This window comes from Coenobita brevimanus, chromosome 65 (assembly GCF_032717465.1).
Source record: "Coenobita brevimanus isolate Jiangsu-jjx chromosome 65, ASM3271746v2, whole genome shotgun sequence".
Taxonomy (NCBI): Eukaryota; Metazoa; Arthropoda; class Malacostraca; order Decapoda; family Coenobitidae; genus Coenobita; species Coenobita brevimanus.
The window spans coordinates 54688979-54761067 of record NC_137018.1 but is presented as its reverse complement, the minus strand read 5'-3'; the positions used below and the strand labels follow the sequence as shown (position 1 = coordinate 54761067).

Below are 72089 nucleotides of genomic sequence, written 5' to 3'. Positions count from 1 at the left end.
ATATAATAGTAATAAAAGTGGTCAAGGCTAGGCAGGAGGGTGGTTTGGTGTGGCAGGAAAGGGGTCATAGGGTAGGTAGGTAGGTAGGCAGGTGGGTAGATACTGAATGGGAGGTACAGTCTATGCGGGTACATAGGTTGGGTAGGTAATCTGGTTGGTACATAGGTTGATACAAATAGATAGGTACAGGTAGACAGGCAAATGGGTTCGGTAGGTTGGAAGATTTGTAGGTGTGTAAGTACGTATGAAGACAGGCAGGTAGATGGAAAGGTTCATTAAGTAAGCAGGCATTAGTAAGTAGGCAGGAGATGAATCGTTGCTGAATGGGGATGGAAATTGGTATGAATGTATGTAGTTTGACCTGTATGCTAATCGGTACCTTCCTCAATAGGGATCTTGGGTTAAGAAAGCTGATTTAGAGTGGGTAGGTAGACAGGCAGGTAGGTAGATGGGTTGGTATGAAGGTAGTTATGTTGGGGAGGAGGTGGGTAGGTCTTGAATGGGAGATGGGTAGGTAATAGGTAGGTAGGTAGGTATATAAGTAGGAAAGTAAGTCCTGAATGAGGGATAAGTAGGTAGGCAGGGAGGTGGGTAGGTAGGTAAGTCCTGACTGGGAGAAAAGTAGGCAAATAACAGGTAGGTAGGTAAGTCCTGATTGGGAGTTAAGTAGGTAAGTAGCAGGTAGGTAGGTAAATAAATAGACAAGCCGGTAAATGTGATAGATAGGTAGGTAGATAGGAAGAAAGGTCATGAAACTATTGAGGTGAAGGGTTTTAAGAGGGACTATGACTTGCACCTCTCTCTCTCTCGCTCTCTCTCTCTCTCTCTCTCTCTCTCAACTCATCTCTTCCCGTCTCTTCCTCTCCCTTCCCTTCTTCTCCTTCTCCTTTCTTCTCTTCTTTGCTCTCCTCTTCTCTTCTCTTCTTGTTCTTCTCTTCGCTTCTCACCTATTCTCTTCCCCTTTCTCCTATCCCTTCCCTTTCCTCATCTCAGGTATTGTTTTCAGTTCATCATATTAGTCCTTTTCTCTCATCTTATGCTTTTCTCATCACTCCTTTCCTCTGCTCTCCTTTCCACCCCTCTCCTCTCCACTCTTCCCCTTCCCTCCTCTCCCCTCCCCTCCCCTCCCCTCCCCTCTACTCTACTCTACTCTTTTCTCTTTCCCCGTTTCTCTCCACTCCTCCCTCTCCTCACCATTTCCCTCATTTCCTCTCCTGTCTCTCTATCTTCTCACCATTTCCTTCCTCTCCTCTCCATTTCTCTCCTCTCTCTTCTAACCTCGCAGCCACGCCCAAAGCTGGACTGGTTACTTTCCTAAGCTGCTGTTGTGATGGTAAAAGTAGTATACACGTACAGCTTTTATGGAGGAAGGTTGTTGCAATGGCCTCAATCTGCCCTTCGACCTGATTTTCTGTCTGTCTATCTGCCTGTCTCTGCATATGTCTGTCTCGTCTTTTTATGGTTAAGCAGTATATATAAGCCATTAGCCTTGATAGCTATTGCAATGAACTCCGTCTGGTTGTGTCTCTCTTTTTTTTTTATCTGATCCATTTTTCTGTCTGCCTGTCTAGCTGTTTGTTCATCATTCTGACTCTAACTGTCTGTTTGTCTGTCTGCCTGTCTGTCTGTCTTTTGTGTTTGTATATTTGGTAGAAATATTATACACTTCAACCCATAATGGAAGAAGGCTGTCGCAATAGGCTCTGTGTGCATGCCTGTCTGTCTCGGTCTGTCGGCCTGTCTATGTACCTGTCTGCATGTCTCTGTGTCCCTGTCTATATTCATGTGTCTGCATCTCTGTCTGTCTACCTGTCCGTCTGTTTATCTAATTATTTATTTGCCTCTTCTATCAGTCTGCTTAACAAGAGTATTAATAGGCCATATTCCTTACTGATGACGACGTCGACGACGGCGATCATGATAATGATGATAGTACTTCCTGCTATCACCTTCGCTGCCTTCATCAATTTTCCGACCATATGCTATCTGACCGCAGTGAAAGTGCTGGAGAGAGAGAGAGAGAGAGAGAATATGTATATTTGTGTGTGTATGTATGTTCTATCTACTACTACTATCTACTGCCAGACGCCTCAATCCCGTTTGGGGTGGCCACAAACAAATCGCCTCCAAGTCGCCCTGTCCCCCGCCATTTCACTGCCCTGCTTCCAACTCACACCCCCCTCTCTCATATACCTCTCCACCCCATCCCTCCATCTCATCCTCGGCCTCCCCCTCCCTCTTCCCCCCTCCACCTCACTCACATACACTCTCTTCGTCAGTCTTTCACCCTCCATCCTCTCCACATGGCCAAACCACCTCAGTGTGTTCCTCATAACGCTTCCTATCACATCCACATCCACACCACAACGCTCCTTTATATCCTCATTCGTCAGCCTCTCTCTCCACGTGTGTGTGTGTGTGTGTGTGTGTGTGTGTGTGTGTGTGTGTGTGTGTGTGTGTGTGTGTGTGTGTGTGAATTTATGCACTTTTTATAAATAACAGGGAAGGGAACTGAGTGCACTATGCTTGTGTGACTGCGTGTGATTGCGTGCGTGCTCCTGTCTGTGAGAGCTACCATTCCTGCCAACTGACCTTTCTCAAATATTCGTTCTGTCCGCAACATTACGCAGTTTTTTTTTTTTTTTATATCTCAAACTCACTCTTACCAACACTTAATCACTCACAGTCACACACCCAGTCTTTCTCTCATACACGCACACATGCATATACACCCGCATACGTATACACAAAAAGTTAAACTGACAGACAATCAGATAATCAGACAGACAGAAACAGAGAGACAGACGGATAGTCAGACAGATAGATAGATAGACAGATAGAAATAAGACAGACAGATAGAAATAGACCTATTTATAAGAAGGTATTATGCAATCAACGTGCTTTGTAGGTAGGCTAGGTATATGCTTAACATTTCTGCGGTATATACTGTACTTTATTTTTGTACTTTTTTACAATCTTGATCTAACAAGGAATACAGCTCTCGTGTGTGTGTGTGTGTGTGTGTGTGTGTGTGTGTGTGTGTCTGTGTGTGTGTGTGTGTATGTGTGTGCTCATAATACGTACTTCCTTTAAAACCGGGTGGAGTTAAGGGTTTTTCGGCTTTCATCACCATCTCTCTCTCTCTCTCTCTCTCTCTCTCTCTCTCTCTCTCTCTCTCTCTCTCTCTCTCACGCACACACACACACACACACACACACACACACACACACACACACACACACACACCTATCACTTGCACACGCAAGAGCATGCGCACACAACCAGCCTCATCCGGACACAAATACACTCTAACTGGGATAGAATGTGGGGCAGAATGTATGTATGTGTGTGTGTGTGTGTGTGTGTGTGTGTGTGTGTGTGTGTGTGTGTGTGTGTGTGAGAGAGACAGACAGACAGACAGACTGACAGACACACGGTCAGACAGGGACGGGTAGACAGACGGACTCGCTGACAGAAAAGTGAAACAAGGCGGAGAGAAATTACGCAGAAAAATAAACCAGAGAGAGAGAGAGAGAGAGAGTGTGTTGCACTGCCAAGATCACACTTCCACTGTTTTGTCAACATACATCCTTCTTCCGTCTCTCCTCTCCTCTCTTCCCCTCCCCTTTCCTCCCCTCCCCTTCCTCCCTTCTTCTTCCGCCTCTCTCCTGCTTTCTTGTCTGTTCGTTTCCTCTTCTCTGCTCTTTTTTCCCTTCTTCTGCATTTCTCCTCCTCTCCTGTCATCCCCTTCCATTTCCTCTTCTCACTTCTCTCCTCTCCTCTCCTTTCTTCTTCTTTTCTCTCCATCCCTTCTCTCTTCTCATTTTCTCTCATTTTGTCTCCTCTTCCCTTTTTTCTCTTTCGTAACATTCCTTCTCTTCACGATTTTGTTTTATTTGGATCGTTTGATTTGTTTGAGTTAGATCAAGTTTAAAATCTGTCAAGGTTAAGAGATGAATTTAAACTGTGTCAAGATGAATTTGAGCCAAAGTCAAGATGAATTAAAGCTAAGTCAAGATGAAATTTTTAGGCTGTGTCACGACTTATTTGCTCCAATTAAGGGGGAGATGTTCGTTCTTTTGTTGCTTATTCCGTAGCTCAGTGATATAATGAGTCAATATACGGGTCACCATCAGTTCTGCACTTCTTTGTGATTTCCTCTATATTCTAGTGCTTAGTAAAGCTTATCATTCAACCTGGGTATATATATATATATATTTATATTTATATTTATGTAAGGAAGAAAGAATTAATGGCCAGAAGTCGGCAAGATTCTTCACTCCAAGCAAAAAAAAAAAAAAAAAAATGTAGGCGAGGTTACTGTAGGTGAGGTTATTGTGAGGTAATTATAAGTGAGGTTATTGTAGGTAAGGTTAGGTTACAGTGGAATTACGTTGGTTAGTCTCTGATAAATTAAGAGAATCTAAGGAAAGTTCTACCATAGGAAGATGAAGTAGAAAAATTAAAGTACGTTAGTTTGAAACAAAGATATGTGCAGCTTTATGAGAGTTCGCGAGAGAGTGAGTGGGAGTGGAAAGGTGGCGGAAGTGAGTGAATGAGTGAGTGAAAGCAAATGGTCTGGACATGAATGCAACAAGAAAAAAAAAAGAGTAGGGAAAATGAGAGAGAGGGAGAGAGAGGAGATGATTGTTGATTTTGTTGTTACCGCTGACTCATCTGTGAGGTGAACCCATTTGAATGCAGACTTAAGTTATCCTTCTGTAGTTCACCGTTCTCCTTCCAGGGAATAGCCAAGTACAGTAGTTTAGGACGTTTGTATTACCAAGCAGTTGACCAGCTCGATTATATCGGTGCTGTTACACGTAGGCGTCCCTCTAAAGCACCGGGGAAGTGGTGCAAATGGTATAGGAGGGATATGATGAGTCAAACTTGTGTCGCCAGATTTGTTTTGGCTAGTCAGCTGATCCACATGTCACGTGGCAGGAGGAGGAATGGCGATAAATGCTGTTGCGTCTAAAAGTTCCTTTACACTGTGTGTGTGTGTGTGTGTGTGTGTGTGTGTGTGTGTGTGTGTGTGTGTGTGTGTGTGTGTGTGTGAGATAGAGAGAGGAAAACAGGTGTGTGGGGATGGTGCAGGTGTTCTGGTAAATGAGGACGAGCATCTGTGGTAGGTATCGTCCACACCTTATACTGCTGACTTACTAAAACTATCGCCTTCAACAACAATAACTACTACTGCTGCTATTATTATTATTATTACTACTACTACTACTACTACTATCGCCAGTTTTTTTTTCATCTGATGGAGTTGGGACAGTGTCATAACGTGAATACTAAGTCGTGATTACATGAAATTCGATGAGACTTCTCTGTGAGGTACAAATGAGTTTCCTTGCTTCCTCGTCAAATCACCCTTCCAGTCTGACTACACCTGACCATCAACTGAGCTGAAAAGGGTTATGGATCTTCATCTGATTAAACCAAACTGGCTACACCATCACGACCATTACTGCTACTACTACTACTACTACTAGTGACCCTACAGAATTATTTCTTCGGCAGTCACCACTATTGTTCACTGATTACAACTAAGTTTCACACACACACACACACACACACACACACACACACACACATACGCAATCGACTGCTTTGGAATGAGGACGAGAGAGAGTGGGAGAGAAGTGCATTCATGAACTGGTGACACACAAACATGGAGACATAAACGGATACACTCACGAAAAACACATTGACACACACAGGCTAATCCAAACTGATGACTAACTTACACACTTACACACACACACACACACACACACACACACACTCGTGCTGTTAGATAGATGGACAGATAGATAGATAGATAGATAGAGAGAGAGAGAGAGAGAGAGGATGGTTGTTTGTTTATCTATTGCTGTCAGCGTTGCGGATAAAAAGGAAATTATTTTAATATATTATTCTTGAGGACATCCTTTACCGTCTTTTAATGCACTACATTAATATTATACTCATTTTCACCCTAGCCTGGCCTAAAATTACCATCTTCCTTCTTGAATGTTGAGCTCTTACAAGATTAACGCTAGAAAGATAGTCACGAAGAAGTGCTATGGCGATTGCGTAGAGTCGCAGCACTGTGTTTTCCTACCACAGAACTATATGAAATAAGATGCAAAAAAACCTGTGCCCAAGTTAAGATAAAAGAAGGATAGTGCAATCAACGTGTGAATGTAGGTAAGTCGGCGCTATTTTTTTTTTTTTAACTCATGATGTGCATTTATATTAGAAGTCCTGAATACAACACGGTAAATTTATCCCCCTCTTGCGAGATTCATGTATTGTACTTTTTAGTCCAGTTAATTATTTGTACACTACGTCTCATTCAAGCGTCTGTGACTACCGGGGAGAGAAGCAGAAGAGGAGAAAGAACTCTTGTAGCTGACTGTATACTACGTTCATTTTTGTAAAAAGGTGATGTTCTTCGTATGGCGTGTTTAAAGGGCATTGACCTCAACCTCTTATCCTGTTAATAGCTATTATATTTTACTAACATAAACTACGCAAACACACACACACAGCTTAAACTACGCAAACACAAACAAACAAACACACACACACACACACACACACACACACACACACACACACACACACACACACACACACACACACACACACACACACACTCAGGCCTAAGTACACATGCCCTTGTTGAGAGCACTTGTACACACACACACACACACACACACACACACACGGGCCGAGGTACACATGCCCTTGTTGAGAGCCCATGTATACACACACACACACACACACACACACACACACACACACACACACACACATTCATTATCACAGAAGTGTACAGTAAACCCGCAGTACAGAGTTCAGCACACATATACAACACACAAAGACATCTGGGTGCACTTTATTCATATGTTACCTTCAGTACAATATTTACTGAATTTTATGATGAACATGTCTGACCTTACTCTATCACTGCTGGCAGCGTTGTGTAATTTGGGATGCAGGCTAATCTCACCTACCAAGTTCAGGTGTTCCAGAAATGACTTACTAAATTAATAAGGGATGCTTACACCGTCGGACACTCAGTTTTGATGATTAAGGTCGAAAGAGTACATTTGATGGGCCTATGTGGAGACTTTAAGACTCCTGTACTTAAGTGTTATCAGCGGCCTACATTTAAGAGAGAGAGAGAGAGAGTGTGTGTGTACTTTGGATAAAGTGAGCTTAGTTTCTCTCTCTCTCTCTCTCTCTCATAATCCCTTTTGGCTCTACCTTATACCTTTGTTTCTCTTTGTTTGCACCCAGTTTATTCTTTGTATCATTAAGTGTATTTAGCACATCTTTCAGTTCTCTTGATCCTTCTTCTTCTTTTTTCTCACACTCCCTCCTCCCTCTCTTCCTCCTCCTCCTCCTCCTTTTCCTCTTCCTTCTCCCCCTCCTTGACTTTTTATCATTTTAATGCTAATTTTTAATTTTTTCCATCATATTGTTATTATTATTATTATTTTTTTTTATTACCATATTCTAGAGCCTGTGTTTATGAGTGAGAGAATCTATAACACAGTTAACGTGTAAACTTCAACAGGGTGCGAACATTTGAAGGGACACACTACTTACTCGTATGTCTTTGAAAATCCACCTCCATTTATTACCGAACCTAGGTCAGAAGGACTGACAGGCACACACACGCAACCGACCCAAACCGGATGCTCCTGTTTTCCTTGCGTTTCACCTAATTTGTTGTGACGCTTCTTCTTTATTTTTATTTCCTCCTACTACTCCCTCTCCTTCACTTCTTCTACTTTCTCGTCTTCTTCTTCTTCCTCCTCCTCTTCCTCCTCCTCCTCCTCCTCCTCTTCCTTTTCTTCTTATCAGTATCATCATCATCAAATTTTCTCAGTTCTACTTTCTTCATTCTTATTTTCTGCCTATTTATCATTCTAGTTTCTCTGTCGCTTTCGTTTATATCTTCCTCTTCTCGTCCTTCTCTTCCCATCTTCCTTATCTCCCCTCTTCCTCTTCCTCATCTTTTGTTTATTGGACGTGATATGTAGCAATTCTGGGTAGCCTTGTTATCTTGGTCTCCGTCTCAAGACAATGCGACATTCCTGTGGCGCATTATATTTTACATCTTCTAAGAATCTCATGGCACCAGTTCTTTGTTTTTATTTATTCTAACTCATTTGTCTTGTATTCCTTTTTTATTTTTTCTACCATTCTGTTTTCATTGTATTACCTAACATCTCTATCCTATTTTGTTTTAATTTAATCGAATATTCTTCTGTTGTACTTTATATTTTTCTTTGGTCATGTCTGTGTAGTCTGTCATTCTTTCTGTTTTAATTCCTGCCCATCTCTTTATCCTATTCTCAGCTATAATTAAATCTGGCTTTCTTCTGTTTCACTGTATATTCTCTTACGGTTCTCTCACTCCTGTGTGTGTGTGTGTGTGTGTGTGTGTGTGTGTGTGTGTGTGTGTGTGTGTGTGTGTGTGTGTGTGTGTGTGTGTGTGTGTGTGTCCACTGCTACTAGCCTCCTCGTTCTAACTTCCCCTTAATTAATCTCCCGTTATTACGCTTCTCTTTCATTATGTTTAACTTGGCCAGTTTTATGTCCTTGTAACCTAAATATCCCTCTGTATCCGTCTCTGTCTCCGCACGTGACTGTTACTGACAGCATGCGCTTTTCTGTTCCACCTTAGAGAGGAAGCAAACATTTGTGTGTAATTATACATGTGTAAAGATTAATAGACAAATCAGCAGGCAGACTGATAGACAGATCGACAGGTAGATAGACAGATATAGTGGAAGCGTGTTATAATTATGTTGGGTATAATTACTTTTCTGTTTAAGTCTTGCATATCATTTTCCACCTAAAATGCCGTATAAATACCCACATCATATGTTAGTGGAGATATAATGATGATGATGATGACTCTGATGATAATGATGATGATAATGGTGACGATGATGATGATGATGATAATGACGATGATGATGATGATGATGGTGATCTGTAGCCTCTTTATCTCAGTCTCTTCTTTCTAATATGTCTTTATTCTCGCATCATTGTGCGTCCATTTCCCTCTTTGTACCCGTGGCTTTGTCCTCCATCTGATTTCTCTGTCTTCTTTGTCGGTGTGTGTGTGTGTGTTTGTGTGTGTGTGTGTGTGTGTGTGTGTGTGTGTGTGTGTGTGTGTGTGTGTGTGTGTGTGTGTTTAGCATTTTGTGGTTCCTCGATTTCCTTCACCCTTTCAGTCTCACGATGTTCTATTTTTTTATCAGTCAATCCATTCCCTGAGTAGTTCAGCCTGGGAAATATCTCTTGTATAGTTAGTCTTATCATATCTAACACATCTTCATCCCCTTTTAGCCAATTACCTATTTCGTAGCAAAACAAATTAATAGCATCATTTCCTTCACATTTCACCACCCATCTCCAATATCAGCCCAACATTCGGTATGGCACGGTACTGGGTTTTTGTCAGATAAGAGTACAGGCTAAAGTTCTTCCTCTCCAGCAGCCCACCATTCTCCTTTCGGGGGAATAGGGAGGGAGTTTAGGGACGTTTTTATAACCAGGCAACCCCACCGCCCAGTTATGTCAGTGCCACCACATGAAGGCGTCCCTCTCCAGCACTCTCAGATGAAAGTAATCAGTGAAAGGGAAACTTAACCCTGTATGAAACTCTTTGAACTGGAAGTATATATAGCTTTTATTTACCCACTTACTACAAGAGTTCTCCCTCGAGCTGAATAAAGCCGCGGAAATTAAGCAGGAATAAATCAATAAAATACATCAATCACTTAGTTTAGTTCATTGCTGTGGAAATTTAAACTGAAGCGCATAAGAGTGGATGGTTATGCCTGTAAGGTGGAGTCAAGATTCCGCGGGCTTGAATGGTGAGCGAATGAGTATGTGGCCTATTTAACTGGACAGCCTGTTAAGTAGCTTTCATTGTACTTTTTTCTTTCTGGATACTACCTCAGACCATACCTAAGTGGGAAGAAAGGTTGGGATGATGATGATGATGATAATGATAATAAAAATGATGATGGCTGAAGAGTCACACTATCGTGACCATGAAACAGGATACAAAAACCCACACTGGCAGACGAAAAAAAGATGTATTTCCGAACTATTTCGGCGACAGCTGTCGCCGAATCTGTTTGGAAATACACATTTTTTAAGTCTGCCAGTGTGGGTTTTTGTATCCTAATAATGATAATGATTATAATAATAATACAATATATATAAAATACGTCCTCGAACAGACGGGGTTAAATCTAGCAATATTCTGAGAGTAATCTGACTTTTGATTTGCAAAATTTTTTAGTGATGTAGTTCTCTCTCTCTCTCTTTTTCTCTCTCTAATACTGTGTATATATATATATATATATATATATATATATATGTGTGTGTGTGTGTGTGTGTGTGTGTGTGTGTGTGTGTGTGTGTGTGCATGATTTCTTTAATAGTGGTACGTAAAAGAGAGAGAGAGAGAGAGGGAGACAGAGGTCATGAGTTAGCGTCCACTTGGTACAGCTGTACTCACACACCACACCTCTCTCTCTCTCTCTCTCTCTCTCTCTCTCTCTCATTTCGTAGCGATCATAAGATGCGTACCATTCTTTGTCTACCTCCCCACACGACTCGAGGTGGCTTTTTTTACATGATGAAGTACTGTCCTAATTGGAGAGGGTGATATTCCATGGTTGGGTTGGAATTTGCGACGCTATGTAGGGAGGTTACGTATTTCTGGAGGAGGAGGAAGGATAGATATAGAGGCAGTACAACCCGAGCATAGCCAAGATCTTGCATGCAACAACTAGGTAACTACACACATACACTTCGATGGCTGCTTTACGGTAGGGTGATTACTCTAAAGAATATAGGTGAAGACCCTGTGGGGAATGGGGAATAGAATATAATCCCCCCTACTACTAGGTCAGATGGGATATCCTATATACAGTAATCCTCCTTCCCTCCCGAGCTCGCCATTGTAACTGAGGTAACTCAGAAAAGAAAAATGTTAAATTGAGCTTTCAATTACCATCACATTTCTTACTGTATAGTCTTTACTTTGCAAATGCATTTCTTTCAAAAACATGGAAACTGAAACTGTACAGCAAGCTAAGGTTTTAGAGAGCGTCAGTGTGATGGTACATTGGTGCCAGTTTTGGCTGCCCCTAATCTGGCATTTTGCCTACTTCTGTATACAAGCAGCTCTGTCGGCTCACATTCCTCCATGATGGCTCTATCTTCACGCTTCATATAAATACTCTTTAGTCTGAGAGGTAATGTCCCCGTCTCAAATAATTACATTAAATTTATGCCAGTGCTAATAAAGAATGCCTGGGGTAAAGGTTGGTGCGTGGTTAGGAGTGTGTTAGAAGTGAATGAGCGTGGTGAGGGGGGGGGGGGAACTGAATGAAAGTGGTGAGAGGAGATGTGTGGTGAGTGAATGAGTGTGGTAAAAAGGGATGTGTGGTGAGTGAGTGTGGTGAGGGGATGTGTAGTGAGTGAATGAGTATGGTGAGAGGGGATGTGCGGTAAGTGAATGAGTTTGGGGAGGGCATGTGTGGCGAGTGAATGAATGTGGTGAGGGCATGTGTGGTGAGTGAATGAGTGTGGTGAGAGGGGATGTGTGGTGGGTGAATGAGTGTGGTGGAGCTGAAGGACGTGAGGCAACTGGAGTAATACCCTGATTGTCCTCGGTAATTGAGTCAGAATTGTGGTGGTGGTTGCATGATGGTGGTGTTGGTGGTGGTAGTGGTGATGGTGGTTGCATGATGGTGGTTGTGTTGGTAGTGGTAGTTGCATGATGGTGGTTGACTGGTACTAGGTGTTGTGGGGATGGTGATGGTGACGGTATTCATGGTGGTAGTGAAGGTGGTGGTGGTGGTGGTAGTAAAGGTGATGGTGGTGGTGGTTGAATGATGATGGTAGTGGGGTTGGTTATGGTAGTGGTTGTTGCAGAAGGAGACACAATGGTAGTAGTTAGGAAGGGACAGTGAGGTGATGTGTGTGTGTGATGGTGGTGTGCAGTGTTGAGATCGAAGATTGTGCGGATGTGAGAGGTTTTTGTAAGGCAGGGCGTGTTATGGGGATGATGTCTTTATGTGTTGCGAGTTTGAAGTGAGGGTGTGTGGTAGGAGGGTATGCATATGTGCTAGAAAGAGTGCTTTGTGTGGTGAGGGAAGGTGTGTGTATGTGCTGGAGAAGGTGTGTGTTCTGTGATGAGGGAAGGTATGTGTATGTAATGGGATGTGTATGGGTGCTAGAGTGTGTAGTAAGGATGTGTATGTGCTATGAAAGATGTGGTGTGGTGATGGAGGGTTTAAGTATGTGCTAGTGTATGTAAGCCCTGGAGTACGTAGTGAGGGTGTGTGGGTGCTAGAGTGTGTAATGAGGATGTGTGTATGTGCTGGAGAGTGAAGTGAGGGAGGGAGAGTGGAACGGCTGAATGGAGTGGTGTGGCGTGGGAATAATGGCAGTGCGGAGGGGTGTATGTGTGTGTGAATGGAGGCTGTGGCAGGGAGGGTGGTGGTTATCTAGTTAGCAGGGGCAGTGAGAGGGATGAGGGAGGAATGCAATTGCAGGTACTTTACTCTCTCTCTCTCTCTTTCTCTCTCTCTAAGTTTGCTAAACAGGAACTTTGCTTGCGTCTAATGTGCATCTGTGTATGTTTTATGCATCCTGAATAATAAGAGAAATAGACATCATACATGCTGTCTGATGTTATCTTCTTTAAGCCCGTCATTATCTACGACTGGAGTCATGATGCACAGCCAAGGACAAAAGTTCACATAAAAATTCATTTTTTCGTCTCAGTTTCCTCTGGTGGCTAATAATCCTAAGCTGGAAAAGGCTTGATATGTTTCCCTGCCTAATGTTTCACCTTTTCTAGTTTTCACCCGTCTTTGCTGGCTAATATTCCTAAGCTGGGAGAGGTCTGGTATGGTTTTCTGTCTATATAGTGTGTGATGATTTTATAAGCCAGGGGACAATCGTAACCAAATTGTTCCTTGACTCAGCCTTGTGTCAATCTCGCCCCCTGTGACAGGACAAAACAGTTACTTTAAATAATAGTTATGTCTGAATATAAAAATGCTAGTGTTACTGGTATTGGTATAGTAGAGGGGGAGAGATGAGAGTAGGCTTGGGTAAGAGAAAGGGGGGGAGGGGGACAAGGACGGACCACAGAACACCAAAAAACTAGTTCGCCTTAGTTTTCTCCAGCTAGACTTAAGACAAACGGATTCTATAAGGGGTGCGAGCTAACTAATTGGGAAACATCATGTAAATATAGAAATCTGTCACACTCTATGCGTATCTGAAGGCTATAGTTTGAGGGATATATACCGTATCTCATTATAGTTACCTGGTAACTAGAGCAACAACCACACCCATGCCACACCCATTTTTTTTTCTTATTCTGAAGCTGGATATGCCAGGACTACTGTCCAAACCGAAAGCTTTATGTGCAACTTGGCATTAATTATAACTCTGATGGGATTCTTCGAACATATTTACAGTCGATTCCCTGTTGTAACTGTGGTTTGCTTTTGCAGGAAGGACAAGGAAAGGAGAATGGAGTCTTCCTATGTCTCTTATTCTTCCTATAAAAACAAATATTAGTTACGAGAGGAAAGTTACAGTAGGATTATATACTGTATATTAATTTTGTTATCGCAGGAAGGACAAGAAGAGGAGAATGTAGGATTTCATCGTGTCTGGATTTCTTCCTGGAAAAACAAATGTTACGACTGAAAACCGATCTTAAATATGTTCGAGAATGCCCCGTGGAGCATATTCTGAGTGGCAGCACATCTTCTTTGGCGATTCATTCTGCGTATAACACCTTATTCTTCTTTTCTGACAATCGCAATTAATGGAGACTTCGCAGCACATCTACCTTAGCGATTTATTTTGCATATAACACCTTTACCTTCTTTTGTACCTTATGAGAGTTACATAATTTTAATTCCGACATCATTTGCATTAGCAATATGCAAGAGGATACTGAGGTGCAATATGCAAAATAAATAGCTACGGGACAGGTGTTACGAAACAGCTAAAGCCACTTAGACTAAGACCCTAAGGCTGGAGCATATAGCTGGTGTTTTCATCTGACAAAACTAGGTTACTTTTACGACTTGAATACTTTGTTGTGGTAATATGAGTCAGTGACCATTAGGTATGAGGTTGGAATGTACCTCCTTGGTTACTGATCAAATTAACCCTCCAGTCTCGGCGGTGGAGCTACTTTACTACTGTTACTACTACTACTACTACTGCTGCTGCTGCTGCTACTACTATTACTATCATTACTATGCATGCGGCGCCGGCGCATATCGAATGTGTGTCTTTCTGCTGCGAACATAATCACTCATAACGAACTCAGATCGGAGACAAAGTGAAGAAGATTCGTTCAGCGCACTCCGATTATCAGACAAGCCCAGTTTCCTTCGCATATCTTAAAACTTTAGCCGGAGTTTTGCAGAAACTTTTGCTTATGCGGAAAGGAGGTAATATCCAGTTAATTTAAACCGCGATTTTCCTTATGTATGATATTAATGAAGAAACTCTAGTAAAATATCTATGTATTTTTCGAACTTACAGCGTAAAAGAGGAGAATTTACACAGTTTTTCCAAGCAATATTTCCCAGATGACGAACGAACTGCTCTGAAGTTCATATAGCTTCTGAATCCCTAGGCGACCCACAGGTGAGTAGAGGGGTCAAGATAAAGATTCATGTTTTTAAAAGCTTGGTGTTGTTTTGAAATACTTCGACTGTCTCTACGTGTAGAGCGCCGTCCGCCAGGCCACGGAAGAGAAAATTATGAGAACTTGCTGCTGACTTTGGTGGCTTGTGTGTAGAATTTTCAGACTGGTTACGCTGATGTTCTTCTAGCACTTCTTCTAAGCGCTTCACAGTAAATTCCACCCTCCGCCCTTTTTTTTAGTGAGCGACGTTCCAAATTTTTACGAACGTCTGTCATGTGTTGGTGCATAAACATAAGAGAATCGTACTAAGAAATTATGCGTCTATTTTTGAAACTTAATAATCAGTATGAAGTGCATTATATGTGAATGGTCAAGCCTATGAGGTGTAGTCAGGATTCCCTGAGCTGGAAGGTTGAGTGTGTGGGTGTGTGACCCATTTCAATTATCAATTTTTATTTGTCCTGTCGTGCTCTCTCTCTCTCTCTCTCTGCTTTTTGGACCGTACCTCATCCCATCCTTAGATGAGAGAAGAAAGAAATCGGGATGATGATGATGATAATGATGGTGATGATAATGATGATAATGATGATGATGATAATGATGATGATGATGATAATTCTTTAGGATTTTAATTTCTTAACCTATCCACGTTAATTTGTAAGCCAAGACTGTTGCCCCAGCCGGAAATTCCAAGCTCGTCTTCAGGGCATGCTGAGAAAAACCTGATCTAAAAACAAAACAAAAATGGACGTTCACAATTAGATGCTGGAGAGTTCGACACCATGCCTTTTCGTTTATAATGCCACTCATCACTAAATGATGATGATGATAACAATGATGATGATGATCATCGTGATGATGATGAGAAGGATGATGTAGTTAGTGTAATACGTCCCTTTCCCTTTAACTTGGACTAAAATTGCCATCCCTCAAACTTGTACGCTAAGTTTAGTAAGAGTTCAGCACAATAATACAATAATAGTCACGAAGTGCTATGGAAAGAATGTAGAGCCAGGTTAGGATGAAAGAACAATTGGCAATGAATAACCTTAATCTAAGTGACAGTTTCTAGCGCCTCTTCTTTCGTGACTTACCATATTACACCTTAATACTCTCCTGTATATTGCTGATATCTTTTAATATTGAAATATTATGCATCAGTAACATACAGTGTGATAATGTGCACAATAAATCGCTATCAAAATGATGTTACAAAGTCTCCAAAACTGAGACGAAACTATATGAGAGTCGAAATCGCCAGACGTGAAAGGTAAACATTCCCTTATTTTACAAGGGGCAGGGAGAGGAGAGGAGGAAGGGAGGAGAGATATGGGAGGGAGGTAGGGGGGAATGAGAGAGAGAGAAGGGGAGGGATTTCGTGGACGATTGCCTGAAAAGAGAAAGGAACGCGTGAAAGTGAAAGAGGGAGCGAAAGGGAGGGTAGTTGAAGGAGAGAGAGAGAGAGAGCTCCCGTGGTACACAGGTCAGACCACGCTCTGACCGCAGACCTTCCCCTCCCTCCCTCCCTCCCCCTTTTCTCTCCCTTCTGTCTTCCCTTCTTTCCTTTCCCTGCTTTCTAGTCTCCTTCTGTCCCTCTCTTACTCCCACTCTACACTCCTCTTTTCTCTCCCTTCCCCACTAAACTCTCTCCCATTTTTCTTTCTTCTCTCACTCCCTCCCATCTTGTCTACCTCTCTCCCTCTCTTCCTTTCCTGTCCTCCTTTCCTCCCTTCCTCCCCCTCTTTCCTAACTCTCTCCCTCCTCAAGTCTGTCTTCCTCCCCCCTCCTTCCCTCCACTTCACGCTTCTCAGTCCCTCCCTCCCTCCCTCACCCCCCTCTATCTCTCAAACCCCAAGTCTTTTCGTCCCCCATGCCTAATTTCTCTCTGCCCTTCAAGCCCTCCCCCCGCTCTCTCTCTCTCTCTCTCTCTCTCTCTCTCTCTCTCTCTCTCAGATCTTGTGTGTGTGTGTGTGTGTGTGTGTGTGTGTGTGTGTGTGTGTGTGTGTGTGTGTGATCGCTTATTCATGGTCCTCCTCCCTTCTCGTTACCATTCCATTTTTTGCACTCCATCCTTCCTTTTCTCTCTCTCTCTCTCTCTCTCTCTCTCTCTCTCTCTCTCTCTCTCTCTCTCTCATCGTAACATTTAAAATTCTGCTCATGAATGGGATATGTGCAACAAGGAATTCATACCATATGATGCTACTCTTCCCTTCTACTACTATTACTACTAATCATCACCATCATCTCGATGGTACTTCTTACCTAAAGGGATGAGAGTAAGAAATAATAATAATAATAATAATAATAGTGGTAGGTGGTGGCGACCATCATCCACTCACTTGATGTAGTGCTGTCTACTTCTTCCTTAGTTTTTATCATTCTTTTTCTCTGCCTACTCTCCTCTCTTCCTATTTCTCCCATCTTTCCTGTCACTTCTTCTTGCTTTTCTTTCCTTTACAGGTGGCTTTACATTGAGTGACAAGCCAAATGGTTTCCTGTAAGCCAAGAAACCATTTACGACGCTGGGTGGTAACCATATAACCAAACCATACGTGCTCCCTACGTGTCAACAAGTGGGTTGGTGGAGGGTTAATGCCCCTCCCCGTAGAACAAGTAACTCAAAGTCAAATGGCCACCCCCTTAAGGGATTATGGTGTCTGGCAAGAGATAATAATAATAAAATATTGCTCCTTCAGGGCTGTTCACCACGTTCAGCCATTAGTGAAATTCAGCCTAATCATCCTATAAATTTTAGGAATATTCTCTTCTCATACCTTTAAGATTTTTTCCAAAGATTTTATTATTCTTGAAATGTTTCGATCATTTTCGGTTCCACTTTAATATTAGTTTATACCTCTCAGTATCTGTTCTTTATTACTGTATGACGATTGTATCTGTTAGGTTCAGAATTAATGGTAAAGATGTTAAAATAAATAAGTAAATAAAAAGCTAGGCAGTGGAAAATGAGTCACATAGATACCTCCATCACACCGACCTTTCGTTGTTGAAAGCGAAGATGGTGAGGGACGTCAAATATGGAAATGCAACTCAGGCAGACGGGCAGGCAGGTAGTCAGGCAGGCAGGAAGGTGGGGAGGCAAGCAGGGAGGTAGGTAGGAAGAAAGACTGGCAGGCAGGCAGGCAGGCAGGAAGGTCAGCAAACAGACAGGCACGTAAGAAAGACGAAAGAGACGCCGGCAAAAAGGCATGCAGACCAGCAGGCATGCAGACAGGCAGGCATGCAGACAGGCAGGCATGCACACAGGCAGGCAGAGAGAGAGGGGGGAGGGAAGCAGGGTGTGTAAAATAGGAGGAACAAGAGACACTGGAAGAGTCTGTACTTTCTCATGAATTTCATACAGAAAAACATGGAGTCAGTCGTAACTTTATCCGTATATCTCCTGGGCTAATTCACGATCATCTCTTTCGTCATTTCGATTCCATTTCACAGGAAGAGCAACGAATGTTAGTGCACAGTCCTATCCTGTCCCCTGTTCCTTCCACAAAAACAAACCTGAATTATGAGATGACAATCATTGTAGATTTATACATTTATCGAAGTAGGAAGGACAAGGGATGAAGAGTGTATAATCCTCTAAAAGTATTGTGTTCTTCCCTCATAAACAAGTCAAACTTAAGACAGAGAATCGATGGTAAAATATTCAAGAATTCTACTTGTCAGATCTAACTTACAACAGGGAAGCGATGGTAAATATATTCGAGAATTCCACTGCAATCAAATTTAACGTACAACAGGGAATCAATCTTCGAGAATACTTTTTTTTTTTTTTGCTTCTCAGTACACCTCTGCTTCGAAAAGTCTCTCCTGAGCTTAATATAGTCGCCCGAAGACAACAAAAATAAAATATAAAGACGTCACCGTTTCTGAAATGCTACTTTGCAGGGATTACAATACTTTTCCATTACAGTAGGACTCATCCATTTCAGAAAATCCCATCTGAGCTGAATATGATCGTCTAAAGATAACATAGGTATAAAATAAAGCAGAAAAGACGTCACCGTATCAACAAATAATATCAGTAATTAGAAGAGAAAAAGTATCTAAGGGACTTTCAAGACAATGTTCCTACATGACAAAACACCTCGGCACATAGCTATTTAGCACGTCCCTTGTAAACTGAATATAATCGTCTGCAGATATAAAAGAAATCAAGAAATAATTACGTTAATAATGCATCGCTGAATCTAAGGGGCGAGCCTGCAGGACTTTTCCCTCAGGACAAAACACCTTGCTCGGCTCTCCTCGGTCATTTCCTTTCGATGGTACCCTTGGCGTGCCTCGGATGACCAGACGTACGATTCAGGCTGCATTTTTATCCTATTATGATGGTTTATGGGGTTTTGTGAGTTTGAAGAGGAGAAGAAAAGGTTCCGTGTCTCTATTATCTATGTTGTGAGCATGGGATCCTGTGAGGAAAGTGCTACAGAATCATTAAAATTCAGTTACACAGATGTTAACCTCGGCCCCTCAAAGTCCGGGTCAAACTTGTCTTGGGGCGGGGGGTTTCTGGGGAGGTTGATGAGGGTTTATGGGTTTTCTAAGTTCTATTCTTCATTGTCTTTGTCGTGAAGCTGAGGATGAGACGAGACATGTACCACAGAACCCTAAAAATGAGTAACACGATGCTGTACCCTCGGCCTGTCACAAAGCCCGAGTCAGAATTGTTTGGTGATGGGGTGGTTGAGGGGGTTTTGTGGATTTTAGAGAGTTCGGAGTTCTATGGCTATTCTGGCTGTGCTGTGAGGCTTAAAGATGCTATGACAGATGCACCCAAAACCCCAGTAAGTCTGTAACACGATGCTCTGTAACCCTGACTTCTCTTAAAGCTCTGGTCAAAATATTCTGTGAGGTTGCTGTGGAGGTTGAGAATGCTTTAAGAATTTCAAGAGAAAGTTACGGGTTCCGTGGCTTTACTGGCTGTCATGAGGTTGGGGATGTGGTGAGAGATGTGCCACAGAACCCTAAAATAAGTAACACGATGCTGTAACCTCGACCTCTTTAAGTTCATGTCAAAAGCTTGTGAGTCAAGTTAGCGCAATTCTCATCGTGGCGTCATTAATCTGCTGGAATTATCCATGTTAAATATGTAGCAAGAATATAAAGATGTGGATGAGCAGGGATGCCGAGGACCAGGAATAATCTGGGAGTGGAAAGGTATATGGCAATACCCAGACAGCTTCACAAAAGACCACAGGTTCACATATGCGGATTTGTACATGAATATAGACATCAGGTACCTACGCCAGCGTTTTTTCTCTATGTAAACATTCTTAAATATAGATTTAAGTACCAGATGAAAGGCTAACTGGAGGCAGTAAAGATATATAAAGTGGTTTAAAGTGGCAGTACCCAGCAACATTCCACTCGAAGCTCATGTGGTGTGAGTCTGGCGAGTTCACGAAGTTGCCAATTTAGCGCTTTTTCCGCTTGACGGTGAGATTTTTCACTTTCATTTAGCGTCAGTTTTTAACGTCTATCTACAAGAAAGCTAGCAATATTCTATTCCTTTTACACTGGTTCAACAATATTTTAGAGATGGTAACACTTTTCCCAGTGGCTATTTGAAGATTTTTGTAATTGGCGACATTTAAGAACTTATGAGCCTATTTAGCAGCTTTTGAGAGGAAAGAATTGGCAACCCTATTCACAGATGTTAGTTTGTTGCTGGCTGTGAGTGTAGGTAGACGTCCGGCGCTGCCCTCTCCTTATCGCGCTGCTACTTTTTTCTCCACTTTCCCCCTTTCTCTGTTCCTTCTTGTCGATTGGGATCTGTGAAAACAGTGATTCAAATCAACGAGTGAGTGCATGAACCCGTGTTGACAAAATATTACGGCCAAATAAACGCGCTGTCAAGGAATATATCAAGATTTTTAAAAAAAGAATTTAAGTAGGAGACTGGACACCTTCTTCCTTAACCCTCTTCCCATGTGGATCTCTGTAATTTCTTGAGGTAAGTACTTCTGAACCAGTGTCTCTCTCTCTCTCTCTCTCTCTCTCTCTCTCTCTCTCTCTCTCTCTCTCTCTCTCTTTTTGGACACCTTCTTCCTTAACCCTCTTCCCATGTGGATCTTTGTAATTTCTTGAGGTAAGTACTTCTGAACCAGTCTCTCTCTCTCTCTCTTTCTCTCTCTCTATCTCTCTCTTTCTCTCTCTCTCTCTCTCTCTCTGACAATCCAGGACTAGGTGCGGGTACTGTAGGGGCGAAACTAGACTTCAAAGCTATTGCTCTCGAGGTATTCGAGGGGAGAGAGAGAGAGGACTAGGATGAAAGCAAGGACAATGAAATAACTTGAAGGCGAGAAAGAGGGAGAATTAGGATAAAGGCAACATTCATATAACGAAGACGAGAGAGAATTAGGATGGAAGTAAGCACGTTCATACCGTATAACTGGAAGACGAGAGAGAGACGATGAAAGCAAGAACATTCATATAACTTGGAGAGAGAGAGAGATGCAGTGGGTAGATAAACAATTGCTCTTATTTTTTCAGATTAGCCAACTTAAATTCCCAAACTCCATAGCTTTACAACTTATAACTCTCCATTATCAAACATACTCCAAACTTAACCCTTTTAATTTCAATGTGGAACGTAATTTCGCCTCTCTCTCTCTCTCTCTCTCTCTCTCTCTCTCTCTGTAAGGCGTACATTCTATTTTCCATGACCAGTTGTAACTTTCCTTTATCAAACAGTCCTAACATGTGGTGTAAAGCGATTCTCGTTTTATTTTTTCCTTTTATCAGCCAAAATTTCTGTACACCTTGACAGTCCAATTATAGCTTTACGAAGCTTTATGCTAACTTAGCCCTAGTAACTTTAAGACAGTGGGATTTTGCGTCAGTTTTGCGTGTTCCTTTTTTCACCCCATGTCTAAGCCTAAAGCGTCGGTGTTGTCAAGGGGGAGGGTTGGGGTTGGGGTTAATGAGGGAGGGGTTTGGAGACGGAGATTCAGTGGAGGGAGAAGGGGGGGAGGATTTAAGAGGGAGGGATAGCTTACACGTGACTGTAGTATGCTTAATATTGTCCTTCATAGGCAAATTATTGTGTGTGTGTGTAAATTTGGGAGGGATAGCTTACACGTGACTGTAGTGTGCTTAGTATTGTCCTTCATAGGCAAATTATTGTGTGTGTGTGTGTGTGTGTGTGTAAATTTATTATTGTAATTGGGATGCAGCCTTATTTGAGAGAGAGGGAGTGTGTGTGTGTTCCGAGATTTTGATGTTAATTTTCTGAGCTGCATCATCACTGGCACATTCCAAAATTAGTACAGATCTCATCATGTGCTGTATTAAACACAGTACCGGTATTTCATTTTTATGAATAGCCGTAGCTGTTCCATAAATGCTAAGCTGGATGTTTAATATTGGTCATCACCATCACAAGAACCAGCATCATCGAGTCTTCTTCCTATCTATAATAGCCTAATAGTAATGCCGGTAATAATAATAATAATTATTATTATTATTATAATAAGGCTTTCTATGCAACCCTAGGTATTTTAAAGTTTGGTTTATTGTTAGTCCACATTTAATAGGCATGTTCAGTGAAAGAATCAGTTCTGTTTGCATGTACCGTATACAGTGTGTTTTGAATATCTGTTCGAGAATCATCCTGCTTTATATGTTTCTTATTTACCCACCACTGTAATGCCTTAGCTATCAGAATATTCTTACCTCCACAAGAGAAAGTCGTCTCAGACGTAATGAAGGGTTCAATGAAAGGAGCTGTGTATAAAGCCCATCCAGTACGAAAAATGTAAGCAGAATAGAATTGTCAAAGATAGCTAGCAAGATCTTGAATTTGACTTTTTTTTTTTTTTTTGAGGGAACACTTGCGGGCTTTTAGCCTTTGGTTCCTTCTTCCTTGCGCGCACACACACACACACACACACACACACACACACACACACACACACACACACACACACACAGGTATCAAATCCTTTATTATTACTCCATCAGGAGCGTTGGATCCCGGGGCAAGGCATTTAAAGGTGATACATCCCTGAGTGTCATGTTAGCAGTAAATCCAACCACTTATATATCAACCTTTATGGGCCACGTCCGTCTGGAGCACCTTAATCCACAAGAGCACTAGGCATCCTAGACCTAGCAAGCATGCCGTAAACATAGTCGCTCTTGCAGTGTAAAGTTGACCGTAATTATTGCAAGAATAGGGTAGCTAGTCCACATTTACCATGTCCACCAGTATATTTTTGTGATGTTCCCGTATATAATTTTCAGTCTCGCTTTCAGGTTTGCCCGTTCATATGCTGTCTAATGACATGCATATATATTAATCTACTTGCCTGTAATAAAATCTCAACACATCTGGCTAGATAGCTTATTCAAACATTTGAATTAGCGTTCAATATTTTCACGCTAGCCTATCCGCGTTGTTCATAATCCACCTTTGCCGTTATTCTCTGTTTAACCAACTCTTCCTTGCCCATTTGTTCTTTTTATCATTCAGTAAGAAGCCATACAATTTTGGTGTATGGATTCTTTGTTACTCGTTCTTTCTTTACCATGACTCTTGGTTATCTGTATCTTTGTTATACCAGTCTTAACCCATTGAACACTGTAGTCTGTTCGTTTCCCCTTTCTTATACTGTTATGCATTTACGCTAACATGATGAAGATCCCTAGTCTCTAATGCCTGTCAGCTCAGTTGAGTGTCAGTTAGTCAAATTGGGGGTCAAATTTGACTTAGTAACTAAGGAGACTCATCCTGTCTTATAGTTAAGGTTCAAAATTTCATGCAACCACGAAATGCCGTAGTATCTTACTCAAGTTATGATAGTAGTTTACTTCCGTCAGGTGAAAACAGACCTATTGTAGCTATCGGTAAGGATAACGTAAGTACTTGGTAGGGCCGGATCCAGCGCTGTGGAAAGGGGGGAGCGTCATTCCAAGCGGAATTATAAGTTCCGGTGTGAATTCATGCTCATTACAAAATTCCTCAGATTTTATTACCAAATCCGTAATTTCAGTGGTACTCTTCTATGATAATGTCACATATACGGCAGTTTGGTAAATAACGCTTTATTGTAAGTAAGCATTGGTCTGCGACAATCGGGGGGTGTATGCCCTTACATCCCCCCCCCCCCATCCGTGCCTGTTGTGGACTATGTTCCTAGCAAGACCCCCCTCCCCCCCCAAAAAAAAAAAATGGTTAATCACATGCCGCGTCTACTTTCACTCCCAGGTAATTTTTTTTTCTTTAACTGTACCTTTCCCTGTGCTTCATCTGCAAGCTCGTCATGCCTCTCTCTCTCTCTCTCTCTCTCTCTCTCTCTCTCTCTCTCTCTCTCTCTCTCTCTCTCTCTCAAGTAACGTGCTGTAAAGCTTCGTAGAAATCAACACTTGCTTGTGACATCATCTAGATGGGTTTCCGTTTCCTATATGCCCAGCATGATAAGTGTGTGTGTGTGTGTCTGTGTCTGTGTATAGGTTGGTGGCAAGCACGTTCAAATAGCTTAAAAGGCTGCACACACACACACACACACACACACACACAGCAAGTTAGGTGACTTCTTTATGTATTCAGGCAGTGTAGGAGACAGACACTAAAGTTTTAGCCCTATCTCTAGGCTGTCTCTGAATGTCTGAGACACGTGAAAGTTAACGCACCTAAACTATTTAGCGAGTTGTATTTAAATTTGTAAATGTCTAGGATTTACGCACTTTTTCTGTATGTTTAGGTGTTTGTATTCTTACTTTTGCTATCAAGGTGTTTAATTTTATGCAAACCTGGCGTTCTCTCTCTCTCTCTCTCTCTCACTCACTCACTCAGCGGTGTTTCCTAGAAATAAAAACAGATTGCGACAGCTAAAGCTGTGGCTGTGGCGTGTCGTGTTCTTAGGAAATGTTTGGGTGCTTTCATTATTGCATCATAAACAAATGACTTTATACTTTTTTTTTTTTTTAACTAACTTGGCCTAAAACTGAGATCTCTCCATCTTGAATGGCGTTTTAACAATATGTTAATAACAGAATATGGTACTAGTCACAAAGAAATGCTATGGAAACTAGTCACATCCGTAGCATTGTCTTTTTCTTCCACTGAACTACGCGAAGCAAGACAAAAAAAGGACAAAAATCTGAACCTAGTTGTGGAAGTGTATCCTCAGACTGAAAGGGTTAAATGGGATCGTGTCAGACTCCACCCTGAAGAGTCATCCGCGTAGGGAAATCGCTTGGTGTTAACTGGAGGTGAACAGCGCGAAGGGGATGGTGAGATCTCCCCCTCTAGCAACGATAGGCCTATGTTGACGGAAATAATTTACAACCTGTCCAGTCAAAGAAACAACTACATATCCTCCCTGGTCCGTCTGAAGAAAATTTACAACTGGCGAAAAGCAGTGAAGAACTCTGACTCTGCTAGTGCATGTTTCTGATGGTTCGATTTTTCCGCTATTGTAATTGTCAGACGTTGAGTAGATAACCGTGTCTTGCTCTGTACGTTAGAAGGGTAGCCAATGTCTTGTCTGGACTTAGGACCCTAGCTTTCGCGATTTTTTTTCTTTTCAGTTGATAGGCTGAGTGAATTTCAGGTTAACAGCGTCTTTGTTTCTGTATAGTTTACAAGAATTGTTTTGTCATGGTTAAAAATACACAAGTGTACGTATGCCCAAACTCCTCCTGTTCTGGGTAACCTAGCTTAGCGGAAAGGATTACTGAGCCTTCCAGCTGTTCCACCTTTTCTGGCAACTTGCACTTGATCCCTGTTTTTGCTGTGTGACACCAGGTAGTTTGCATGAGGAGGAAAAAGGTGTTCACCCGCATGAGGTAACACAGGCAGTAAACTTGTCTTGTTGCGAATATTATCTCCATGATTCTAACTCACACAAACATAACCATTACAGCATTTCGACTTCCACACGTATCACTCCTCCTACAGGCACCGCAATCCTCACTCATACTTCGCTAGCATGAGAAAAGTTAATTCTAGCTATCTCCCTCCCTCCGAGCTCTGAAATTGACTTAGGGACTTAACAGAGATACAATCTGCCGGTACGATGTCTGTTTTTGTTTTGTTACCGGTATTGCCCACCGGACAATTTTATTCAGGTTGGATGAGATCATTCGAACTGGAGAGGTAAAGAGCCTCCTTTAACGCCTTCAACGCGAGATCATTTCTGGTGGCAACATACCGTAGAACATAGAAAGTACGTCATCGAACTGAAGGGGTTATGGCTAAGTTCGGCCTGTTATCACTTGCATGTGTTCTTTCCTTATTGCCTTCAGGGAAATGATTTAAACTGAATTTTACGTGTTTGATATACGACAGCTAAATTGGTCTTCCGCCCGTAGACGTTTTTATTGTATTCATACAACTACAAGACGAGTTTAATCACCTTAAGATACCACCCTCGCAGTGAAGGGATTACTGAAGGCTGTCCGACTACACTCGTTCGAAATGTCTCCTGAACTGAATAAAATCGTCTGGATATAGAGAGAACGTTAACAAAAAAAGAAAGAAAAAAAGACGCCCTGGGGCTAAAGGGATTAATATCAACATCGTTTGCATCAGTAGCCGGTAAGGAAATATATTGGCAAAGTAATATACAAAATAGCAAAATCGATCATGAAGAAATTTAACGAAATCTAACTGGCCTGCTCCCTTTAACATCGCCTTAACCCGTTCACAGCTACAAAATCTGATAGCTGCAGAAGGTAGTTTTGATGTTAGACCTAAACGGAACGAAATAATATACGGTACCTACGTGGACACCAGTGAAAGCGTTAACTGAGCTTGACTAGGCTAGTTTTTAACCCAGTCAGTGGACTGCCAGGGATTTCTCTCAGCTCAGTTAATATATCCGTGGAAATCCGGCTTAGTAGGATCACAGTTATGAATGTGAAGGGAAGAATGGCCAGACGTTTCCTGAGGAATATTTGGGATGATTCGCGCGAGGATTAGGGTACAGGGGTAGGGGTTTGAAAAACTCAAGCCCGTGACATGGAAACCTTCCAGTAGGTGAAAACATCTATACTTGCTGGCATGGCCCAAGATCTTTAAACGTAAGGTAAGGTAAAGTAACGAATGTAGTCTGATCATAAAATTACTTGTATTCATAGTAGCGTGTCACATACCGTAGTTTATTTGCAACAGTCCACACTTCCAAAGAAAGACTAGTAGAAATTATTGAAGGCCTCGCCACCGTATCTGAAAGAAGGGCTGGATTATAAACTGATTTGTCAAAGGAACTTTTAACCCAGTTTTCGGGTCGTATTTTTAGAGAAGGCAGCAGTCACAAACACCACGTCGGCACTGACAAAGAAAGCACACAAACTCTTTATGGGGTCCACAAACGCCTGGTCACTAACGGGTTCCTATTTTTGTATCCAGGTGTGAACGAATTAATATGTAATTTAATTATAATTGATGAAAAATGGATATTTTGGCCTGTTTGCCTTTAGCTGGCAGAGCTGGGCCACTCCCAGGACTAGAATAATAAGCTGTGGTTGGATGAGATTCAAGGATCCTTAGAGATGAGGTGCAAATGAGTCTCCTTGGTTACTAGTCAGATTTATCAACCAATATGACTACGTTTAGCCATCATCTGAGATGAAAGGGATGATGGATGTTCATGAGGTCGAACTTATGGGCTGTAGTAATACGACCTTTCATAGGTGTATATTGGCACATTGTTGATTCAGCCGACGTACTACTCTTGACACAAACGCTTGTGCCTATCACGGAATTCTCTCTTCCCACAGAAATCCCCTTTCCCATCCATGTTTACCAGCATGGGGAAGGCTTAATTGTAATGTTCTTATATGGCCACCCATTCTGGGATTAAGGTGCCTGACTATAGACAGGCAGATGGATATAATACCTTAATAGAATCTGCGTGGATTAACATATAGATCCAGGCAGACAGACATTCGAAAGTTAGATGTACCCTCCAGGAAGGTCAGGTCCAGAGGTGTACGGTACGATATGAAGGTTGTCAGTTCCGGTGGTTAATAGTTGTTTAATTCAGTTCTTCATGATTAGGCCTATACCGTATACGGAGTAGTCTTCTGTATCCCACCCTTTAGTTCAGAGGTCAAGATACTGGTGTCATAATCTTGGGAAAGTAGTCACTAGTGACAATTTTCATTCTGGCGTATAGACTGTTTGTATTTAACCCTTTCATGGTGGCGTCTTCTGTAATGCCTGACATTTTATTCCAGCTGATGCCAGATGGTTTTGTTTAGTTGAGTCATTGTGAGAGCCTGAGTGTTAATACCCTTATCATTAACTCACGGCGGGACAACTCCATGACGGTACCCTACCAGCTAACACCAGACGTTTGAATTTAGCAGGGAGTGGGAATGATAGCTATATTGAGTCAACGTAGAATTGAATGCAGGCTATGTAATTGTAGCATTTAGTCAGAGCGTCTCACTTGCCCGCACAAACACACAGTTAAACACAGTCATTTTCTGAGTTTGTTTTTGCGGGGAGAATAAGATGACCGGAAAATTTCTGTACTATAGCTTACCGGTACTTGTCCTTACTGCTAGACATACCGGTAAATAGGCTACAATTATGAAATGTGTATCGTTTTGACCAGTAGTCGATTTTATGCTGTCATTCAGTGTAGAATCACCAGGTGGTGGCACAATACTGAGTGGATGGTAGACGTCCCCCCTTAGGTTCACCAGTAAGTATAAGGCCAGACCGAGGCCGTGATAACTGTGTGGTCAGTGTTTCTGTGTGGCTTCCCTTCAGCCATCAAGGCTATTAAATCTGACATGTAATCAGGAACCAATCTCATCCCTGTGTGATATAATCTTGAGAGAGAGAAAGCTACCCTTACCTTTAAAACAAGTTTATCATGGCTCCCTCAATCCTTTATCAGTGACTCTTCTGTTTGGCCCCTGAACCAGATACTGATAACAAAATTATCAGGAACAGCTTAGTCCAGGGACGAGCGATAGGTAGATGGATAGATGGGTAGTATATAAACATTAACAGGACAAAATATTTTCTTCCCTTTGCAGCTTATTAATTGTAGCTCAGTAGCAGGATATGACAATACTACAGCTCAGCATCCTTTCCGTAGTATTTCTTCGTGACTGACACGGTATTCTGTCTTTAATTCATTGTTACAGCCCAGCATTCAAGATGAAGAGATGGCAATAATTACGCTTAGATAAAATGAACTGACCGTACCATCTTTGTTATTTATATCATTTTAATTTAATGGTTTGCATCAGTGACCTGCAAGAGGACATTGAAGTATAATGTGTAGAATAAGTCGCTCAGGGACAAGTGTTACTAAATCTACAGAGCCAGTTAGAATACGACCTCGTACCTAATCAAATAGAGGTTATCATCATGTGAATAGGAGGAGGAGGAGGTGGAGAGATAAGATTGAGGAGTATGTGAATGGAGAGAGAGAGAGAGAGAGAGAGAGGAGTGGGGGGGGGGACGAGATCAAGAGACATGGTTGAGGAGTATTGTATAGGGGAAGAAGGCCGGTTGAGATAGAATGATGGACTGCAGTTGAGATACGGGTGTGTGTGTGTGTGTGTGTGTGTGTGTGTGTGTGTTTTGAGTGGGTACCGACAATTCTCTGCAAAATGTGTACACCTCATCCATTCTTATAGTGTTATACTCTTCACTAACTTAGCGTGAATTTATCATCTCTCCATCTTGTAAAAGCAGATTAACACTGGAATAAGATACTAGACACGAAGAAGTTTTATTGTAAAGGGTGTAGAACCGTAGTACCTTATCTTCTACCTAGCTGAATGAAAGAAGCTACCAGAGAGCGAGAATCTAGGCCAAGTTAATGTGAAGATACTATAGTTTTATACAAATATTCACTTAAATACGATGGTATCCGTTAAGCCTGTTTAATTGTGGTTTTGGCTACTCGTAGCTAGATGATTTTATTGAGAGAGAGACAGACAGACCTCGTAGTGTAAAACAATGTTTGTTGACCTCAGCACATACGGTATATGCTGGTACTTGCTATTATCTCTCTCGCCTTATCTATTAGGCTAATCTAATCTGTGAATCTATCGACGTCTACCTTTCAAATCTCAGTATTTATCTATCGTCTGAAGAGACATTTACGAGTATCTCTTTAATTCAGGGTGGTTTCGGAACACACACACACACACACACACACACACACACACACACACACACACACACACACACACACACACACACACACACACACATTTGGCTTGTAGGGGAGAGAGGGAGGTCGAATGTGTAGGTGAATAAGGGAGAAAGCTTGAGTACGGGGGAGAGAGAGAGAGGGGGGGCCATGGTGAGTGAGGGAGTGGATGTATCGTTAATTTCCCTTTCCACTTGGCCACCACCACTACCTGCATCCTTGCCTAAACCCCGTCCACTGCAGACCACTTCAGTTCTCGCCGAAGACTTATAAAATTAGAGACGTTATCGTATTAAAGAGGTTAAAAATTGTACGGAGATAACACGAATGAAAGATAAAGATGATAATCTTAGTGAAGTCTTTAACTGCGCAGTGAGAGATGTTGACTGGCTCCAGGATACGAAGAAATTTACCTCTTCCCGTGGTTATTAAGTTATGTATCTTTTATGATAACGGTATATATATATATACTGGTAACTGAAACATTTATATTTTTTACGAATATATATATTTGTTTCTGGTAGCTGTATTGTATTTTTGTTTAGTCTATTTGCGTACAGTATTTACGCATCTTTTTTTTTTTTTTGGGGGGGGGGGGGGCTATTTGCGGCATACAAGGTGTTCCATGAAACATATGCAATAGTTGAGGCGATTCTAAGGGCAGTTTTGAGGAGTAAATGCTGTAGCCTAATCAGCTTGGGTTCAGTTCTCAACCGGTACTGAACTACAGTTACTGATATTATCATAGGTATTTTATGAAGGAGACTATTTTCGCACAGTGTTATCAGCAATCATAGATACGTAACTATAATGAAAACTGGACCCATGTTGGTATAGCATTTTATAATCAAAATTAGTGTAAGAATAACCTCGAAAAGATTGGCATACGTTTCACTGGTCACCCTTTATATTTACATCTTGTTACACTGGTAAGGGAAATGTGGAGAGAGGGTATTGACCTAATTCTGAACCCACCAAGTTCACATAGGCTATTTCCGCGAGTTCCCTGCCAATGACGTAACATTGTAGTGAAAGGGAGGGATTTACCACTGTCGCCTTAATGTAAACACTAGGCTGGAGAGAGAGAGAGAGAGCGATGCAACAACTTTAGAACGATCTCAGTAGTCTATACTATACAGTAGTGCTGAAGAAGGCTTTGCCACTGTCGCATAAATGAAAACACCTGGGTTGTGTGTGTGTGGTGCCACGGCGTGAAGGCTATACGATTTTAACTCTTACTGCTGGAAAAGTGTCTCCTAAACTATGCTCAAACGTTCGGTGGTAGCAGAAATAAAACGTGAAAGTCAGCACCGCAGTAAAGGAGGTAAATTGTAATCAGTATTCTGAGATGCATTGGAAGCTTCTTAGCATCTGTTCCTAGGGATTTATTTTGCATATTACAGTCTGATATTCTCTCGCTATGTTATCCGTATCATTTTGATATTGACATACCGGTACTGTTGTTTCAGTTAGTTAAAGAAGTATCGAATGGTTATGTGCTGAATAAATCGGTATAGAAGTGTTAAAAACATTGCAGAATAATTGGTAAGATGTTACGAAATCTCTAAAGCTACTTAGAATACAACCCCGAGTTACTCCACATTCTGACATTGGAGAAGTGACCTACCCTCACCCATGTTTGAAGCACGGATCTAGAGAGAGAGAAAGAGAGAGCAGAAATGAAGAGAGTACACATTTAAAGGAACCTTGACTGAGTACGAATTAGTGGGAACACGTGTTAGTAGCGTACGTTACACGCTGTTACTGTATAGGCCCTATCTGTACATTACAAGAGCTTTATGCGGACAGATGGTGTGCTCTCATTTTGACAGAAATCTTCCAGCAGCCACTCGGTCATTTTCAGAACACCCGTGAGAATAGGAAATGACTGACCTGCATTCCACCTAATATAATGTCATCAGCAACGAAGTAGAAAGGTCAAACTTCTTTTTTTCGCCGTCGTGTGAGTCAGGAATACCTTAGCTAACCTTCATTCCATCCCAAGGCACCCTCTTGCCTATACTGTACTTCTTAGCTCTTTCCCTCCTCATCCACAGTCTATACTTCTTCACTCATTCACTTATACTGCAGCCCATCCCGTCCCAAGTCACTCTCCTCATCGTAGGTGTACATCTTCTGTCTTCCACTACTCAAACTACTTTTTCAAAGCCACTTTTTTGCCGCATACTGCGTTATTATTTGCCTGTCCTTACGTACCGGTACCCATAGTCCCATCTCAGACTGCACTCCATCATTCCATCTCAGGGTGCCGGTACCATCCCGCATACACAACCCCATCTCTCCTCTCCTCATCCTCAGTCGTACATATCCTTATCCTTTTTATTTAACAACCTGTAGCCCTTTATCCCATCCCAGGTCACCCTCCCGCATACATTTTTTACCCAGTGCCCCTCACTCTTGTTTGTTTTAGTTGTCGGAATTATGTTCTGACTTTTATGAGGATCTTAGGTGGTTTTGTGTGTGTGTGTGTGTGTGTGTGTGTGTGTGTGTGTGTGTGTGTGTGTGTGTGTGTGTGTGTGTGTGTGTGTGTAGTTGTGATTGTGTGTGTGTGTGTGTGTGTGTGTGTGTGTGTGTGTGTGTAATTCACCGCGTCGGTCAGGATCGCATGATGGTCGTGATCGTCAGCTTTTACCCTTTTACCCTCCCGGAAGGGAGCTGAGAGCTCATAGTGTCCGACCTAAGGGCAAGGCTGTGACCTTCACACACGCACACACCCGTCCCCTTGCTCGAGGGCGACAGTAACCACCCACTTCGTCTGTGAAACTTTTCGCAACCTGAGCGAGGCGCGAACTCCCCTCCACCAGATGGCGAGCGAGAACGTTACCACTGAGTGTGTGTGTGTGTGTGTGTGTGTGTGTGTGTGTGTGAGTGTGTGTGTATGTAGTTGTGGTGTGTGTGTGTGTGTGTGTGTGTGTGTGTGTGTGTGTGTGTGTAATTTTGGGTCCGTGTTTGTATTTCGGGTTTTTGTTTGCTTGTGGGTGTACACAGCTTGCTTGATTAGTTGTGTGTGTGTGTGTGTGTGTGTGTGTGTGTGTGTGTGTGTGTGTTATGGTAGCATGTGTGGTAGTTGTTGGGGGTTGTTTGTTGAGATGGTGGTTATGTGTGTGAGATGTGCATTTTTAAGTGATGGTGGTAGATGGGCTTGTTGCGTGGGATAGGGGTGTGATTGTGGTAGCGACTGTTGTTGTTGTGTGAGGGTGGTAGTAGTAGTGGTAGTAGCTGTAGTGGTGGTGGTGGTGGTGGTACGGTAGTCGTTGGGGGTGAGTAGCCTAGTGGTCTATCTATCTATATACCTAGGCTGCTTCCCCCAAGGAAAGGGAGGTAGCCGAGACAGGACGACACACTTCCCATGTACTCATCCATTCAAACACATTCATTCGCATCTTAGCCCCAGTGGTAGTGATGGTAAATGAAATGTAAAGATTGTAGTAGTAGTAATAGTAGTAGTAGTAGTAACAGCTTGATAGATGCTCGTACTGATAGTTGTGAAGGAAGCAAGAATCGTGGTGGTGGTGGTAGGTGAGGGAGGGCAAGTGTGCTTAAGATGAAGCTTAGGGGCGATTGTGGTAGTGGTGGTGGTGGTGGTGGTGGTGATGGCCAGAAAATACGCCTCGGGATAGTTGTGTGTGTGTGTGTGTGTGTGTGTGTGTGTGTGTGTGTGTGTGTGTCGCCTTGGTAGAGTAGCCCACTCCTGTGGTGGTGGTAGTTTTTGTAGTAGTGATGGTGGTGGTGGTAGTTTTTTTCTGATAGCTGTAGTTGTGGTTGTGGTTGATAGTGATGGTTGTGGTTGTGATGAAAATGGTAGTTGTGGTTGTGGTAATGATGATGGTAGGTGTGGTTGTGGCGATGGCAGTGATGTGGTTGTGGTAAGAAGTATTTAATTATGGTTGTGGAGTTGGTAATGAATTTATGTGGTCTGTTTTGAGTGTTTTTTCGTTGTTGTTATTGTTTGTTGCGGTGCCCACATAATAACATTCCTTGTCCGTGGCTGACCTCATCGCCTTTGTATAATTGTTGTAGCATTAATGTGTTTTTGTGGTAGTGTTGCTTATATTGGGTTGTGTTTTTGTGTGTGAGAGTTGCATCTTGGGGTACCGGTAGGCTGCGCGAATACAGATACTGCGAAGCGCACGCACAGACACAGACGCAGAGCGACAGACGTAATGAGGATGGTTGGGCACTGTGTAACTCAAGCTAAATAACCTCTCACAGGACTTCAGTTTCCTCCCTGATTCACCCCACGAGCACCTTTGCGACCCGTGAGGTGTGCGGCTTCCTTGCGTTTATTTTATCTTATATTTTTAGTATTAATATGCTTCCTTCCATGTTCAATTTGTTTTCGTTTTCATTATATACGTAGATTGTATTTAGCCTATATAAAGTGTTACCTTCATCTCAGGAATCGAACTAGGTCCTAGCGCATTGATAACAAGAAAATCCCCAACAAGCATTATCCGCAGACTGAAACCCAACCGCTGATTTTCAGATCCAGGGCCCTACCTCAGTTCTGGATGCAAACGGACAGAAAAAGAGACTATTTCCGGTGTCGTAGTTAGCCAGTGAATTGAACTTGAGACCTGTGAGTTACTGGCCAAGTGTGCATAAAATTATACCAACGCCACATCAAGCCCTGACTGTTTGACTTTTAAAATGTGTTTAGTTTAGCTTTGTGTGACGACCCATCTTTTACCCTTGGACTCGGTTATCAGGAAGGCCGCCCACCTGTTGCAGCAGCTGTGAGCAACAGGCACGTCCCAAACCACGTGTTGCTTTTGCTAGCATCCAGCACTGACCACGTGACTTTTTGTTGATATCCAGCACCGACCACCTGACTTTTTGTTGACACTAAGCACCGGCCTTGTGACCTTATTTATAGTTCATGCTGCAGTTTTTCAGTTGCCGGCCCCGTTGCACGTTGGTAGATAGGCTACGCTTGGAACCACGATCATACCTGCTCGTAGTCATGAAGGTGGAAGAGGAAGGACTCATCTAATTAATCGGTAGCCTTTTGTGTGTGTGTGTGTGTGTGTGTGTGTGTGTGTGTGTGTGTGTGTGTGTGTGTGTACAGCTACAGAGTCCAGGCCTGGCCGAACTCGTATCGACGAAATGTTAGTTTTGGTGTTGGAATTAACCCCGTCACAACCTTATGTCTTTCCCTAAGCCGAATGAGATAGTTTTAAGAATGCGAGACAAATAAAAATGTACGTCACCTTATTAAAGGGATTAAGGTTACATTGCTTCCTCTAAAGTTGACTTGCCAGGCTTTCCCGTTTTATTGTTCCGCTGGCACGGAAAAAGTTGTGATATATTGAAACATACCAGGCTTACAGTGAAGACTAACTTATAGCCTATATTTTCCAATGAAAATGCGACCCAGAGATGGAGTGAGATGAGGAGGCTGACAGAAGAGGTTATGTAAGGATCAGATTCGTAAATTAAATCTGACTGAAATGCAGGGAGAAAAAAGAACAAGAATGAACAGATCAAAGTAGAACAGGTTTGAGAGATTTAAAAGTACCGGTAGGTCATCTTAGGCAGCGTTATTTTTTATTTTTCGTTGCTTTCGTATTCAGTTTTTCAGAAATAGTACTTGTAGTTCATTTTATGCCTCGTTTATGTTACTTATGTTTATAATTTATTTCTGTGATTATATATGTATAGATAGATAGGCCTATTACAGCGAGGGAGGGGGGTAATTTAGTAATGGGTGACGTAAGCAGTGGCCTGCGATATTCTCACCCTCTTTTAATTAGAGTGAAGTAGGTACGGTAACTGCGCCCTTTCATTTTAGTGTTTTATTGCTGTGTGTGTGTGTGTGTGTGTGTGTGTGTGTGTGTGTGTGTGTGTGTGTGTGTGTGTGTGTGTGTGTGTGTGTGCTTGTGTTCGTGTGAGTTGAGCTTTCGTGAATATGATTGTAGGTAAGGAAGCTTGAAATAGGGGGTGATGAAGGAAAGGGAAGAAGAGAGCAGTTGGAAGGGGGAGAGTAGGGTAGGGAAGGAATGAGGGTTTGACTTTGTTCCCTACCTCCTCTCCAACCACAAGTTTCCTCCAACAGTCATCCTCTCCTCCTCCCCTCTGCCTCTCCCTCCCCTCCTCCATTCCTTCCCCCTCCGTTTGCCCATCACACAATCGATTTTCTCTTTCTCCGTTCTATAGTCTGCTTTCCTCACGTCTGCTTTACTCTCCTCTGTTCGTCTCTGCTCTGCACTACTCTGCTTTTCTCTTCTCGAATTTGCATTAACCTACAAAACACTGCTCTTCTCTGCTTCCTCCGTTCCACACCCTTTCCTCCTCCCAGTCTTCATTTCTTTCTTCTTTCCTCTCTTCCTTCCTCTCCTCTCCTCTTCCATTTACTCTACTTTTAATTTTCTCGTGTTCTTTCCTCCTTCTCGCTTGCTTTTTCCCTTGTATATCACTCTCTCTCTCTGTACCTGTCGCCCTCCCCATTCTTCCCTTTTTCATGTCATTTCACCTTTCCCCTCCCCTCTCTCTCCCTCTCTCTTTCATCACTCCATTCTTTCTGATGCCCATACCCTCCTCGCTGTCTCCCTCATTGTTTTCCTTTCTCCCTGTTTACCTCTCTTCCTTCTTTCCTCTCCCTCTCCCACCCTCCCTCCCTCCCTCCCTCTTTCCCTCACAGTTTTCCCTCCGGCACTTCCCCTGTATCGATGTTGTTCCTCTCGATCACCCTACCGTCTTCCATCTCCCCCCCCCCCTACTTCCTCTCTCTCCCTCCCTCTCTCCTTCCATCTCTTGCTTGCTTTTCCTTCTCTCCCTCTTTTCTCTTCTACCCTCCTTCTCCCTTCCTCCTCAATATCTGTCGTCCCTCCATCCATGTTTCCCTCCCTCCCTTCTTCTATCACTTCCTCCTCCTCTTTCCTTTTTCCTTCTCTCCACCTCCTTTCTCCCCTTCGCAGACCTCTCAGCTTTCCTCTTCCATCCTTCTCCTCTCCCTTCCTCCTCTTTTTCTTTACGTTTTCCTTTTATTCCCCTCCCCTCCCTCTCTTTCCCTTCCAATCATCCATTTCTTTTCCTCCCTCCCTCCCTTCGTCTGTTTCCCCTTCTGTTGTCCATATTCATCCCCCTTTTCCCCTCCCCACCCCTCCCCCTTCTCCTTACCCCACTTTTCCATTACCCCATACCACATTTCCTTTGTTAGTTTACATACGCACACATGTATACACGTATAGTACTTATACACTAAACGCTCGCGTGCGCATATACATGCCCGTATAATTATACGTTCCTACAAAACAGATACCGGCACACACACACACACACACACACACACACACACACACACACACACACACACACACACACACGCACGCACGCACGCACGCACGCACGCGCGCGCGCTCTTTTACACAACACATGAACACATAAGCACACGTGCCCACAAACTCAAGCACATGCCCGAAACATACATACATACATACAAACATACCGTACATACATATAGTACACACAAGGGACGTGTACATGTACGGCTACATTCTCTCTCGTGACCTTTGTATGTTTCCGGTTCCTCCATTCTTTCTATTTCGTCAACAGTTCCTCTCTTTCCCCTTTCCCTCCAACCCCTCAACCCCTCCTCTCCCCTTCTCATTATCTCACCCTTCCCATTGCCTCTCTCTCTCTCTCTCTCTCTCTCTCTCTCTCTCTCTCTCTCTCTCTCTCTCTCTCTCTCTCTCTCTCTCTCTCTCTCCTCATCCTCATCCTCATCCTCATCCTCATCCTCATCCTCCGCGCAGCCCAGTCTTGCCTCCAGCGGTGATTGTGTTCTCATTCTCAACTCACCTTCACTGCTATAATCACACCTGCCTCTCTTGTGCTGTATGATTCACACGTCTAGGCCATTTTAGCAGCCTTTCTCTTGCACATTTAGAGTACATGCAGACTATCATCATTATCTTTATCATTACCATCATCATCAGTTCATCATAATCATCATCATTTGCATTGTTATTCTTTTCCTAGAGAAATCCTAGCACTTACGATGTTAAAACACTAGTACCTTCACCCCGGGGACATGGTGTGTGTGTGTGTGTGTGTGTGTGTGTGTGTGTGTGTGTGTGTGTGTGTGTGTGTGAAAAGTGATGAGTTAAAAAGTGAGGGGGGGGGGGTAATGTGAGAGATGGATGAGGATGAGGGGAGGGGGGGAAAGAGGGAAGGCCTGACATAGACACAGGGAAAGGGATTACCTGGTAGCCTACTCCTTCAGCTGAGAGAGAGAGAGAGAGAGAGAGAGAGAGGGGTACGGTTTCCAGATCAATAAGTTTCAGAATATATTCTGGTATATGAGAGAATGAGTTGTTGAAATTGCAGAACGGTAGCGTAGATCCAAGCTGTAGGTTATAAGATATTTGCTTTTCTTTATATTGTGATAGGCATTGGCTTACTTTCTTTTTCCCGTTGATTTAGGGGTCATCTATAGAATGAAGAAGCTTAAGTGCCTAATAAAATCCTCGTCGTTGTTGTCGTCATGATCATCTTTCTCAATTATCGTCATCATCATCGTTACATCTATCTGTACCCCTAGTAACATCATCCGTAACATTACCATCACCACCACGTAACAGCAACAACAACAACCAAAACTACCACTATCATCCACCACTATCGCTATCACCAGCTCTATCAGTAAACCGTCTAGGGTGGGGGTGGGGGGTGTTGAGGCTTTCATAGGTCTCTTATCAAGCCTAACCTCTTCTCAGACGTCTCCTTAACTGACTAGGCTAGCTGCATGTGTGTGTGTGTGTGTGTGTGTGTGTGTGTGTGTCCATATTTTTGTGGTTTTCCTCTGCTATATTTATATTGATGATGATGATCACGATGATGATATTGAAAATGGTAATGGCGGAGATGATGATGACGATTAGCCGGAACCATGATATTGTCACCTATGCCATTGACTCTGCTTTATGTTAATGTTTCTTGTCATTTATGTATATCGTTACAAGTCAATTTTCCCAATGAATCATATCCTGTAGCGGAGTGTTAGTAAGTGGTTCTCTGTAGTTTGGTCTGTCTTGGAACAGGGTGTGTTTTCCGTTCAGTATATGTTTTTTTTCCTTCTTCATACACTCGGCCCATCTTACAGTACCTTTTTTATTTATTTATTTTTTTATCAATTCCTACATGTCTGCTTATGGCTGGAGAGGGAGGTCTTCATGTGGGGTCACCAACATGACTGGACGGTGGAGCTGCCCAGTTATAGAAAAGCCCCCCAGTCCTTTTCCTGTTCCCTGAATGGAGGAGGACGAACGGCAAAATAAAAAATGAGTAGCTTTTACAATCCACAGGGTTTAGGCTACGTTCAGATGAGCTAAGGGTTGCGGCTTCCATTACCTTACTAAAATGGATACTTATGAAAAAGCATTGGTACCAGTGTTGATTTACCGGTGTAGAAGACTTAAATTCCTGAACCTGCGTCATATTGGATTTAATCGTGACGTCATCAAACGTGCCAGCTCTTAAATCTGCAACTCAGGGCTCCAGCACGTTCGATATTAGTACTCCAGTGACATATTCTCCCCCCCACACTTTTTTTTTTTTTTCTGTGTGGTTTTCTTCTCCCATCTATGAGGGTCAGTGCTACATAATACATCGGTTCGTGTGGTAGTAGTTGTCTGGTCTACCGGAAACGACCATTTTCCCGCCCTAGCAGACAATGACGCTGGAACAATTGACCATTCCAAACCTCCTCTACCCACCCACTCGTGTCTATTTTCCCCTGGCTCCAGCGTAAATTAAGCAGTGTGAGGCAAGGGAGTCGGTGGTAGCAGGGCGTGTAGTTTGATAGAAAGGATCGGCGATAAGTTATTTTAATTAGAACGAGAAACAGGAGAACTGATAAAACATTGGTGCAATAACTGTTGAGCATCGCAGACGTCTCCAACCCCACCTCCCTATTTTACCCTCCCCCTCGCGTAGATTAGCCTATGTTGATGTAGCAGAAAGTGTCGTTTGAAATGGGCCTATGTAAAAAAAAAAAAAAAGAAAAAAAAGTGCATATAATTCACACAAAGAAACTGGAGAGGGCCGATTAGACAGCGATGCTGACACAAGTGAACATCACAGACCTCCCCTCCGCCATCTCCCTTGCGTAAATTATGTTGTGTGAGGAGGGGATTTTGGAGGTAGTGGGAAGTGAAGTTTGAAGCAGAAGCGGAGTTATATCAGATAATTTAATCAGAATCGGAAACGAGAGTTAATACAGCCACATTTTCTTGATTGTGAGCCTAGATCTTCCCAGAAACATTAAAACCATATAGCCAATGATAGTACTTATACACACACACACACACACACACATACATCATTTTATGTATTCTAAGTTGATAGCTTTGTTGTGCGATTTTTTTTTTTATTGTTGGCTGATAGGACCCTGAAAAATTCAAATGATTTAATAATTTTTTTTTACAGTACACACACACACACACACACACACACACACACACACACACACACACACACACACACACACACACACACACACACACACAGTTTCTGAACATGTGTGTTGACATTCTTGTTTCACAAAAAGACAAAACAAAATTCCCCGAGAGGTATTTTCTTTTGCAGCAAGGATCATGGCTATACAGGGTGGCACTGTTGGCACATAAACAGTATAACACTCTATTTCCACTCCGCTGGCTAGGTTCTCGTGTGTTGAGGCGACGGCTCATTCAGCGTTATCACTGTCTATCCTGCATCCTTTATTGATTTCTACCCCCACCGTCACTCCCACACCAGCAGGCCGAGCCGTCCCCGCAGCACATAAGATACCACCTGGTGAGTTTCTAGTGGAGCGATATTTACGGAGCTCCCTGCGTTTTTGTTTACTCCTTGACTTTGGACTCTTGCTTGAACGGCCTTGGAATGAATTCGGCGCCGAGAGAAGATAGGAGTCTTGGTTCAAATCTCCGTGAAATGTAGCTCTGGTCAGGAACCCTTTTGCGGATGATCTACAGAACCTAGGGAACGGGCGTTTTAAACTATCCAGAATTGATGAATAATATTAGTAAAAATAATGTATGAAGAATAATGTCAAATACGTGCGATACCCGGTGTATGATACGTAGTACCATATATAACTCTTGTATTACCCCCGGTACCCTGTCTTGAAGCAAGAGGCGTGAGCTCAGTACTCCACTTTTTTCCTTGCGAGTTAGGCTATACGTCAAAAATAATGTGCAGTTTGCGGCATATTCATGTGTGTGTGTGTGTGTGTGTAATCCAGAGAAGTAAAAAAACCTGTTTCTTGTTTCTGAAGCATCCAGATGCTACCGTAGCTATACTGTACTGTTTTAAATCTAACTTGATCCAGATTTTCGTCCTTTTGCACTTTATGTCGCGCAAGTCGGCGATAGAATAAGACAGTGCTACGACGGTACATCCCAGTGCGCATCTTCGTAACTAGCATTATTTCTTGTAACAACTCAGATATCAGAAATGAGAGACTGGAATTTTAGTATAGTATATATAATATTGGTGACCTTGCACATGCGTTGGGCATTGCTTAAGATGGCGCTGCGCCCGTCCAGTTCCTTGGCCTTGGTGACGTCATGGCTCTGGTACCGCCCACAAAGTTACGCTGATTTTATTATTAACCCGCTGTACAGTACGGGACTTACCTAGAAAGGGACGCCTTTCTGCGATGACACCAATATAACTGAGCGAGTCCACTGGTCGGTTATTAGTCTGTTCCCCCTTTATTCCTTCCAAGGAGGATGGTGGACTGCAGGAGGGGAGTCAGTTCAGCCTGCAGTCCACTGGGGTCAAGTCTTTAAATCTGAGGCCTTATCAACAATAACACTACACACTTGACTATTATTAGCCCTGATTAGGGAATCAATCGCCATCACTACGATGGTCAATATTTTCCAGCTTAGGCAAGACATTAGACTGCAAGGGTTAGATTATAGCCTTCATTACCCCATCAGTACGAGTGTTTTTTCCATAGATGAATACAATCATAAGCGTGTAGTAAAAGCCAGATAGTAGTAGTGCCGGTGGTAGTAGTGGAAGTTGCAGTAGTAGCCTGCCGCGTAAGCGTAGTAGTAGTAGTAGCAGTAGTAGTAGTAATAGTAATAGTAGTAGTTGCTGCCCCATGCTCGTACGAACGTGAAGCTGGTGGACTGCAGGCTGGTCACCATCTTGGATTCACCATCTTCTTTTCAAAGGCATAGAGAGTGAGCTGAGGGACGCGTGTATAACCAGGGAGGTCCACCGCCCAGTAATATTAGTGCCACCACGTGAAGGCGTTCCTCTAAAGCAAGTTTGACTCTGTGCATAATTATCTCTTTGTTCCCTGAGTTAATAGGCTAAATAAACAAAACACGCCTTGACTCTCACACCGCCCCACCACCCATCCAGTCCAAGGCCTCCTTCATTTTTTGTAAAAGGCAGCTGTACTATTTTTACTTTTAATTTGGCCAGAAACATTTGTCTCTCCGTCTTGAATTGCTAGATGAATGGGTGAGTAGATAGATAGATGGATGGGTGGATAGATAGAGATAGGTAGATGGATAGATGATAAATAGCTAGACTTGTAGATAGATAAATACGGGAGATAGACAGTTGAATATATATCGGTAGTAAGGTAACTGATAGAACGAGTGTATAATAGATAAATAAATTGGCTAATGGGGAAGAATAAGAAAAATATGAAAATTTTGCTTCAAACGGAATTCAGAAGTTACTGAAGTGAAGGGGAGGAACAGAAGACCGGGGATGAGAGGGAGGGACAGGGTTGAAGAGTGCATTCGGGAGAGTTGTCTAAGATTGAATGAAGGACTACTGTTACACTGATATACAGACCACACACACCTTATGGATCCTTCAAGGCGGCCGTGCTTTAAAACTGGTAGAAAGCCGTGTTATTTAATTTCAGTAGCTAATTGAAGAGTTACAGGAGATTAAGTACTTAAAAGAGAGAGAGAGAGAGAGAGAGAGAAAGAGAGAGAGAGAGAGAGAGAGAGTTACCAATAAATGAATAAAGTGACGAGGTAGTGTAATTAGGAAGTGTGTGGTCGACCTTGCTCTTGTTAAATGGTGTGGTTCTGGAGAAACTGTGTGTGTGTGTGTGTGTGTGTGTGTGTGTGTGTGTGTGTGTGTGTGTGTGTGTGTGTGTGTGTGAATCAGATATATGAAATACGCACAAAAATTTGCGTAATTCGTAACAACATCAATTACCTTCGCCCTTTTCACGAATTCAGTGAATGAGATGGAAATTCATGAAAAATATGATGTTGCTTAATTCATGAAATGTGCAGTTAACATCATCGTTACTGTTATTGTATTTCTTGGTATTAAATAATAATAATAATAATAATAATATTATTATTATTATTATTATTTTACTACTACTACTACTACTGTTACTGCTACTACTGCTGCTGCTACTACTACTACTACTACTACTACTACTGTAAGTTGACCCTGTGTAGGTTTATATCCAGGGGGTGGTTGGGGTTTCTTGCTCACGTAATGCCAATCAAGGATAAAGTGAGGCTGGTCACTCATCTTATGTCAGGACCAACTTGCCTAGCCCCGGGCTTCTACGCTCCTCAAGGGGCAAAACAGGATTGGGTGATGGAGGGATTATTATTATTATTATTATTATTATTTATATTATTAATTCATTTCCAGTACCATTATCGTCATACGTATATTAAGCACATTCGTCGCCGTCAATCCCTATAATATCCGGAGAGAGAGAGAGAGGGGGTGGGGGTGAGAGCAAAGTAAAGGTTGGTACCGGGTACCCGTAAAGTTTGGGGCTGTCTTATCTGATAGCCTTTATCTCTCCTCTCTGTCTGCCGCCTGTCACTGCTTTCCTGGCATTTGTATATCATTCTTAGGGCTTTCTCTCGAGCTGTCTGTTTGTCTGTCTGTCATGTCTTTTCTCTCTCTCTCTCTCTCTCTCTCTCTCTCTCTCCATGTTTGTGCATGGAGACTACCGGTACATAAGCCAGTCACCTGCCCTTATGATGATGATGATGATGATGATGAATATTATTATTATTATTATTATTATTATTATCGGAGAGTGTAGGATACCAACAGGAAGCTCCTCTTACACCGCCCATTATAACTTTAGTGTTTAAATGCCACGGTTATCACAAGTTCAACACTATTATTCTTCTTTCTTCATTGTCATTCTTCGCCATTTTGTTTCTTCTTCGTCGTCCCTTCTTTGTCTTCTTCTTTTTTCTTTCTTTTTTCTTCTTTTTCTTGTTTTTATTTTTACTTACAAATAAACATCAGAAATTATAACGTGTTCCTGTTTCATCATTCATATTCATTACGGTTTACAGTATATAATTGTGTGTGTGTGTGTGTGTGTGTGTGTGTGAACAAATAGAAAATGGGCACTCACTTCTGACGTTTTGAGAAATTATGAAAGAAAGTTAACCTCCTTTAGTAACATCTACCGCCGTTATGGTCGGAGAATAGCAAGAGGAAAATTATAATGAAAGGAACTCGTATCTTGCACTTAATTTTTTCCTGACTAAAAGAGAGAATGAAAGTAAGGACCAGTCAGACTTTTAAAATGTTTCCCTCTCTACCTGTTAGACTTTTAAAATGTTTCCCTCTCTACCTGTTAGTGTTACATTTGATCCGTTCACTTGTTAAGTAAAGTCATTGAAATATAATCTAACTTGTCGATTTAGGTCGTTTTCATTTATCATATATATTTTTTTTTTACTAGCAGGAAGTATAAGTAATTTCGAAAATATTTTGGGGGGCAAAAAAAAATTTTATTTACGAGCTTTGTAATATTTGTTATGAATGCGTTTTTCTGAATACTTCCTCTCTCTCTCTCTCTCTCTCTCTCTCTCTCTCTCTCTCTCTCTCACACACACACACACACACACACACACACACACACACACACACACACGATGATAGCATTAAAATATATTCTTCTCTCAGACGATTTTTCTTTTAATATAGACAAACTCCCTGGTAGCGAAGGGGTTAGTGAAGGCCGTATCTAACTCATCCAGTCTGAAAATTGTATCTTGTCAACAGGAGATACCATGAAATGAATATAGCAATGTGTTCGTAGTAGTAGTAGTTGTAGTAGTAGTGGTGGTGGTGGTAGTAAGTAGTAGTAGTAGTAATAGTTGTAGTAGCAGCAGCAGCCCCAGGGTCATCTTCACGTGAGCCCGACGAGCTGCAGGCTGAAGAATCCCCTTTCCCATAATCACCCATCTTCGGGGTTAGAGCGAAAGTTGAAAGACGATTGTATAACCTGGCGGTGGAGACTTGAAGGCGTCCCTCTGTACCTTAAAGCAGTTTCACTTTTCCTCTACCGGTTATTCGACTGGCTTTTCAACATTCACTTCTCGAGTAAGAGCCTTATCAGCTAGGCTAGTTGGTAAAGGATGAGAGAGAGAGAGAGAGAGAGAGAGAGAGAGAGAGAGAAGGTCGACCAGTTATCATTCCCGGGGCGAGTTATACATTACCGGTACTTGGGTCTAGTTCACCTTACCCTGTCCCCTTTTTTGGTCATACGCAGAGAGAGAGAGAGATACATACATACACACACACACACACACACACACACACACACACACACACACACACACATACATACATACACCCACACACATTATAGAAGAAAAACAGTGATATAAAAATCCCCACAATATACTCTACAAGAAAGAAAATAAATAAAAAATGAAAATAAAACAAAAAAATACGATACTCTCATTTGTATGGCGTAAATAATATGCCTAACGTAGCTACTCTTAAATATAGAAATGAATCAAAGTGGTGTAGGTATCGTACTGTCTTGCTGGTAAGGGATAAGAACAGAGTAAAGCATATTTTTAGCGCATTTAACCTGTGTGTGTGTGTGTGTGTGTGTGTGTGTGTGTGTGTGTGTGTGTGTGTGTGTGTGTGTGTGTGAGGGTGCGGGGATGCTTGTTGATCATGACGAAGTACCGGCATGTGATACTGTCTGAAACACAAAACCTGTCGGCAAACTGGAAAGCAAACATTTAGTGAAGACGTGGGCCCGGTGGACTGAAGGCTGAGCTTGTTTTCTCCCGCAGTCCATCCTCCTCCTCTCCGGAGACAGGGAGGGAGCTGAGGGACGTTTATATAACCGAGCAGTGGAGCCGCCCGGTTGCATCAATGCCACCATGTGAAGGCGTCTCTCTCTCCTGCATCTTTGGTTTTTCAAAGGGAAAATTACAGTAAGGATGGTTTAAGCGCAACTTTTTCTGCAGTTGGTGCGTATTGTTTCACCTCGTTGAATGACCTTTGACCTTATAATGACACACATGTTCGAGTATTGCTCTAGCTCGTCTCTGGACCCGAGTTTAGTAGTGCCAGAGTGGTAGTAACTATGTTATTTTTTGACATGACTAGATTATATGTGGTGTGTGTTTGTAAATTGTTGGAGTGCCGAGTGAAAGATATTTATATATACATACATAGGCCTATATGTAGTTGATGGGGTTGTGTGACAGTCATGTTGTGGTATTGCGCCAGCTCGTCTGGTGCTGAGAGAGAGAGAGAGAGAGAGAGAGAGAGAGAGAGAGAGAGAGAACGTGTGTTAGTAGCAAGTATAAAAAAAGAAAAAAATAGTTGATGGGGTCAAGTGACAAGCATGTTTGGATATTGCGCCACCCCGTCTAGTGTCGAGATTCTCTCTCTCTCTCTCTCTCTCTCTCTCTCTCTCTCTCTCTCTCTCTCTCTCTCTCTCTCTCTCTTTCCTTCACTTCCCTCACATTCCTTTCCGTATGTCAAGGTTGGTTCATTTTGTTTTCTCAGTTTTCCGTTATTTCATCCGTTTCCCGTTTTTTAAAAAGTAGGAGCCTAATTGCATTAATAATTATAAAAGGGTCGATTAAAACACTCTGACCAACTAGAATACTAATTATGACGCCCTCCCCCAGAAAAATGCACCCAGACCTAAACTTTCGGTCTGTCCGTGAAAAAGATAGAAAGGTCAGTTCATGTGTTTTACATTCCAGCCATTTCGTCTAATAGAAAAAAAAAAAATCAATCTTTCTAAGTAATCCCAGACATTAGCTCAGCGATGTGAAAAAATGCAAATTATCAGTCCTCTGTTTTTGCTTTCCAGTCAATTCGTTTGATTATAAGCCTTGTAGAAAAATGGCTTTCCAGTTTTCTAGTAGGCTAACAGTAAACCCCTGAAAAAAAAAAAAGTAGTAATCCAAACGCTTTTTCTAATAATACAAAACCATGACTAAGTAAATAAATGAAATAGGTCAATATCATTTCAGCCAAACGCCTACTTCAAACAGGTTTCAGCTTAGTCCTTTCAAGTGGCTTGGTGCTGAACAGCCTCGCTTGCGTCACGGGAGGGGGACGGCATCATGTTTACAAACTTTCTTGAGGGAGTCGTATTCTCGTTGGCTAAACAGCTTCCTCAGCACCTTTTCCTTAGCGATTTATCCTGAGAAATGAGTTGAGAGGGACATGTGGAGTTACATGGAGAGCGAGACTGACAAATGAGGAAGTGAAGGAGCTTGTGGTACGTGGAAATGGATGTGGTAGAAAGCGTTAGGAGAACTAAACAGGTGGTTTGGTCATGTGGGGAGGTTGGAGAGGAAGAAACTAACGAGGAGTGTATGATACTGAGGTGTAGGGAAGGAGAGGGAGGGGGCGACCATGGATGAGATGGAGGGATGGAGTAGAGATATGTGTGAGGGAGGGGGTGTAGAGTTGGGGGAGGGCAGCAAAATGCCAGGGGACAGGACGACATGAAGACGATTTATTTGTGGCCACCTCTTACGGGATTAAGGCGTTTGACTATAGATAGATAGATGACACCTCACTGTTGTCTGTTATGCCGTCTTTATCATTTTAATACCAACAAAGCGTAAACAACACACAGGATAATATTTTTGCGCCATATAAATAGAAGTAAAATAGTAAGAAAAGGGGGTTGCGGTGCTTAAGTAATACTAAGATTGCTCATACTTATATATTCACTCCTACAGCTGCCATACACTTCACTGCCAAACTAGAAGGAATAATACGGAAATGCAAACTATATTAAAAAAAAAAATTAACATATTCACTCATACCGTTCCCACACGCACCACAGCAAAGCAGAGTGAATAGTAAAGTGAAAAAAAAAATAATACGACTATACAAAACATGTGTATATCGTATATGTGTGAACTGCTATTGACATCTGTTTATCCTCATGTACATTGGTTTAGATCTTGGATAAATACGAACGCTTATCATTTGAGGCAGCCAAGCGACGTCCAAGTGGCCACCTCCAACATTTTGGACCACAAGCACGGCATATTTAGGAGGCTTGTCATGCGTATATGAATGTGTTTTGGTAGATTTGGGCTAGGAGAGAAACGGTTTGAATGATATCGATAGCATAGGGTTATTAATAGTTGACCATTCAGCGTCATAATATTAATAGTTGACCGTACAGCGTAAGAGTAAAATAAGCGTATGGTGATCTAAGATGGCTTATATTGGTCCTGTATGTACACTGCTTGACATGGCGCTTTGTCTGAGGAGGGAGATGTCACTCAGGGTGCCAGAGTAGCCATCTCCGACATTTTGATCTTAAAGCACTGCGCTTTTAAGACTCGTGAGGTGTATGTGAGTGTTTTAGTATATTTGGGCTGGCAGAGAAAGGGTTTGGATAATTTTGGCAGGACAGTGTTATTATTAGTTTATTATACAGTCTAATATCGGTTAAATGAGTGTATGTTGATCCAAGATGGCTACAGTTGGCCCCATACATTTGGGGTGGGATTCTTAAACATACCAAATTTACATTCCATTGCGTATCATAACTTAGATTTGTTTTTGCAGGAAGTACAAGATGCAAAGGAAGATTTTGCACTCTCCTTTCTTTGTCCTTCCCAAGAAAATGAATGCCTAAACCAACGAGAATTTTCCTCCCGTAAGCAAGAAAAATTTTTGTAGAAGAAACATGGGAAAGACTGCTGCTCTCTCCTTTCATCGTCTGAGAGGGCAAGTCACGGTTATGACAGGGAGTCGATTATAAGTGTATTTGTAAATTTGGCCCTCGGTGCTTGACGTCTGCTTTCGCTCACTGCACATCGGGATAGTGGGAATGTGCTTGAAAGGGTCGGGACAGAGTTGGGGGGTGACGCAAGGGAAGCTGAGTTACGAAATTTGTTGACTCTGCGTAATCGGAGCAGGGGTGGCGCTAGGATGCCTCGATGTTTGATTTGACTGATAAAGGATGTTTTTGCTGCGAGACTGCTGGGGGAAAGGCAATGTTTTTGTTTTGAGATTACGAGGAAAGCTGGATGATTGCTGCTGGCGTAGAAATGGTGGTGGTGGTTGTAGTAGTAGCAGTGTTAGTAGTAGCAGCAGGAGTATTTTTGTGTGTATATTTTTCAAGGCAGATGTGGTTGTAGATAAGAAAAACAATAATCTGTCCTGTTTTCTCTCATGCCTTCACACAAGTCGCACGATAAGCGAGCATTCTCTTCCCTGAGGTGAATGTCAAATGATGTGTGTGTGTGTGTGTGTGTGTGTGTGTGTGTGTGTGTGTGTGTGTGTGTGTGTGTGTGTGTGCGTGCGTGCGTGCGCGCGCGCACTGCATACGTGTCTTCTGATCCTTTCACATCTCTTCCCTTCACCCTCTTCTTTCCTTCTCCCTCCCTCCTCTCTTTCACTTCCGTTCTCCTCCCCCTCCCACTTCCAATTTTCCCGTCCCCCCTCCTTCCTCTTTTACATCCATTCACTTCCCTAATGCCCCCTTTTCCCCGTCTCTGACTTCTCATTTCTTTACTTCCTTTCCCTCCCCTTTCCACTCGTACCTTCCTCCCTCCCTCCCATCCCTTCCCTCTTTCCACTCTTACGGTCCTCCCCCACACTTCTCCTCCACACTTCCATCGCCCTCTCCATCCCCTTCCAAATAGTAGTTAAATAGTAAAACAGGTAGTTATTAGCATCATCATGATGGTAATAATAATGATGATGATGATCATCATCATCATCACCCTCACCGTCATCATCTGGACCTCCTTTCCCACCCTAGGGCAGGGTGAGGAGAAGCAACGTCCATTTAGCCTAAGTTTGTTTGCCCAATCCAGTGGGCCATGGTTCCATTCACAAATCATTCAAACCCCTGAAATCCTGGCTCTATCTGATACGCCAAAACTTGCACCACATTCTGGTAAATTTTAGTCATAGTCGCCCTCCTCGTCGTGCATATCTAAGCTAATTCCATCGAGTATGGCTGATGGTCGTCACCCCTCCAGAGAGAGAGAGAGAGAGAGAGGGGTAAATAAATAGGATAGTCTTCCTACTTACTGCCACTTGTGTACGGAGTAACAGATGTAGCTACCCGTGTGTGTGTGTGTGTGTGTGTGTGTGTGCGTGCGTGCGTGCTTGCGTGCGCGCATCTTAGCCACCAGTGAGGGTATTGCGAAGTTGAAATAACAACAGTGATCATAAATAGCCTACTGGGTTCTGAAAACTGGAGCATGGGATCTGGTAGGCTGTTTGTTTGTTTGTGTTAGCTTCTGTCTGAGAGGCCGTTTTCAAGGCGGCATAGGAGGCTTCGTAGCACCTCTTCCTTAGCGATGTAAGTTGCATAGTACACCTCAGCCTTCTCTTTTTAGCAACATTTGCCGTTTTATTACCGGCATATGATTTGCATCAGAAACCAACGAAACAATAGGGCATTGAATTGTGATATGCAGAATAAATCGGCAACGAGGTGTTACGCAGTCTCGAAAGTCAGTTAGAATACGACCCTCTGTACTAGTTTCTAATAGCTTACTGGTTTAGGAGAGAACTAGGACAGGGGATCAGGTATTTATTTGTGCTCACCTCTGTCAGCTTTAGCCACCATCTGTACCCCTGCCACCGCTACCACCACCTCCATCCGGGCTAATATCACTACCATGCTGAACTACAACTACGACTACCACTATCCCAACCACATACTGCCACTACCATACTACCACGACCACCAATATCCTTGCGACCACTACCTTTTTTGTCGCTGCTACCAATACTGCCAACATCACTGTTATCCCTGTTACCACTACTTCATCCACGACCACCACCACCACCACCACCAGTACCTCTGCTTCTCATCACTACCACTAGTCAAGTGGGGGAAGCTGTGCAACTGCAAGGTGAGAGGAGTGGGAGTCCTTTGGGAGACCTGGGGGAGGTTGGTTGGGTAGTAGGTCACTGCCAGATCCTTCTCATCCTCCCTTGGGGTTCTGTCTTCTCTCCGCTCCCACCGCACAGCTATCTCTGTTCCTTGATGCTTGTACCTTTTTTATCCCAGTTTTTGTTCATTTTTAAGGAAATGCATTATAGTATACCAAAAACAGTAGTTAAGAAGAACCTGTAGACCTATGCAACTTCAACCTGAAGTCGTGAGAATCCCTCCCTAGGGGCCGACACAAACAGGGTGAAAAAGAAATGAACTTGTCTTCCTTTTGACTGGAATATTTTAGTCAATAAACAGTTTCGTTTCAACTCAGTACACCTCCTCTACCCTCCCTGCCGCACACAGCTATCCATGTTTGTCACCACCACCACCACCACCACCACCACCATCATCATCTCTGCCGCACACCAGTACTTCATGTATGTCACCACCACCATACCATCTCAATTTTATTACCTTTCTGTGTCTCCCATTGCACAGATTCAACCTCTCATTTTCTCTAATCAGTTTCTCTTCTCTTTCGTCCTCCTCTTTTCTTACTTTCTCTCATTCCTAGTTTCCTTGCTTCCTCTTTATGTCACTTCTCCCCCTCCCCCGCTCTTTTACTTCTTTCTCCCTGTATCCCCTCTGTCTTAGGTATTTGTCTCTTTCTCTTCCTTTCCACCTCCTTATCTCCCTCCCTCCCTTCCTATCTCCTTCCTTCTTTCCCACATTCTCTACCTGCCTTCTATACCATTTCCTCCTTTTCACTCATTCTGTCTTCCCCCTCCATCCCCTTCCCTGTTTCCCACCATCCCTCTGTCCTTTCTCTCTCTCTCTCTCTCTCTCTCTCTCTCTCTCTCTCTCTCTCTGTGATCATTCATCCCTTCTCACAACCATGTCCCTTCCCTCCCTCCCCCTCACCTCTTTCACCCTCCTCCACCTTTCTCACGTTACACCTATCTTGTTCATCCTCTCTCTCTCTCTCTCTCTCTCTCTCTCTCTCTCTCTCTCTCTCTCTCTCTCTCTCTCTCTCATATTTATCCTTTCTACCACCAGACTATTTCTTCAGCCTAGGACAGACCAGTAGTAGTTAAGGTTTTCATGAAGGCTGTAGGCCTATATAATTCCTCCGGTTTGAAAAGCCTCCGTAAAGCTGGAGTAGGTTAAGCGTTTTGGTGATAACAAGAAAAGTATGTCATTGGAGTTGTTTATATATCCATGCTTTCCATGGAATTCAGTGAACCTTAGTTATGAGGTAGAAATGAGTCTCCTCGGTTACTAGTCAAATCAGCGTTTCATTCTGATCATAACTGACCATCATCTGAGTTGAAAGAGCTTACGAATCTTTCAGGTTAAACACAATCGTAAGCCCATGCCAATACAGGTATATTAGTCGGTCCTTACGCTGCCACACCCCAACTCACCCCTACAGGTTACCGTACACCCTTCTTTCATTCATTTATTTATATATTCCTTCCACGTCCTTCGATCCTTCCTTCTCTCCTTTTTTCCTTCTTACTTTTCCTTCTCTTTGCCTTCTTGTGTACAATACCGGTATTTTTGTATGTTTATACTCGTATATTTCCCTCCCTGCGTCTTGTCACCCCCCGCCCGATCATTCCTTCCATTCATCCTTCCCAGTTCATTTCATTCCTTAATTATTTCTTTCTCCATTGTAATCACTCACCAGTCTTTAATTCATTCCCAGCCTCCAGTCCCACCAATTCAGAGGGGCCAGTGACCCCCCTAACCCCACCCCCTGTAGAGGTCACACCCTTTAACTACGGTACCTTGGTCAGTCTTGCGTTGACCTTTTGCACGTGACGCGGTAACAATGGGGAAACCAGCTTATTCATAGTTCCAAGTTTTTTGTTCTCATATCTTATTTCGTCTCCTCTCTTCCCTTCTCTTCTCTTTTCTTCTCTCCTCTCTATTTTTTCTTTTCTTTTTTTCCCCTTCCCTTATCTGTTTTATTTTCTGTATATACTTTCTCCCCTCCCTCCCCCCTCCTCACATCTTCGTTCCTCTTCTCTCCGTTCCTCTTCTCTCCGTTCCTCTTCTCTCCGTTCCTCTTCTCTCTTCCCTCTTCTCTCTTCCCTTTTGTCCTTCTCTCTCTCTCTCTCTCTCTCTCTCTCTCTCTCTCTCTCTCTCTCTCTCTCTCTCTCTCTCTCTTATTGCTGTTACGCAACTTTCCTCTCGTTTTACTTTCTTTATCTCTTAAAACAACTTCCCTCTCTCACTCTCCCTTTTCCTTCTCACGTTACACACACACACACACACACACACACTCTCTCTCTCTCTCTCTCTCTCTCTCTCTCTCTCTCACTAAATTACATTTTTTTTTTTTTTTTATTACCCAAGAGCAATATAGCAGATGCTTTTTACTTGAGAATGTAGGTCAGCCAGTCCACAATGATTTTATTTTTTCCATGACATTTTAAAGTGAAGAACGTGGGATGTCTTTTTTAGCATTTGTTGGCCTCTTCACTACAAGAGCTGAATGAAATTGGAGGTAGCATAATCTCTAGTTCGATATCCCTTTGATTTAGTCTTGTTTGCCTTCTGTGAGATAATTTTCCATTGATCTGCTCACTCCTTTTGTTTAAGGCGAGGGTGAACATCCTCACTCATCGCTGAATGGCAGTATGTGTGCAGTAAATCTCCCAACCCTTGGATGTAAATTCTTATGGACCCCATCCTATTGGAATTTCTGAACTCACTAAACCACTGGTCATCATTTGGTTATACAGAGGTCACCCAACATATTACAGGGTTTCCTAGGCTTCTGAAAACCATTTGGCTTGTTACTCAATGTAGGGTCACCTGAAAGTAACATTACATTGAGTGAGTGGATGGTGTGTGCCTCACCTACTGGTACAGTTTTATTTGACTTGGAAAGAGCCTCATGTTTGAGGGGTTAGTGAAGGAATCAGTTGTATTACACTTGTGAAGCTATGTAGCTTAGCGTCTCTGAGCACCATTTACTGTAACATTATCAGTACTAAGATAAGGGGCTCTAGTTATCATCTGATCGCATGGCTTCTTCATTTTATAACAAACGCATCTAGCTTATAGTTCATCTACCTTAACTAAGCACAGATTTTACATTTTTAGATGATGATAGGGCTCAGCATCCTTTCTATAGCATTTTTTTTTTTGTTTTTTAACTACCATTATATTGCCTTTTTTTTTTTTTCCCAGCACTTCATTCAAATTGGAGAAATTGCAAATTTACGCAAAGTTAAAGTGGACGTAATGCAGTATGACTAAAACCTTTGTGCACAGAATTGCCAAATCCATTTTCACAGATATCACTAATTTTCTGCTAAAAATGTCTGGTTTGTCATTCAGTAAAATAAAATAAAGGCTGCAAATAGACAGGAAATATTTGCCATAAATTTCAGAATAATGCCAAAATTTTGTGAAATAAATAGAAAAATAAATAAGTTTCTGGAATGACTATCACTAGATTTTATGTCACTAGTCATTCAGCATTGTTGCTTAATGGAAGTTAATACCACTACTATTCATTCACAGGCTGTGGATACTTCAGCAGAAAGTTCTTGGGTGTATTTTTACAGTTTTGGTTCCAAATAATGATAAACATTCATCTTATCCAATGCTTGTAATGAAAACTATCAGTTTTTGTTGCCACTGTAAGAATACAAAAGCTGAAAAAGGATCATTCATGCTTGGTAGTCAGAATGAAAATTATTACATACGTTATTGTCGCTTAAGTTTTCCATCACCAAGTAGCTGTTAGGTGACCAGAGGCATAAGCAGTAAAAATGTACCATATTCAATTCTTTTCACTCCAACACTAAACAATTATTTGTGATAATTTTTCAGCATGTGTATTCCTTCAGTGATCATAAATGATGTTGGTGCATTGCAGTACATTGTACAGTCTTACACTGTGTCATAAAGTAAGCACTTCATATTTCTCCTCAGATTATATGCATATCTGGCAGTCTGATGATCAGTGATGTCAGAAAGCGAGGAGTAGCCTGAGTGCCCCGGAGGTTGTGTTCAGGTGCTGGCACCACTTGACACCCACCCAACACCCACAGCAGCAGCACAATGTTGTTCCAGCACAAGGCGTTGTGGTGGGTGTGTGCAGTGGTGGGTCAGCTAGCGTCTGTGGCCTCTGCGATTGCGAGCGACTACGACGACATCTACAACTACGATTACAGCTATGGTGATGAAAGCTTTTTATATGAAGGTGAGGACTCATACCAGCCAGCACTACAAGCAGAGAGTCACGTGGTGGAACCGGTGGTGGTGGCCTCAGCTGCCGTAGGTGAGACTGCATGCTAGTATTTCTGTGTCAGGAGTAGCTCAGCACCCCAGTTCTGTTGCTGCCTTAGTCACATCTGTTGCTGCTGCTCGCCCTGTTGGTATGCCTACCCTTTGGTTCAGTGACCTATGTTTGCAGTAGACTCTTATTTACCCATGTTAGAGGGGAAATCTGGTGCTGGAGAGGAACACCTTCGCACAGTGGCACAGATACAAACCAGGCTCCTCCACTGCCCAGATTTAAGAGGGGAGAGGGGCTCCTTTCTCTGTGACAACAATAGAGCAAAGCAGTAGAGTTTCTTAGTTATATGGATGTACCTCAGCTCCATCCCTGTCCCCCCACCATGAGGATGGTGGACTGGAGGAGGGCAGCCTCATCTTACAGTCCACAGGGTTCACATTTTCAGATGAGTCTGGAGCCACAACAAGAGGGGGATGTGTATTCATTATTAGACCAGAAATATTCAGGTGGGTAGTAGTTGTTCCCCACAATAATACAGTAATATATCTCATCCATGTGCAGCATAGTTAACCTGTATGAATTGTATTTTAAACTACTGTATAATAGTTTGTTATTTTAAACAGAATACAACTTGAGGCAATAAAAGTCAGTTATAGCATGGGTAAGAAGAGTGTACTGTGATTCCCTGTATGGTTATCTTGTTTTTATAGAGGTTTCTGATATGCTGCTTCATAATTTTGTGCATAAATTCAGTTTTACAGTTTTTATTGAATTTGAACATGGCACACTGCTGTTTGTACCTACTGTATCCAGTACAAAACAGATTTGCATCTCTGTGCATTTGCTTTTACTATATGAACCAGAATACTGTACTACATTCCTTATGCATATAGAACAAACATTTCTGAACTTGTATTAACATTGGCTGTATCAGTCAGTTTTCTTCTGTGTGATATATGCATTGTGTGTGTGAATTAGCGAACCATACCATTGTCATGGAATTTGTTCTGCATTTCTTTGACTTGTTCTTTCTGATATATGGTATAGCCTACATGTGTATTTGAGGAAGCTGTTCCAAATGTTATTCATAGAGGCTGTAGCAAGTATTGTATTGTACTGTAGAAGTGTTGGTTCATAACCTTTACGTTTTGGCCTTCTTTACAAGTTAAAGTGCATGAACAGTTCCCTGCCAGCACTGTGTCCTGCATTCCATATTTTTAAATTCCTCCCGAAATATCAGAGAGTATACAGTACTTCCATCTCATACTATTTTATTTTGTTTCATATTGCTGTGATGTAAAAAAATGAAATAAATAATACCTTCCATCGCCATAGCCATCAAGGAAGTGTTGATGCACTTTTGATTATGATAGTACAGTACATTTCATGCATGGAGACACCTCCCTCCCTACCTGTATATTGTATGCTGGTGAGTTACTTTCATTGTCATCTTTTTGGACAGCAGCATTTTTGTGACCAGAGGTGAGAATGTTTATTGTAGAAGCTTTTAACTGTCATTGCAGTGTTTAGAATGGCACACATTCTCTACAGCCTTTGTAGTACAATAAATGTATAGTGGTAGCAAGTTTACTGTATATTTCCATGATTTTCCTGTGTTTTTTGGTGTACCAAGCAGTACAGTAGTTCTATGTGGTCACTTTTTTTTTTTTTTTTTTTTCCCACAGTACTGTATAGTATGTCTTCATGCTCAGCAGTTCTGCAGCATGTGTTGTAGTTTACAGATATAGTTAGTAATGTACTGTATGTGGTGAGTACAGTATTTAATAGATGTGGTGTGCAGATTGAACATTCCAACATTAACATTAAAGTATCATCCCAGTATACATGACAGTATTTACATGTAGCTTACTAGCAACAGCAAATCAAGGATACCTGAACATTCACATTGTTCATTTTGCTGTTGCATTAATATTCCTGTTACTGTCAATAATATAATAAGTTATTACTGGGAATTGTTATTACTTACTGTAAACATAAATTCAAGTAAACCATACTACTGCATTAACCCCTTGATTACGGTAACATCTTTTATGTTTTATTCTTGCCACCTTTATGTAATATTATTCAGCATAGGAGAGAATTTTTGAGCCAGAGGGGTTAGATACAGTCTTCATTAACTGCTGCACCCAAAAGGTCTTTTCAAATAAATTTTTGTGGTGGCTAAGATAGCAAAATTAATAATACGACTGGATTGAAGGTGTTTAGTGCTCAGTATATGTTTGCTTAAACACTAATTCCAATTCCAGACAATCCTAATGGCCCCGAGATGCCCTTGTGCTGTCCCACATCACTCATCTACCACATACGCAACTGCTCCCACCCCCCACCTGGGTGGACACCCCGCCCCATCCTCACCGGAGAGCCCAATGCTCAGTTTGTCTACAGGGGATTCCCAAAGTACGGATAATCTGATCTGTGTTGATTTGTAACCATAAAAAGCGATAAATCCTCTTTTGCCAAACCATCTCAGAGTGTTTGTTTAAATGCTTTCAGTCACATCCACATCAGTACCACAACACTCCTTTACTTCCATATTTGTATGTCTGTCCCACAGTTTAACTTCATAATTATTCACTGTGCAGGTAACTCATTTTCAGTGCTGTCACTCTTGATTTCTATCCTTCCCTCTCTCTATGATTAATAAACACTTGAAAAACAACCCTGAGTTAAGAAAAGTCATGAGAAACACAAAAAAAGTTTGGAGACATGCAAAATGTAGATTTATTTGTAATTTATATAAATTATATGAAGTTCTGTGGTAAAAGAAAATATTTAACAACAGACTGATAGGCAGATAGATAGATAGAAAATTAATTTAGCATTCTGTTCCAGGTGCAAGCTAAGTGAACCTGTGCCATTGTACCAGAAGGAGGTTTTCTTCAGTAAAGGAAAGGCATTCTTGCCCTCAGCCATCCACCTTGATCCAATACCATCATCAAAATTTTGTGTTACTAAGGTAAGTGGAGGCACCAATCATCCACTCACTTGATGTAGTGCTACATTTTGGTGACTCTACACTGAACAACAAGGTAAATGGTCTCTTGTAGCCCACGAGACAATTTACTATGATTGATGGTAATTATATAACCAGATGGACACAGGACAGTTTGGTGAGTTAAGGTACTCCAGTTGGACATGATTCATTATAGACATCATTCAAGGGGCATTAGGAGTTTATTGCTCACATAATACCACCTGGAGAAAGCAAATGATCACTTTTGTGTGAAAGACCTGAGTTAAGTAGCCTTGTCCTGGATCCTGTGTTCCTAATGGGATGGTAAATTATTGCATGACTGATAGGTAGACTGAAGTAAATTATTACTGTGCAGACTTCTTTCATACATAAACTTCCCATAGGTTCCATAAAGTATGGTGTATTGGATGATTACTATGGTGTTGGAGGTGTTAATGCACTCTCTTGGTAATTAAAGCCCACTAATGTAGACCCTCCTATGAAAATTGTGTAGCTATAGGATTCCTTTTCTATACTTTTACCCTGGATCATGAAGCTGCCAAGCACTTCATAATCATATTAGAGTGCAAGTTACAAGTAAAAAATGTAGAAAACAAAAAAGTTATTGATAAAGTTAGCTGTTATGGGAACTTGTTTGTCTTGTGAATTGGCCATGTCTGTGAGGTGAAGTCAAGTTTTTAGGGATGTGACAGGTGAGTGAATGATTGCATAGGCCATTTCCCGGAGCATGCTCTTGATTAGTTCTCCCCTTCCTGTGTATTTGTCACTCCTTGTTTTCTGGGCCTTACCTCACATTATCCTTAGATGGAAAATATAGTTTGGGATGATGTTGATATAATAATGATGATAATGAATAAAGCAGAAACTAGAAAGTATGAAGAGTGTTATAGGAAGAAGGAAATTATGTTGGGTAGACACTGGTAATGGTGACTGAGCTGTTCCTGCAACACATAAACAAATTGCATGATATATGGACCACTCTGTTCTTTTCCAGGTGTATGATGCAGCTGACCCTGAAGAGTGTGAGGTACATCGGACAAAGGTCTACGTGTGCATTGAGAAGCAGGATGAGGAGCCAAGTCTATACTGGACGGGAGTGGCCCTTGCTCATCTCTTCCTAGTCCTCACACTCCTTGCATTCTTCTTTGTCAGAGATTTACGTTGCCTTCAGGTTGGTACTTCCATCTGTCTGTCCGTCTGTCAACCAGTCTATCTTGCCTCTTCCTTGTCCTTACACTCCTCAGATTCTTCTTCACAAGGGGCCTCCACTGCTTCCAGGTCAGATATTCATTGTCATCCACTTTTGTTACCATATGTAATTTAAGTATATTAATTGCTCCATGCAGTTACTCTTTACTGACTACTTTCTGTACTATTGATCTCTCACTTTTCATCCATGCTCCAGTAATTAGCTACAGTATTGGATCTTTTTTTTTTTTTTGTAATATTGTAACTGTTTGAAGATAGTTATTTTTAAATATTGTTATGCTGTACTACCCTCTCTTGGTTTTGAATACATTATGTAAACCTGCTAAGTGTAGAATTCATGGTCTTAGGAAACTTTAGATAGTTAAGGTTTCATGATGTTCAGCACTATACAGCATCATGTACATGCATTGCAATTTGAATTTACTGTACGTTTAATCCATTGAGTCCAGGGAAGTCATTTTCATATTATTTCTATCTCCAGACAATTTGCTTTGGATAGAATTTTTGAGCTGGAGAGGTTAGGTATATCCTTAATAAACACTTTCAGTGTGAGAGACATTTCTCGAGTTAAATATAATGTCGCTTGGACTCTTTGGGCTAAAGATGACAGTGTATTATCACCCTCCCCTTGCAGCATTAGGATCAGATGTGTCCTGAAAATCATGGCTAAAGATTGCTTTACATTATTTTATAATAAAAGGACTAAAGGAAACATAACAGTATGCAGTAGGAAAATCTGCATATAGCTGCTCCCCTACTTACATCATTGAGTTATGAACTTTTGATACTAGAAATATGAACTTTTTAATAAGCATTTATTGACTTGTGTTCTCAGTGACATCATCAGAATGGTGTACTGTATAAATTACTAAGATTTAATTGGAGTGGTAATAATAACCATTTTTCCTTGAGGGAATTAGGATGCCAGTGGTACAGTAGACTGTCTCTTCATCGAACTAATTGGGGAGAAACTTGGTTCAATAAAGCCAAAAGTTTGGTAAATACGAGGGTCACCCCCCAAGTGGGAATTCAAACACATGATTGAAAATAAATGAATACAGTATCATTCTAGCTTTGTAAATGAACCTGTACTCATTTTACACTAATTTTGCCCTTTGGCAGCTTAATTCACATCTTTGTCATATCACTTGTTCATGACTCGTACAGTTACTGTAATCATTTATTACAACGCAGTAGTCACGATGGAGAGAGGGCAGTTTCAGGCCAGATTGGCATAAAAAGGGTAGGAAACACATGTGAAGCTCCACATTCATCACCTGAGTTCAGTATAGCCTACGGAAGTTTGGTGGGCTCAGAGGCATTCGATAGCTAATCCAAAATCCATTATGTCTAGGTTTGATGTACTAAGGATCTACAGGACAGTATTTCATTTTCTGCCTATGTTCATGATGTTCATCTGTGATTTATATTTTTTGGTGTCAGGTATTTGTGAATTTTGACTTAAAAATTTTTTAGTTACAAACCAGTTCCCAGGACCAGTTAAGTTCCCAGGTGGGGGAGCAGCTGTAATATTGTATAACTGTTAACATATATCCCTTGACTATTGACTTTCCAGGGTCAGTACATGATCTGCTTCCTGATCTCACTGCTGCTGTACAACATTTGCCTTCTGCCTGGCTCCGTCCTCACCCTAGACATTAGTTTCGTCTCCTGTGTTTCTCTTGGTAAGTGGTGTACTCACTCTTATGCATAAAGGTGTTCGTAGCGTAGTAATTAGGCGTCTGTAATCAGTTTACTCAGATATGACAAAAATCCTTCACCCTTTTCAGTTCAGTTAATGGCAGGATGTCATCAGATTGGGGGTTTGATTGACTAGTGACCAAAGAGATTCTTTCCTACCTTACAACTAAAGCTAAGTGAATTTCATGCAACCGCAACATAATGATCAAGTTATGAGAGTGGTCCAGTACTGTCAGTAAAAACAAACTGACTAAAGTTGTGGTTGGCATTGTTTTCCACAGTATCAATTTTCATTTAATTCAAAGCTAAAAATACTGTAAATATTAAATATCATGCCTTATGCCATATTGTTGTATTTACCTATATAATATAAATTAATGCAGTGTAATCCACAGTGGCCAAGGCAAAGAGAGTGATAAGATTAAAGATCAGTGATTCAGATATTCTCAGTAGGTGTAGAAAGAGAAAATATATATGGTTGTCATAATTACACAAAATTATTCACATTGGAAAACATTTTTGGCAGGAAGCATATCAGCCACAAGTAAGTAGAGTCCGAGTCCAGGCAGAGACTCACAGTGTCACAAATATTATTACACATATGAGATTTTTTTTTTTTTTTTTTTTTTTCTTTTTTCCAACAGTTTCAAGCAACTGATGGGAAGTAGTTCACTGGTTGCACTTTTTTTTTTTTTTTTTTTTTTTTTTTTTTTTTAGCTTGCAGTCCATAGAACCAGAGTCCAGGCAGAGACTCACAATCTATCTATCTATCTGTTGCCAGACGCCTTAATCCCTTACGGGGTGGCCACAAACAAATCGCCTCCACGTCGCCCTGTTCCCCACCATTTCACTGCCCTGCTCCCAACTCACACCCCCCTCTCTCATATACCTCTCCACTCCATCCCTCCATCTCATCCTCAGCCTCCCCCTCCCTCTTCCCCCCTCCACTTCACACACTCTCCTTGTCAGTCTCTCACCCTCCATCCTCTCCACATGGCCAAACCACCTCAGTGTGTTTCTCCTAATGCTTCCTATCATATCCACACCACAACGCTCCTTTATATCCTCATTCGTCAGCCTGTCTCTCCATGTGACTCCACAGGCTCCTCTTAAATAACTCATTTCCACTGCTCTCACTCTTGACTTTGTCCTTCCAACAACGTCCATGCTTTACTTCCATACATTAGAGTTGGTATCACAGTACTGTCATGTAGTAACTTTTTCACTTCCATGCTCACTTCCCTGTTCCTTATCACTGCTTTCAAGGAACTGGCAACCTTTCTTCCTTGTTGTACCCTTTCAAGCACTTCACTCTCCAAACTTCCATCCTTACTCATCACACTCCCCAAGTACTTAAACGTACTCACATTTTCCATTTCCTCACTGTCCTACCTCACTGTACATTCACTGACTTCACCTCTCTCAAAGACCATCACTTTACTCTTCCCTACATTCACCTTTAGGTTCCGTTTCTTACACAGTCTCCCAAACTCATCCACCAAGCCTTGCAGCTCCCCCTTTGTCTTCACTCAACAACACAGTATCATCTGCAAACAACAGCACAGGGAGTTTCCAAACACTACCCTCTCTCACTAGGGTCACTCCAACATCCACTGGCCTACCTTGTATCTCTTTTATTACCCCATCCATGTACAGATTGAACAACTGTGGAGACATGACACATCCCTGTTTCAACCCAACCTTCTAAAGGAAAAATTCACTCAGTTCACCATCCACACTCACAGTGTCAAATATTATTACACATGAATTTTTTTTTTTTTTTCCCCCAACAGCTTGCAGCAACTGTTGGAAAGTAATTGACTGGTTGCACTTGTTTTTTATTTTTTATTTCTCTAAGGTTGCAGTCCATAGAAACCATAGCCAACCTTATTATGGGGATCCCTAAGAGGATGTGTGGCATCATTTATTTGGTTTGTATTCAATGCTTTTTTTTTTTTTTTTTCCCCCGTCACCTAGGGGCTGTGAAATATTTCTTCTTCTGCGGTGTGATGCTGTGGTTCAACGTCATCTGCTTTGATGTCTGGAGAACTCTTAAGTAAGTGTACAGTATCATTTTGTACTTTGGTTTAGGATTAGTTTAAAGATTCTGTAGAAAGGGAGGATGTTTAGCTTGTTAATGTTTTGAAATTCATGAATTAGTGCTACATAATCTTGTATGCATATTTAATATGTATATACAGAATATTATTGACATATATAGCAATATACATAAATGTATAATGTTATTGAAAGTTTTGATAATTAAGTCCTGCTGATTAGATTATTGTGTAAGAATTATCATGGCAAAAGTCTGTTAAATGTTGTAAGGAAGGTATATGGAAGAATTATTATAGAGAATGTAAGAGAGCTATCACAAGTCCTAGTGAGTGATGAACAGGGTGGCTTTAGGAGTGGCAGGGGATGTGTGAATCAAATAATTATTTGCAGTGAGACACATAATGGAGAAGGCGTGTGAGAAGGACAGTAAGATGTTATGGCATTTATGGATCTGAAAAAAGCATGCAACAAAGTAGACAGTGAAGGATTGTGGAGGGTTTTTGCTTGTATGGTGTAGATGGTAAGCTGCTACCTGTCATCAAGAGTTTTTATGATGGTAATGAGGCACATGTAAGGGTAAATGGGCATCTTAGTGAATGATTCACGATCAGTGTAGGCTTGCGACAATGTTACGTGGTGTCCCCATGGTTGTTCAGTATATACAGTATATGGTTGGAGTGATGAGAGAAGTAAAAACACAAGTAATGGAGAGAGGGATGGCATTGATAATGAATGGTGATGGATGGAATATCTCAAATTTGTTGTATGCAGATGATGCAGTGCTACTTGCAAATACTGGACAAGAGCTTGGTAGACTATTGCAGAGTTTTGTTGATGTCTGTTAGCATCATGCCTTGAGAGTAAATGTAGAAGAGAGTAAAGTGATTGTTTGTGGGAGAGAAGGTGGCTCCCAGTGTGATGTTGCAGTGAAGGGAGAGAGACTGGAATTAGTGAGAGTTCAAATACCTAGGTACAGTGATAGAAAAGAGAGGAAAATGTGCAGAGGAAGTGGAGAGTAGAGTGACACAAGCAAGAAAGGTAGCTGGTGCAATGAAGGCCTTGATAAGAATCATAGGCTTGAGTGTTGCAGCTGCACAAGGCTTACATGAAGGAGTGTTAGTGCCAACTTTAACATATGGATGAAGTATGGCACTCTCAGTAATCTTGGATAAGAGAGACAGGATGATAATTTGTCATGCTCTCGACATCAAGGCCAGGTTTCTTGATTAGGGGCCTAAGTAAAGCACGTTTCTCAGACTGCACAAAATTTCTTTCTAAGAAGCATCTATTTATTATGTTGCAGATAAAGTGTGCTGTGTACTCGTACACATACCATGATTATTTTGTGTCATTGTGGCAGGATGAAAAACAGGTAAAATAATCTCTCTATTGCCAGACGCTTCAATCCTGTATGTGGTGCCCACAAACAAATTGCCTCCACATTGCCCTGCCCCCCTCCATTTCACTGCCCTGCTCCCAACTCACACCCCCCTCTCTCATATACCTCTCCACACCATCCCTCCATCTCATCCTTGGCCTCCCCCTCCCTCTCCCCCCCTCCACCTCACTCACATACACTCTCCTCATCAGTCTCTCACCCTCCATCCTCTCCACATGGCCAAACCACCTCAGTGTGTTCCTCCTAACACTTCCTATCACATCCACATCCACACCACAGCGCTCCTTTATATCCTCAATTGTCAGTCTGTCTCTCCATGTGACTCCACAGTCTCCTCTTGAATAACTCATTTCCACTGCTCTCACTCTTGACTTGTGTCCTTCCAACAACGTCCAAACTTCGCTTCCATACGTTAGAGTTGGTATCACAATACTGTCATGTAGTAACTTTTTCACTTCCATGCTCACTTCCCTGTTCCTTATCACTGCTTTCAAGAACCAGCAACCTTTCTTCCTTGTTGTACCCTTTCAAGCACTTCACCCTCCAAACTTCCATCCTTACTCATCACACTCCCCAAGTACTTAAACGTACTCACATTTTCCAATTCCTCACCATCCAACCTCACTGTACATTCACTGACTTCACCTCTCTCAAAGACCATCACTTTACTCTTCCCTACATTCACCTATAGATTCCGTTTCTTACACACTCTCCCAAACTCATCCACCAAGCCTTGCAGCTCCCCTTCGTCTTCACTCAACAACACAGTATCATCTGCAAACAACAGTACAGGGAGTTTCCAAACACTACCCTTACTCACTAGGGCCACTCCAACATCCACTACCCTACCTTGTACCCCTTTTATTACCCCATCCATGTACAGATTGAACAACCATGGAGACATGACACATCCCAGCTTCAACCCAATCTTCAAAGTGAAAAATTCACTCAGTTCACCATCCACACACACTGCAGCCTTAGCACCATCATCCATACTCTTCACAGCATTCAACAACTTCCCATCTACTCCAAATATTCTTAATTCATTCCACAATCCTTGTCTATCCACCCTGTCATATGCTTTCTCCAAATCCATGAAAGCTGCATACAACTTCTTGCCCTTCTGTAGAAACTTTTCCACAATAGATCTAAGAATGAATATCTGATCTACACAACCTCTTCCCTTCCTAAAGCCTCCCTGTTCTTCTCCAACTAATTCCTCTGTTCTTTCCCTAACTCTGTCAATAAGTATCCTACCATACACTTTTCCTATTACACAAGGAAGACAAATGCCCCTGTGATTACCACACACTTCTTTTTCCCCTTTTCCTTTGTACAAGGGAATAATTATACCTGACTTCCAATCCTCCGGGACTCTACCTTCCTCCCATGCCAATCTGCACATCTTCCATGTCCATTCTACTACTATCTTTCCCCCATGCTTCAGCATTTCATCACACACTCCATCAGTTCCTGGGGCTTTCCCCAATTTGACTTTCTTCATTGCTTCCACAACTTCTAGCCTACTGATTTCTTCCTGTCTTCTCACCTCCCTCCTTCTCCCAGCCATTCCCCAGCCACTTATACTCGCATTACTTCCATCCTCTATTTTCAACAATTCCTTGAAGTGTTCTCTCCATTTGCTCACTTTTTCTCCCTTCACCACTAGTAAGCTACCATTTTTATCATTCACTCCCCTGCTAACTTCACTGCCACCCTGTCTTACTCTCTTCACCTCTTTTCAGAACATTTTCTTACAGTCCCTCCACTTTACACTCAAATTCCTTCCAAATTCCTCATCCACTCTCTTCTTACTCTCTCTTACTAATCTTTTCGCCTCTCTCTTCCTTTCTACATATAACTCTCTTTTCACCTCTCAACTTCTTCCACGCCCCTATTTCTCATCCATTCATTGTATGCTTTCTTCTTTTGTGCCACAGCCTGTCTCACCTCTTTATTCCACCACGCAGTTCCTTGCACCCCCCTCTGTCTTCTCTTCACCTCACACACCACATCACATGCTGCACATATTTCATCTGTGAATATCCTGCACACACCTTCCACATCCCCCGTCTGCTCCAATTCATATTTACCCAATAGTTCCTCCACTTCTCTCGTATATTCTGCCTTTTTCTCATCCTCTTGTAACCTTTCCACTCTCCTTGCAACTACTCCTCCTTCCCGTCCGTCTCTTCTTCTATTTCTCCATGTTACTTGGATCTTGATTCTGGCCACCACCAAGTGGTGGTCAGAAAGTCCACTCCCCCAACCTCTATAAGCTCTTGCATCCATTACACATCTTCGCATCCTTTCATCCACACACACATAATCAATCATTGCCTTCCTTTCATTCAGTTCACCACCCACCCATCTCATCATTCGCCATGTATACCTGTGGATCATTTTGTGCCTGAAGAGGGTATTGGCTATCACCAATCCCCTCCCGGCACAAGTGTCCACTAACGCACTGCCATTCTCATCTATCTCAGCAGGCACACCCCACTCATCAATTGTTCCATCCATCTTCACATTCCCTACTTTACCATTCATATCACTGATCACAAACACTCTCTCATTCCTTCCAAACTTTTCTATGCACACTTCCACATTTGTCCTGAACTCTTTCACTAATTGTGAGACAAGTGTTGTAAAATATATTCCTGAATGTGCAGTACGTTCTGTTTAAGTAGAACATGCAGTAATTAAATCTAGTTCTGTCTTAAGTAAATAATAATTAATTCTAATTGTGATTGTCACCATGCCCATTACTAAGAGATATGTACTGCCCTCCCCAGATGCCGTCAGGACGTGGGGTCTCGTAAGCGTTTCTTACTGTACTCTGTTTACACGTGGGTGGTGGGTGCAGTGTTGACCACTGTAGTATTGGTCATGCCCTACGTCACTGGGAAGGAACGCGACTCATCACTCATGGAGCCTGTGCCAGAAGTCTGCAAACTCAAGAGTAAGTTGATGCCTGATGTAGTGGGTTAAGGTGCCCCAGCTGGATATGGCCCATAATAGGTTTTAGTCTGAGGAATGACTGAGGTTTATTGACTCATCCCTCATGTAGCCTGTGCTCTATGTCTACAAGGTCAGTAGTAAGTTGATGCCTGGTGATCTGTTAAGTAGCAGGTGGTTGGCTACCATCAGCCCTGAGAAGGTACTACCATAAGAGTAAAGTGCAACAACAAATTTTGTAACAAACCTCACTGAATATCATTGATTGTTATTTGTTATGTTTTCCCACTTCTTACCCTCTGTGCACCACCCCCAGCGGACATGAACATGCTGCTGCTGTTAGTGGCATGGGGACTGATGCTGTTGGACCTCGTCTTCCTCTCACTTGCAGCATCTCACATCTGCAAGTACCCTAAATTTGGAAACGGACTTCCCCGGTGTGAGGCAACACTCAGGTGATGGCATTTTTTTTTCTTTTTTCCTATTTAATGGATATTATGGGATTGAGTGCTACATTTATTTATTTATTTATTTATTGTAGAGGGGCTAAAATGGGTCTGGCAAGTACTGTACATTCAGGATTGCATGAAAATGTTTCATCATTAACATAGTGTGAGACTTTGGTTTGGCATGAAAGTGAGAGAAGAAAAAAAAATCAAGGAATAAGCAGTGGAAATGGGATTACTGTATTGAGGAATGTGTGCAGAGTGCATCAAGTGGACAAAATAAGAAATAATGTTAATTGTAAGTTGGGATAAGGAACTCTGCTGATAACAGAGCAGAAAAGAGTATGTCTAGATGATGTGATCACATGGAGAGAATGGATGTAGATATGGTGGTGAAAAAGATATCTGTGAGTGAGTGTGAAGGTGCGAAGAGGCATGATAGGCCAAGAAAATAAAGTAAATGAATGTGAAAAAAACAAGATATGTATGGAAGTCGGTGAGGGTATGTAATTGATAGAAGACGTGTTGGGTAAATGAATTATGCACTGGGGAGCACCTTTTTTTTTTACACATGACAGTTGGTGAAATGACATGTATCTGAAGGATTTATTTAAAGTGTGAGAAAGCACCAAAATATGTATCATCTTCTTCATCATTCTTAGATCCTTAGTGTAAAAGTTTCTAGAGAAGGGAAAGAAGTTGTATGGATTTGGAGAGAGCATATGACAGGGTGAATAGACAAGGATTGTGGAAAGTATTAATATATGGAGTAGATGGGAAGTTGTTGAATGCTGTGAAGAGTATGTATGAGGGGCTAAGGCTGCAGTGCGTGTGGATAGTGAACTGAGTGAATTTTTTTGTTTGAAGGTTATGTTGAAACAAAGATGTGTCATGTATCCATGGTTGTTCAGTCTGTATATGGATGGGGTAATAAAAAAGAGATACAAGGTAGGGCAGTGGATGTTGGAGTGGCCCTAATGAGAGGGGGCAGTGTTTGGAAACTCCCTGTACTGTTGTTTGCAGATGATACTGTGTTGTTAAGTGAATACGAAAGGGAGCAGCAAGGCTTGGTGGATGAATTTGGGAGAATGTGTAGGAAATGGAATCTAAAGGTGAATGTAGGGAAGAGTAAAGTTGTGGTCTTCAAGAGAAGTGAAGTCAGTGCATGTACATGAGGAAATGGGGAATGTGAGTGCATTTAAGCACTTGGGTAGTGTGATGAGTAAGGATGGAAGCTTGGAGGGTGAAGTGCTTGAAAGGGTACAACAAGGATGAAAGGTTGTTGGTTCCTTGAGAGCAGTGATAAGAAACAGGGAAGTGAGCTTGGAAGTGAAAATGTTACTACATGACAGTATTGTAATACCAGCTCTAACGTATGGAAGCGAAGCTTGGACCTTGTTGGAGGAACACAAGTCAAAATTGAGAGCAGTGGAAATGAGTTATTTGAGAGGAGCATGTGGAGTCACATGGAGAGACAGACTGACAAATGAGGATGTGAAAGAGTGTTGTGGTGTGGATGTGGATGTGATAGGAAGCGTTAGGAGAAACACATTGAAGTGGTTTGGCCATATGGAGAGTGAGAGACTGATGAGGAGAGTGTATGTGAGTGTGGTAGAGGGGGAGAGGGAGGCCAAGGATGAGATGGAGGGATGGAGTGGAGAGGTGTATGAGGGAGGGGGGTGTGAGCTGGGAGCAGGGCAGTGAAATGGCGGGGGACAGGGCGACATGAAGGCGATTTGTTTGTGGCCACCCCTTGTGGGATTTAGGCATCTGGCAATAGATAGATAGATAGATCATCATCATCGTCATCATCATCATCATCATCATCATCATCATCTAATCCTGTGTTGCCCCATGAGGAGCATAGAAGCCTGGGGCTAGACAAGTTGATCCTGACATTTAAGATGAGAGTGACCAGCCTCACTCATTCCTGAGTGGCATTCAATGGACAATAAACCCCAACCATCCCTTGGATGTAAACCTGCACCAGCTGAATCCGATTGGGACGCCTTAATTGCCCACTTAACCACCAGGCACCATAATTTGGTTATATGGTTACCACCCAGTGTAGTAAATGGTTTCCTGGTGTACAGGAAACCATTTGGCATGTCACTCAGTGTAGTCACCCATAGGCAGAAGGAAGAGGAAAGAATGACGGAAAAAAAGACAGAATAGAGAGTGAAGAGTCGCCTGTTAGGCATAAGGAAGAGGAAAGAATGAAGGAAAGAAAGACAGAAGAGGATGGAAGGAAGGAAGAGAGGAAAGGGCAGTCACTCAAGAGCAGCAGCACTACATCGAGTGAATGGATGGTGAGTGTCCCCACCTACCACTAATCCATCCATTCATCATCCAATCCTACATTGCCCCATGAGGAGCGTAGGAGCCCGGGGCTAGCCAGTTGGTCTCGACGTTGAAGATGAGAGTGATGCATATGGTTAAACCTTTTGAAATGGAGTCAGGATTATATGACCCTGAATGATGTGTGAATGATTGTGTGGCTCTTTTCACCAGATGTACTGTTGATATTTCTCCCACTTTTGTGTTTTTTCTTTTCTTTTTTTTCTAGACCTTACCACATCCCATCTGTATTAGCAGGAAAAATGGTCACAGTGATGAAATTGAATAACTGATTGACCTTACTCCATTCTTTGGTGGGAAAAGAGGTCTGGGTGACAAAAATGATAGGCTTTTTTTTTTTTTTCAAATAAGTCTTCATTAGCCCTCAATATGTCACAAACAAATGACCAACTAAGGCTATGTTTCATGCATTAGTCCATTGAATCCCCTGACTTTATTTTTATTTTTTTTTATCACCAGGTAATTTGTTCTGCTGAGGAAGGATCTGTAATTAAGGTAGAGAGATGTATATTGAAGGTTTATCAAATCCTTTCACTTTAAATGTCTCACTAAAACCAAATGAACTTATCTGGAGGTAGTAAGAATATAATGGAAGGCACATCATTAGCATGAAGGGGTTAATATGAAGTAATATCTAAGCACTGTCTCTTCCAACAGCCTGAAGCAGGGGTGGAAGTTGTTCCTTATCATGATTGTGCACACCATTACTGATGTGCCTGACGACATATTTGACGTCAAGGTGGTAGAGTGAGTATGATGCTTCATTTTAAACTTTTTTTTTCTGCTTTTTATTTTTTTTTCCCCTGCTGATATTTTATGGAGTTTCATGTCAGTACTCTTATGTCTGTATCCCACCCACCTCATTTATTAATGGAATTTAGGTTGGGATGATATATGTTCTGTATTAGTTTATATATTATATTTTGCAGTAACTGTGAGGAGATAATTAGCTGGTTTTGGCAGATGACTTAGCTTACAGTCCATAGAAAACATTATCTGTGCCATGGCAAACCTCAGTATGGGAAGTTCTGTAGAGAAAACATGGAATCATTTCAACTGGTCAGTTGAGTGTTCTTGTTTTTATTTACCCCATCCATAGGTGGGAAAGAAAGGCCAGGATAGTAATGATATTGATGATTTTTTTTTCAGCTTGTGGCGGTATGTGTTGGTGGAATCTGTAGCCATCTTCGCGGTGTTTGCATACCGTAAAACTGTCATACGTGCATTGTATCATTGTAGCTGCTGCCCCAGTCACTGCGCACCCCAGGACCTTGAGATGAACCATGTACAGGAGAAGGATCAGCTCACCAATGGACGCTAATTAATTTGCTAGTTCACAGTTGGATGCTAACATGTTCACCAGGCCACTATTGGATACTGATTAGTTCACCAACTCACAAATGGACAAAAGGCAGGATAATTACGATGATGATGACATGGATGCTAAGTAGTTCATCAGGTCATTACTGAATGTTAATTAATTCATTATGCTACCACCAGGATACTATTTAATTCACTCTGCTACCACTGGAAGGAATACTGTACCCAGGTGATAAGTGTAAAAGAAGCATTACATAGATGAAGCTAAAATCACATAATTGAACCATAGTCACATTAATGGAGCTCAGTGTCTCACAAATGGAGTTCAGTCACAC

At 42.0% G+C, this 72089-nt stretch overlaps 1 protein-coding gene across 1 annotated transcript; it reads left to right on the top strand.

Annotated features, from left to right (window-relative positions):
• Positions 1 to 55132: 55132 nt before the first annotated feature.
• On the top strand, positions 55133 to 71755 carry LOC145405050 (uncharacterized). Its single transcript, XM_080276549.1, has 10 exons — positions 55133 to 55352; positions 57578 to 57728; positions 58164 to 58287; positions 59300 to 59476; positions 61091 to 61199; positions 63193 to 63271; positions 67468 to 67634; positions 67947 to 68085; positions 71092 to 71181; positions 71584 to 71755. The coding sequence occupies exons 1-10, from the start codon at positions 55133 to 55135 to the stop codon at positions 71753 to 71755; spliced, it is 1428 nt and encodes a 475-aa protein (XP_080132675.1).
• Positions 71756 to 72089: the final 334 nt, after the last annotated feature.

Coding starts and splice junctions, on each gene's coding strand:
- LOC145405050 (XM_080276549.1), top strand. CDS start 55,133: ATGTTGTTCCAGCACAAGGCGTTGTGGTGGGTGTGTGCAGTGGTGGGT. Junction 63,272..67,467: donor GATGTCTGGAGAACTCTTAA/GTAAGTGTACAG, acceptor TGCCCTCCCCAG/ATGCCGTCAGGACGTGGGGT. Junction 71,182..71,583: donor TTTGACGTCAAGGTGGTAGA/GTGAGTATGATG, acceptor TTTTTTTTTCAG/CTTGTGGCGGTATGTGTTGG.